This window comes from Corythoichthys intestinalis, chromosome 8, assembly GCF_030265065.1.
Source record: "Corythoichthys intestinalis isolate RoL2023-P3 chromosome 8, ASM3026506v1, whole genome shotgun sequence".
NCBI lineage: Eukaryota > Metazoa > Chordata > Actinopteri > Syngnathiformes > Syngnathidae > Corythoichthys > Corythoichthys intestinalis.
The window spans coordinates 55,611,651-55,672,598 of NC_080402.1; the positions used below are offsets into that span (position 1 = coordinate 55,611,651).

Here is a 60,948-nt window from a genome sequence, read left to right on the forward strand (position 1 = left end):
GCTTTGTATGGCGGCCGTATGTATGGAGCTGCCATCGCTGTTCCCGGTGTAACGTATCACTTCCGGGTTCGTCCCCTTTCAGGCTCAAACTTCGGAAACACAATTATTTTGTCAAATATACAACATATAAATTATTTTTTCATGCTTTATTTGTTGGACAATGTTTAATTACTTTAATTGTGACCCTATTTGGCATGTTGTGAAATTACTTCACATTACTGCTTTAACTGGCTGCAAGTGTGATTTAGTTATTGCCACCACCTGTTATGTGCCACAGGTAAGTAACAGGTGCTGTTAACTACACAAATTGGAGAGGCATCACATGATTTTTCAAAGGGTGCCAATACTTTTAACCGACCCATTTTTGGAGTTCTGCATAAGAATTTTTTTTTAAATGTATTATTATTCTCCTTTGTGTTTTTTCATGGCAAGCGAAATCTAAGAAGATATTACTACCAAAGCATTTGTAAATGCAATCATTTTCTGGGAGAAATTGGGCATTATCTGACAGAATTGCTGTGGGGGCAATACGTTTGGCCAGCAGTGTTACGGAGTTACTCAATTACTTTTTGGGAGAAGTAATTTGTAACTAATTTTTTAAAGTAACAACACTGATCCTTACAACATTTGGGAAGACAATCTAAATTACCTACATAACAACTGATTATATAATGCAAACAAGGCTGCTTAAAAGTTGGTGGGGACAATTTGAGCATACTGAGAAGTTGGTATTGTTATCTCCCTACCGTCCCTATGCAAACCTACGCCCTTGATGCACGGTAAGTGTGATTAGTCGCATGGAAATGTTCTTAGCACCCCTGGTCAAAAATCAGTGAAAGATGTAAGGACTTACAATAACTGTAAAAAAAAAAAAAAAAAAAATCTATAGTTGGCCCGTCTAATATTGTATTCATAAATTTGAATGTTCATTTAGATTTTTAAAACAGGTTCATCGCTACAGTTTAGATATTCATACTTAATACATTTGACACTTCCTTTTGGCAAGTATTGTATTCAGTATTACAACCCCTGGCAAAAATTGTGGAATTGCCAGTCTCGGAGGATGTTCATGCAGTTTAATTTTGTACAAAAACATAGAAAAGACACAAAACTAAAAGCCAGAAAGTTGCCATTTAAAATCACTGAATCACTAAAAAAAATGTTGTGGTTGGAAAATAACTTTTTTTAGACAAAAGCCAAAGGAAAAAAACATATTCTGTACCATAATTCTTGCCATAATTTAATGGACCAAAAATCTGACACATTAAAACTCCTGGGAGCGGACTTAAATTGTGAAAGACAAAAATACATGTTTTAAAAATTCTGTAGAGTACCTTATAGTCTACATTTTTCCAAAGGTGAAAGACAAAAATAATTTTCAACGACATTGCATCTCATTCCGGTGCAGTGAATGCCCTGGCAGCAAAGCACTTAGCTAAATAAAACATGACTCGGCCAAATGAGACCAAATACAAACTGAAAACATGACAAGAGGTGCACTTCGTTCATGTTCACGTCACCTTTTCGGGCAAACGTGACTGTTTGTATTGAGAGTATAAAACTTCTGAGGTTCTGATGACTTAACTTAATGTAGCTCTGGCCGGTTAGCTGATTTACCACTGGTAAACTAACATCTCACAAGGCAGGTTTCATCATGACAATGGACAATTTAGTTCATGGATTGAGGTAAGTGCTTTATTAGAAAATCTAATACCAAAAGTGAGTTCAGAAAATGTTCCTCGCAGCATCAACGCTGGTGTCAGTTTACATCTTTTCATAGGTCAGTTCATGTCCGCAGGTCTCACAGGTTTTCTTGTAGAGGTCCTCTTCCAGATCCACCACCACCTCCGGTCCGTACTGATGTTGGTGGGCACTGGTGTCTTTGGCCCACATACTGCTCCTCACTGCCCGACGCAGCTCTTAGAAACACAACAAACGCATTAACGGTCGAAAGCCTTCATGCTTATTATATTGTTCAGGCACTCTAACTAACCTTTGACTTTCTTATTGAAGCGTTTTTGTTTCTGCACTTCTCTGTTTTCTTCCCTTATTTCCTTGGCTTCCTCCAGCGCTGCCTCTGAACCCCACACTTCCATACATCGTTTTTCTACATGTATTTTAAGGTAGAGCTTCATGTCACCCCAGCGTGGATTGTGAGGGTTTTTCCTCAGAATGAACTTGAGAGGAGGCTCTCTCTTGTCCAGGTCACAGTCCTTCAGTAGGTAGTTCTGCTTGGCCTCAGTTCTGGAGATCAACTTGTGCTTCTGGTCGTTGTCTCTGAAGTGGATAAATTGCCAATTTAACTCATTTAAATACTGTATATTTATCACAAAAGGCTTATTATCAGTTATTACATAATATCATTGCCAATCAGATTTTTCATAATGGGTGTCATTTTAAATTCATTCGTAGTGTAGAATCTGAAGTATATGCGATTGCCTCCAGAAAACTGAACATGACATGCTTTTATTTTGAAACGTTCACCGGAAGTACGTTTGCTAAGCCACTAACGGCAATCTTTACACTCAGTAAAAAGAACAAAATGCAATTCTCTTTCATCATGCATGTTGTGTCAGTCATAGACTTTTGTTCTTTTGTTCGCATCGCTTGCAAATTCTTTAATCCGGCAAGTTTTCATGTTTGATGTGTCACATTTTAACCGCAATTTTGTGTTGTGGAGAGGACTGTCAATGTTTTATAGCAGACTAAAGTGGTTAGTACTAGGGGTGTGACAAAATATCGAAATGGTGATATATCGTGATACTTTGTATCCCAAAAGGTTATCAATATGCTCCTGCCAAGAATCGAGATATCATTTTGAAAAGGTGTCAATGTCTAAAAAAAAAAAAAAAAAAAAAATAGAATAAAATAAAATAAAATAACAAGTTGCTACCAAAATTTTCCACCATAATAGTGTCTCAGTTAACTCTAAGGCTGCATTGACGGTGCTTGACGCCCGATCCATTTAGACTGGGAATGTTCGTTCATTCAAAACCAGCGCATTCACAGTCATTCTGTCCGATTTTCAGGGTATTCAAAGGTGACTTGCTGTTCATTTTAGGGCATTTACAGGTCATTTTCTGTTGAGTTTGAGTCACTGCCTATTCATTTGGGTGATTCGCAGGCCATTTCCTGTTCTGTAACTCAAAATAAACAGGAAGAGACCCATAAAATACCCCCAAATCAACAGGAAGTAACTGAAAATCAACAGGTAAATGACCTTAAATAGCCCAAAATTACCTCATTGCCTGGCATTGGCTGCCACTACTGGCCATTGACGTTCAATCCGTTTGAGGTGGGAGGGATGGCAGCGAGCTGTCACCCTCCCACTTCAAATGGATTGGACGTCTACTAGTGATAAACTCATTCCAATTCACAGCAGAAGCTTGTTTTTCTGTTTATTAGTTTGCAGAATATCCTAGAATGATTTCCTGAATGTATCAATAATCGTTATATCACCGTATCGTCAGATAATCGTTATCGTGAGCTTTGTATCACAAATCGTATCGTATCGTGAGGTACATAGAGTACACCCCGAGTACAGAGAGCAAATTTTCTGCATATTTTGTACATCCTGAAATTTCACCCAAAAGATGAATGCCCCTTTTTTTTACTAGTGTATGTCCCTCTGTTCAACAAGGCTTGTGAAACATTGTTAAGTTATTCATATGTATATTGTATACGTACCTGCACTTGTCACACACAGACAGGTCAAAGCTGTTGCTGAGGTACGAGTCCATAAAGGGCTTTTGACAGTCATCGCAAAACAAGTAGTCCGGTTCAATGACTGGAGCTGTGAATTAAAACATTACGTGAGAAAGACAAAGAAAAAAAAAACATTGCCCCCACACTTGAACGCCCCTTATGAAAACTACCTGGCTGATGAACCACATTTTTGGTCTTCTGCTCCTCCTCTATACCTTCTTCTTCATCGATGAAAAACCCCGCACCGGTGTCGATAGTTTTGCAAACTTTGGCTGAAGTCGCACCCTCCACAGCTGCTAAAGGACGGCTCGCAATCCGGGCTTGCCGCAGCATCAACGCCCGCTGTCGATTCCTCTCAATTTTTGCCAGCATCGCAGCAGAAATTTCGGGTTTTGGACATTGTTCAGCTACGGCTCCATCAGGAACAACCACCGTCGGTGACCTGGATGGGTCCATGTCGTTTGACGGAAACCTCACTGACTTAGTGGGACAGAAACAATGTGTCTAGGTTTAAGTGCCCCGCCGCATTATACAATGTGCACTGTTGCTCAGCCTGTCGAAACTTACGAAAGCAAAAACAAAGGCTCTACTTCCGGATACGTCTTCTTCTCCCCCCCCCCCCCCCCCTCTTTTGTCACTACCGCCACTATGCGGTAGCGTTGTGTACTGCTTATGGATAGCGATTGATTTGACTTTTTTTTTTTTTTTTTTTTTTTTTTTAATTGAAGTGACTTCTTTGATTGAAAATACAGGAGAGCATTTAAAAAATCTTCAGAACGTATTCGAAATATACAGCTGACTCTAAAGTTTTATTTATTTATTGTATTTATTTTACACTGTCCTCTTCAGCTGCTTGAGACGGAGAATGGAAATCTGTGAGTCTGATTGGTCGGAACAGTTTTAATGTATCACATGGTAGTGTGACATACTCCCATTGTGATCATTCAACATGCCTTGTTTATACTGTAAGTCCACTTACCATTACAAATGGGGTGCCGCAGGGGTCTGTCCTTGGACCATTCCTTTTTACGTTATACATTAATAATATTACTCTTCCTAATCAATTTTGTAATGTCCACTTTTTTGGAGATGGTTGCATTCTATATGCTCCCGGTTCTTCCCCAGCTCAAGCTCTGACTCATTTACAGACTGCTTTTGATTCTTTACAAATATCTCTTCATATCCACAGATTAGTTTTAAATGCTGAAAAAACTAAATGTATATATATATATATATATATATATATATATATATATATATATATATACATACATACATACATACATATATACACACACATACATAGCCCCCTTGAACCTTGCAACCTTTCGCCACATTTCAGGCTTCAAACATAAAGATATAAAATTTTAATTTTTTGTCAAGAATCAACAACAAGTGGGACACAATTTATTGGATAATTTAAACTTTTTTAACAAATAAAAAACTGAAAAGTGGGGCGTGCAATATTATTCGGCCCCCTTGCGTTAATACTTTGTAGCGCCACCTTTTGCTCCAATTACAGCTGCAAGTCGCTTGGGGTATGTTTCTATCAGTTTTGCACATCGAGAGACTGACATTCTTGGCCATTCTTCCTTGCAAAACAGCTCAAGCTCAGTGAGGTTGGATGGAGAGTGTTTGTGAACAGCAGTCTTCAGCTCTTTCCACAGATTCTCGATTGGATTCAGGTCTGGACTTTGACTTGGCCATTCTAACACCTGGATACGTTTATTTTTAGACCATTCCATTGTAGATTTGGCTTTATGTTTTGGATCATTGTCCTGTTGGAAGCTAAATCTCCGTCCCAGTCTCAGGTCTTGTGCAGATACCAACAGCTTTTCTTCCAGAATGTTCCTGTATTTGGCTGCATCCATCTTCCCGTCAATTTTAACCATCTTCCCTGTCCCTGCTGAAGAAAAGCAGGCCCAAACCATGATGCTGCCACCACCATGTTTGACAGTGGGATGGCGTGTTCAGGGTGACGAGCTGTGTTGCTTTTACGCCAAACATATCGTTTTGCATTGTGGCCAAAAAGTTCAATTTTGGTTTCATCTGACCAGAGCACCTTCTTCCACATGTTTGGTGTGTCTCCCAGGTGGCTTGTGGCAAACTTTAAACGAGACTTTTTATGGATATCTTTGAGAAATGGCTTTCTTCTTGCCACTCTTCCCTAAAGGCCAGATTTATGCAGTTCGTCCAGAGTGATCATGGGCCTCTTGGCTGCATCTCTGATCAGTTTTTTCCTTGTTTGAGAAGAAAGTTTGGAAGGACGGCCGGGTCTATGTAGATTTGCAGTGGTCTGATGCTCCTTCCATTTCAATATGATGGCTTGCACAGTGCTCCTTGAGATGTTTAAAGCTTGGGAAATCTTTTTGTATCCAAATCCGGCTTTAAACTTCTCCACAACAGTATCTCGGACCTGCCTGGTGTGTTCCTTGGTTTTCATAACGCTCTCTGCACTTTAAACAGAACCCTGAAACTATCACAGAGCAGGTGCATTTATACGGAGACTTGATTACACACAGGTGGATTCTATTTATCATCATCGGTCATTTAGGACAACATTGGATCATTCAGAGATCCTCACTGAACTTCTGGAGTGAGTTTGCTGCACTGAAAGTAAAGGGGCCGAATAATATTGCACGCCCCACTTTTCAGTTTTTTATTTGTTAAAAAAGTTTAAATTATCCAATAAATGTTGTTCCACTTCACGATTGTGTCCCACTTGTTGTTGATTCTTGACAAAAAAATTAAATTTCATATCTTCATGTTTGAAGCCTGAAATGTGGCGAAAGGTTGCAAGATTCAAGGGGGCCGAATACTTTTGCAAAGCACTGCATATACATACAGTGGGGAGAACAAGTATTTGATACACTCACAATGGGAAAACCCATTGGCAGTGTATCAAATATTTGTTCTCCCCACTGTATATATATATATTCTGAGACCCCCAATCTGGCCAAATTTCAAAATTGTCCGATATGTATGTATGATACATTATTGGAAATCTTAAAATCTCAATTTTCTGGGGGAAGAAAATTTTTGAACAGGAGGGCATTTAAATTTTTTTTTTTTTTTAAACACCAAAACCCTATCTGGAGGTAAGAGCACGCAAGATCAGAATTACAAACGCCATGTCTTTAACGAGATATTATCGCGGACTTACCTTGTTTCGATCCAAAACCTGTAGCATATATCACCAAGTGTCAAGACACAGCTGTGGATGGCCACAGCTGGATGTTTTTTGGGATACGGGTAAAACATAGTCATATAACAAGGGTCGCAATGCGGAAATCGCAGACATCAAGCAGTGGTCGAGATTTTCTTTTTCATATACTAGTCGTTCTGAAAATATTAGCATATTATGATTAAGTTCATTATTTTCTGTAATGTACTGATAAACATTAGACTTTCATATATATATATATATATATATATATATATATATATATATATATATATATTTTTTTTTTTTTGGGATTGTACTTTTACTTAAGTATTTTTGTGTTATTAAAAAAAAAGTACTTCATCCACCACTTTTTGTTGCCTGTTGGTTCTGAGTTAGCATGTAGCACACACGTGCGCCCTTTGGGTGTGCTGATAACTTCTCTTGGCTAATCATACATTTAGGGAGCCTGGCGGTCGTAGTTCATTTGAACTTTTTTTTTTTTTGAGGTCAGTATTCATTTATTTCATAATGACAGTTTTTACAATAAGTTTAGCAATACAGTACATTTGTTACATTGTAATACATCACCATCCTTACATAGCACAAGATGGAAATACAAAAATAGTATTGGTCATGATACCCAACGATGGTCTGTTGATATTTTTCCTTGGGCATATGCCCATGCATAATTCACGGATAATCATCGAAGCAACAATTTCAATTTCATGAGCGGCCTAAAACAAACTTAATGATATACAGACTTGAAATATATATATATATATATATATATATACTTTTAAACAATTATATACACAAATGCAAAATAAAACATTCTGATACTATTAGATGAGTTCAATTAAAATACTTATGAGAAGGTTGGGGGATGACTAGGAGATCAAGTGTGTTTCTCTGTTATTGTTGTTGTTTTTACCTTAATAATAAAAAGTGTCGGAAAAGAAAAAAAAAAACTCTTATATTGATAACAAGAGAAAAATGGGAAACGCACAAGCAAATATTTAGATAAATATGAAAAAAAAAAAAAAACAGATTCCAGCACCTCACCACCATACACTTGGACTATACAGTACATGTATGAAGCACTGTTGAAATTGCATAAAAAAAGTTTTTGTAAGCACAGAATAGATTGGATGACAAGACAAAATGCAGCGGATGGTGTTAATCAGGAATCATGGCTGTGCCTTTATAGGGCATTTCATTGTGACATCCTAATTAATGACCGTTTTATTCGTCCATTCAAGTAAAGTGAGGATGCTAATTAAATTAGTAATTACTGGTAGTAAGAAATTAGTACCTTTTTTGCTTTTGAGTGTATGCAAACAAAACACTATTTGCATCCTCTTTTGTAAAATAAACAGATCATTTGAGCCTCAAATTCATTTCTTGTTAGTCATAGTTACAGTAGTAGTTGGTTATTTTGTAAATTACACAGACAAAAGTCTTGAGACAAACCATGGTGTTCTGACCAACTTCATGTTTCTTCCATTTTCATTTCCTGTAGGAGTCCCAGTACTTTTGTTTGTAATGAAAGTCCGTGAGGGTGACTGCCAGGATGTGATGCATATAAAGGCATACCAAAACAAATTTGTGTTTGTAGATGTCATTAAAGGAAATAGTATCTTTACCCGTATTTACTGTTTGTATTACTCTAACACACCCAATATACACCCCTATCAAAAAGTATGGAATCACCAGTCTCGGACGAGCACTCGCTCAGACATTTTATTATGTAGAAGAAACTCAGATAAAAAGCTTGAAAAAATAATGAATTCGTTCAAAAGTGCAACTCTTTAGCATTCAGAAACACTAAAAGAAATGAATAAAAAACATTGTGGTGGTCAGTAAATGTTACTTTTATAGCGCAAGTGCAGGGAAATAAATATAGAATCACTCCATTTTGAGGGAAAAATAGAAAGATTCATTAGAAACAAACAAACAAAGAAATAACAATCAAAACATATCTCTAGTATTTAGTTGAACCACGTCTGGCTTTTATGACAGCTTGCAGTCTCTGAGGCATGGACTCGATGAGTATTCTTCACCAATGTGGTGCCAACTCTCTTTGATTGCAGTTGTCAGATCATCCTTGCAGGTCGGAGCCTTGTTGTGGACCATTTTTTCAATTTCAACCACAGATTTTCAATAGGGTAGAGATCTGGGCTATTTGCAGGCCATGATATTGACTGGATGAGTCTTTCTCCAAGGAATGCTTTAACAGTTTTATGCATGATGCATTGTCATCTTGGAAAATGATTTCATTATCCCCAAACATATTTTCAATGTAAACTTGTGCATTTATTGAAGATTTAACCACAGCCATCTCCCCAGTGCCTTTGCCTGACATGCCGCCCCATATCATCAAGGACTGAGGGAATTTTGATGTGTTTTCCAGTGAGATCTTTGTAAATCTCACTGGAACGGCACCAAACAAAAGTTCCAGCATCATCACCTTGTCCAATGGAGATTTTTGACTCATCAGAGAAAATAACCTTCATCCAGTCATTCACAGTCAATGATTGCCTCTCCTTAGCTCATTTCATTCTTGTTCTTTTCTGTTTAAGTGTCAATGATGGTTTCCTTTTAGCTTTCCTTTATGAAATTCCAATTGCCTTTAGGTGATTTTGCACTGTTCTGTCACATACTCCAGCTTCCTCCCATTTCTTCTGTATTTGTCTTGTTGTACATCGCTCAACTTTAACAACCTTGCCATGCTGTTTGTATTTGGTCCAGATTTTTGATACAGCGACTGTGAACAGCCCACATCTTTGGCAACCATACTGTATGTGTAGCGTTACCTTCTTCAAAAAGTTTGATAATCCTCTCCATGTCTCAAGAGACATTTCTCTTGCTGGAGCCATGATTTTTGTGAATCCACTTGGTCCAGCAGCCCTCCAAGGTGTGATAACTGTTTTTAACTGCTGACTAACGAGTAGATCTAATCTGAAGCAGGGGCCCAATTAAGGAAAGGAAACTGACTGGGTGTGTCTGTATTTTCTACACAAAATAGAGTGATTCCATATTTTTTAATGGAGTGATTCTATATTTATTTCCCTGCACTTGCTCTATAAAAGTAACATTTACTGACCACCACAATGTTTGTTATTCATTTCTTTTAGTGTTTCTGAATGCTAAAGAGTTGTACTAGAACTAATTTATTATTTTTTCAATTTATCTGAGTTTCTTCTACATAATAAAATGTCTGAGTGAGTGCTTGTCCGAGACTGGTGATTCCATACTTTTTGCTAGGGGTTTGTCAAATAAATTGCATTTAAGTCATACTTTAACAAAAAATAAGGGAGATAACAACTACAGAAGGATGCCTGCTGACTTCAGAAGCCGACCCTGAATTGTGCTGACTGGGAGACCCAACGTGCGCGTCATAGAGCTGACTGAGCGAGACAAGCAGGGGATGGCCATCTCACAAGCCCACGTCTGGACCACCAAATGTCATCATCAGCTCTTCTGGTAACCGACAATGGACAGTCCGGGACAATGGAAGGACTTTATCTCCTCACACAAGGAACATCTGATAACGGATGAGCCAGTTGCCACTCACCACTCAAGTGGCGCTGAGGCTGGCAAAATCCTCAACTCTCGTTGCCCTGACAACAGTAACGCACGAACCTTCCTGCCCAATCCACAACAGGCAATAACCCTAAACAATGCCCAAACACACCCTTCTTCCGGACCACAGCCCGCCCACAAGAGCCTTCAAAAGACTGAATTCTTTATCTAGCGCTGGCTTTTCGTGGGAATGTTTTGTTTACCTGTTGATTGTTGACTTTGCCTTCTTCTCGTCTGGGTCTGTTTGCTGTTTTGCCTTGCTGTTTTAATTGCTGTCGACTTGGAATAAATCGTCAACTTGAGTTTCGAAACCTGCTTTTAAAATGGAGTCAGTACACAGGGTTAAAACTAAGGTGAATGCGCGGAGTTTGGCCTTTTGGCTGGGTTTTTGAGCTTGCGCTGGCCTGGTTCGTTGGAATTGCGCTAGCGTGGTTGCGATGGTTCGGGTGGCGTGATTCCGGCAATCTGGCTAGAAGGTCAAATTCCAACATATAGTATAAATATATACTATTACTGTTAGTGGGAAAATAAAATAATGGACACCTCCACCAATTAAAATTCTGTATTCTGCAATGAGAATTTTTCAATAGCCTGTTTGTTATTCATGAAATAAAACAACAATTCTGTGCAAATTATTCGGATGAACCCTAGTGAATGACAATGTACAGGAATCCAACATTTCAAATCTAAATACCTAGCCTTCACACATGTATGGTCCACGTGCCTCTCCTTTTCCTCCTTGATTATGAAAACAGTAGCCTCAGAGCTTCAAAACACAAAATAATGTCCACTCAAATTCTCTTGTCATAAATCATATAAAGACTTCATTGCTTTCATCGGTGCAATTTTTCCACACACATCAGCATCTCTGATGAACTCTTCTTGACTTGCTCAGTTCAGTCAATGTTCAAGGAACTGGTCCATCAGTTTCTTCAAGTAGGTGTCAACCCACAAAATGCAGCCTCACGGCTGAAATTAAGTTATGAAGTGGCATCAATGCCTCATCTCTCAGACAGTTACTGGACATACTATAATTTTGTCCTCCAGCATGACACTGACGATGAGGAAAACAAAGTAGAGCAGGAACATGAGGAAGCCAAGCAGCTTGCTCATCCTCCACTTACAGGCTGCGATCGAGATGATGACAAAGAGGAGCATGAGGAACAGGAGGACGATGGCGCAGAAAAGGCCATTGCTGCTCACTTCCACTGGCTTGAAGTCATTTATGATGTTGTAGATCAGCCACGGAAATGGAAGCCTAGAAGTAAAGTCGGAGTTCGATCGTGAGCTTGGATGGTGGGGGTTATATCCTTTCTAAAGCAAAACTCCCACTTACCCTACAGTGATGTCGAAGATGTTAGAGCCCACTGAGCTGGACACGGCCATGTCACCGAGGCCTTTTCGGGCCACAATTACGCTGGTGATGAGGTCAGGGATGGAAGTGCCTGCTGCTAGAATAGTCAGACCCATGATTTCCTCTGTGATCCAGAATGTCTCTCCAACCTACAGATGAAACGAAACACATGAAATGTCCTGTAACTGCAGCCTTTAAGCTTTTAACCACATGAGGTGAACTGCAGGAATGATAAGTTTATGTGCCTCACACTTTAAGAGACCAAATATAATGGGAACATTGACTTCTCAATTGTTTATATTATAAATACTGGACTATATATTTTATAGCGAAGCAGGCTTGTGTTCGGGAAGCAGTGTTGGATGAAGTACTCACTTTTTTTTTTTTTTTTTTTACTTAAGTACAGATACAGAGGGGGAAAATTACTTGAGTAAGAGTACAAGCATACAGTGGTATGAAAAAGTATCTGAACCTTTTGGAATTTCTCACATTTCTGCATAAAATCACCATCAAATGTGATCTGATCATTGTCAGAATCACACAGAGGAAAGAACAGTGTCTACTGAAGATGTCATCCCGATTGATCGGGTCCGATCACGTCATTTTCAAAGTATTTCCAGAGTCTATAGTTTTGGCTTAATGTAGGGCTATCAAATTTATCGCGTTAGCGGCGGTAATTAATTTTTTTAAAAAATTAATCGCGTTAAAATATTTAACGCAATTAACGCATGCGTTGCACGACCCACTCACGCATTGTCGCGTTCAATCTATAATGGTGACGTTTTACCTATATATAGAGGTAAAAGCGTAAAATGAGTAGAGTGAATTTTGGCAGTCTTTGGAGCCTGTTTTTAATTGACTGAAGCCTTACAATCCCTCTTTCAACAATTAGAAATATCATGGGAAGCAATGTGGGGAGGAAAGGTAGTAGTTGATCTTTTTCTTAACACCATATGTTATTTCCCAATGCAGAGAAGATACAGTATATCAATTGGTGCCACTACGCACAGTCATGGTTGCACTTCCCATTATGCATTTGGGCAGAACAGTTGAATGGCTACAGTATCATTTACTGAAAGCTCAACAAATACACTAGATGGCAATATTTAGTCACAATATACAAAGTCACATTTATCCTTTAAGAATTACAAGTCTTTCTATCTGTGGATCCCTCTCACAGAAAGAATGTTAATAATGTAAATGCCATCTTGAGGATTTATTGTCATAATAAACAAATACAGTACCTATGTACTGTATGTTGAATGTATATATTCGTCCGAGTTTTATTCATTTTTTTCTTAATGCATTGCCAAAATGTATATGATCGGGAAAAATTATCAGGGAATGATTGGAATTGAATCAGGAGCAAAAAAAAAAAAGCAATCGGATCGGGAAATATCGGGATCGGCAGATACTCAAACTAAAACGATCGGGATCGGATCGGGAGCAAAAAAACATGATCGGAACAACCCTAGTGTCTACTTTAGCTATAACAACCCAAACATTTATAGGTTTTCATATTTTAATGAGGATAGTTTGCAAACAACGACAGAAGGGGGAAAAAATAAGTGAACCATCACATTTAATATTTTGTGCCCCCTCCCCTTTGACAGCAATAACTTCAACCAGACGCTTCTTGTAGCGGCAGGTCAGTCTGGCAGATCGATCAGGACTATTATTGGCCCATTCTTCTCGAAAAAACTGCTGTAGTTTAGTCATATTCCTGGGATGTCTGGCATGAATCGCTGTCATTCGGTCATGCCGCAGCATCTCAGTGGGGTTCAACTCTGGACTTTGGCTTAGCCACTCCAGCACGTGTATTTTGTTCTTCTGAAACCATTCTGAAGTTGATTTACTTATGTGTTTTGGATCATTGTCTTGTTGCAGCATCCATCCTCTTTTTAGCTTCAACTGTCTGACAGACATCTTCAGGTTTTCCTGCAAAACATCCTGATAAACCTTTGAATTCATTCTTCCATTAATGATTGCAAGTTGTCCAGGCCCTGAGGCAGAAAAACAACCCCAAATCATGATGTATGACGTTTTATGTTACTTCCAAACAATTCAACGTTGATTTCATCAGTCCACAAAATATTTTGCAAAAACCTCTGTGGAATGTTCAAGTCCCTTTTTGTGAACATTAAACGAGAAACAATGTTTTTTTAGACAGAGTCCCCCCAAGAACACAATTTTTGGCAATAGTTTTACATATAGTTGATGTGTGCGCAGAGATATTTAACTTAAGTCTTTAGCAGACACTCTAGGGTTCCTTTTTTTTTTTTTTTTTTTTTTTTTAACCTCTCTGAGTATTCTCTTGGCATCATCTTTGGTGGACCGCCACTCCTTGGGAGAGAAGCAATGGTGCAAAACTCTCTCCATTTGTAGAAAACGTCTCTGTCTGTTGATTGATCAGCATCCAGACTTTTACAGATAGTTTTGTATCCTTTCCCAGCTTTATACAAATCAACAATCCTTGATCGCAGGTCTTCAGACAGCTCTTTTGACCAAGCCATGATGCAATTCGACAATGCTTCTCATTAAGACATTTCTTACCAGGTGTTTGTTTTATAGTGGGCAGGGCAGCTTTAAATCAGTCATCAGTGATTGGGCACACAACTGACTTAAAATGTTTGGGGAAAATTGGTTTTAATTTCTCTTTAAGTCTCCTTAGGCAGAGGGTTCACTTACTTATTTTTCCCCCTTCTGTCATTTTTTGCATTCTATCCTCATTAAAATATAAAAACCTATAAATATTTGTGTGGTTTTAGTTAAAGCAGACACTGTATTTTCATCTGTGTGATTTTGCCAAAGATCAGATCACATTTCATGGGGATTTTATGCAGAAATGGAAGAAATTCCAAAAGCTTCAAATACTTTTTCATACCACTGTATTGAAAAGAAATTCCTCAAGTAAAATGCAGAGTACTTGCTTTAAAATTTAAATAAAAGTATTTTTTCCCGACGCAACGATAAATGTTAGTTATAAGTGAATGTGGATACAGTACTTTTGCACCCACAATATTACCATTTTCTTTTTCACGTTTTAAAACTGTGCAGAATGGGAAAAAAACACAAGCAGTAAAATTGACTGCACTATAACACAAGTTTAACAAGCTCATAAAATGGCGGATGACAGGCAACTATCAACTGCATAACCCCCACCTACTGTACAAGAGTGTACAAGTTTTTTTTTGTTTTTTTTTTGTGGTGAATATCTTGTTCACCTGCCTAATTTTGTACTCGTGTTGCTACCTCAAGTGCTCAATTGCGATATAGCTGCACGGGGGCTATCGATTGCTCCGGAGGCATGAAAACAAAACCGTCAATTCACAATGAGGAAAACAAACAAACAAAAGTAATGTATAATGCTGGCGACAATTTGAAAAGTAACGGAGTAAAAAGTACAGATACGTGCTGTAAAATGTAGTGAAGTAAAAATAAAAAGTACCAGTTGTACTTAAGTAAATGGTGTTATACTTATATAGCGCTTTTCCACCTTATCAAGGCGCTCAAAGCGCTTTACACTATCTCGCCATTCACCTACTGCTGACACAGCACCAGGAGCAACGTGGGGTTCAGTATCTTGCTCAAGGATACTTAGGTGAGTTCATCAGGGTGAAGAATCGAACCCACAACCTCTGGGTTGGGGGGACAACTACTCTACCACTGAGCCACGCCACCCCAAAGTAAAGTACAGATACACCAAAAAATGTACTTAAGTACTGTAACAAAGTACTTATACTTCGTTACTTTGCACAACTGTTGGGAAGTAGCGTTTACACTATCGATCATATTATGAAAAATATATAAATATATAAAATATGAGAAAATTGGCTGCTCAACTGTTGTTTTTATTACAGCATCTACTATGTTTTATACTATACTATACTGTCTATACTATATTTTATAGCTAAGCAGGCTTGTGTTCGGGAAGTAAATGGTACACTATCAATCAAGGCGCTTGTATTCAAGTAACATTATGTCCATCCTGATCTATACGTAGATCAATTAAGCAACCATCCGATCAAATTGCTCAAAAGGCAAAACATTATTTAATATACTATAGTCACCTTTTAGACTTTTTGAAACAGAAATTCAAAAAGTATTAAATTTTTCATCAACAAAACTGTCCAAAACTGCACAGAACTTTTATCGCTTTAGGTGAAAATGTACAGTGATCTCTCGCTACTTCACTTTTCAAACTTTGTGCCCCATAGGCGGAGTTTGACTTTTGGGGCAGGGGGGGCACAATATGTTGATGACCCTGAAACGCAGTGTCAGCAATAAAATTAACTTACAAGAATATTTATAATAATAATAAGTTGAAAATGAGCGTTTCTTGTTTCCTATACTTCTTAAGGGGAATTCGAAAATCAGGCTGCTTAGGCTATGCTTTTCGCCAAGATCGTCATTCATTGAATACAAGGGCGTAGGTTTGCATAGGGATGGTAGGGACATAACATTACCAACTTTTCAGGATGCTCTAATTTTCCCCACCAACTTTTAGGCAACCTTATTTGCATTATATAATGACTTCAGTTATATAGGTAATTTCTTCCTATCTATCCTTCCTATCTTCCTATATGTTGTAGGGATACAATTGATCTTACCACTATTAAGTGAATTACAGTACTTTTATTATGGTCAGACTTACAGTGACCCCTTTTCACTCGCTGAATGTGCCATTCCATTTTTTTCCCCTAAAACGCACGTTTGACTGGCTGATGAATTGACCCACCCCCACACACACACACACCCATTCACAGCCAGACATAAATACAACATGGCCACCTCCCCTGGCCCCTTCAAAGAAGAGGGATATTAGAAGTTTTTTTCTGCCAGCAGCAGCCACTGTAAGTAATGTAAAAAGACGTCAATGTTGTGGAGGTGGAGTACACTCCACTAATTTTGCTACTGCTACAGTGCTTGAAGTCGATTTTACTCACCAGATTTCTAGAAATAAGAAAAACAGCTTGCTGAAAATAAGCTTAACATACTTATTTTAAGCAACACGTTTGTATATTTAATCTTGAAAATCTTGTTTGTCAGAAATGTTCTTAATTCAAGAATATTGTTCAAAACATTATTTGAAATAATTTTTTTCTTGATTTAGGTGAAAAATGAACAACTTTTAGATGTATGGGCTCAATACGAACAAATAATAATATTTACTTCAAGTAAGTGTAAGAATCTGGCGCATTAATCTGTTAATTAGCCTTTAACACTCAAAAAAAGATGAAGAAAATTATTTGACGAGATTTAACAAAAATGATCAGATTAAGATGTTATAAATTTGCAGTGTGAAAGTTAGTATAGGTTAATACAGATTTATTTTGCATTAATCATTTAGCCTATCAATTAATTAGGTTCATATTGGTGAGAAATGTAGCTCTGACCCCCATTTACCAAATATGTTTGGTCTTATTAATGTCCCGCCCCCAGCAAAAAGTGTACATGCAGGTTATGCTGTCATATCGTCTGTACCAATATTAAGATCAAACCTACGCCCTTGATTGAATATGGCACGCCGACCGGTGCCGTGCCAATGTAGTTACCCCAGTCTGGGTGGAGTCACTGCACTGCACTGATTTGCTTGAGTTCCGTGTTTTGGTGATGTAGTTATCCACGAGGTTTTAAAACATGGCACATCCATAAAAAAAAAAAAAAAAAAAACTTTTTTTTCCTGTCGTATACCGTAACATACGTACTGAACTTAACGTTCAGTACGTTAAAAGCGTTAAAAGGCAATGTTTCACTGTTTTGCTCGTAGGACGACTTATAACTGTTCTTACTGTAATTCAAGTCCTGTATGGAGCTTCTCCAGTTTAGTAAACGTCGATGTCCAAAATATATAACTGTGGTTCTTTTCTAGCTTCAATTAATTGTTTAAGTTGACAACCCTCATAACTAATGTGTGTGTGTGCGCTACCGCGGCCAGGGGACACAATTTTTGACGGAAGTAACTACATTGGCAAGACACCGGTGGTGGCTCTGTTTTACAATTAGCGTCTTTAGTGGGGCAAATTAAAACTCCGCTCACCATTTTGACGGTCGTCTCTAGCGTTTCATGGCCCACATTTTCAATCATTATTTCTTGCTCAGTAGAGTGTGTCCCTTTTGAAAGCTTAGGTTTGAAAAAAATTACGTATATCCATCTTGCCTTTTTGGTCCTGGGGTGGTTTTGGCTAAGCAAAGCAAATGACCGTCTAAGGTGTTAGTCACATAATCTGTTCGAAAAATAATTTTGACCCATTATAAAAAATATTTTTTTTTGTTCATTTCATTCATTTTTGTTTGTTTTATTGCTTTACAACTTTTATAGACAATATTTTACCGGAAAATTCATAATTTTAAAATCATATATTGTATAGGAAAGTCAATTACATGCAGTGACACTTTTCGGCCACCAGAGAGGGGCCTGGCCCCACTAGCCCCGCCCCTGAAAATCTGCTTATGTCGTGCCCTCAGACCATTGCGGATTTCAAAGAAATATATAATAATACAGTATTTTATTTAAAAATGGTAAGCTATATGCATGTATAAATGTACAAATCATTGTGTTCTTATATACATACATATATATATATATATATATATATATATATATACTGTATATATATATATATATATATATATATATATATATATATATATATATATATACATTTTTATATCATAATTATTACATTTGCAGTGCTTAATAACAGTTTACAGAAATAAACATTTGTGTTTTTTTTGTTTTTTTTAATCATACTTGGGGGTTTGGGGGGGTGAGAGAAAACAGGTCTGGTATGTATCTCTTTCCAATGCTGTTAAATCTGGATAAATACATTGAACACATATTTTTTTTCATGTAAATAAGCTCTGCCTCTACTTCATGGGTCTTCGATTTTCGCACATTAATCACAAGAAACGAGGGATCACTGTAATTTATTGTGTGAAATGTGTTCATAGTATAGTATTCAAACAATTAGAGGCCTTTTATTGGAATTGAAATTGAATCGCGGCAGACTTTGTAATACAGTTAGTCCCCGGGTTACGAACGAGTTTCCTTCCTACGCTGGCGACGTAACCCGAATTTCTGCTTAAATGGAAATGAACCATTTAAGTACCCCTACATCTCAAAATAACTATCTAAAAACTTGTATTATACGTCATATTAATTAAATAAAATACAAAAAAAACAAAAAAGACACTGTAATTATTGTCAATGCTGAGAGGTTGCTGGACGAGACACTAGCCCTTTTCAGACATATGCTGAACTCTGGTTAACTCCCTGGATTTAAATTGGAAGCCCTTCTATCCGCTGAAAGCAATTTCCCTGGTCGACTGACACCGAAATTAACCAGGTCGCGTCTCATTATAATGTCCGAGACTTAACTGGAACGTGGCATGTATGAAAGCAGTTGGTTAATTCCCGGGTCAGAGCGCAAAGGCTGATGAAGTATATATATATATATGATATGATGGCGCGCCGATCATCATTTCCTCTTTCTTCGCAGTAAACACACATCGCAGTTATCAACATGGCAAATTGTAAATGACAAAATTAATTTGCTACTGGATCTTAGAACCCAGGAAGATACAGTCCATCATCCATCTTTGGAAATGTGTGGTTTATTTTGTTGCCGACGCCGACCAAAAATGACAAAATGTCCGGGTTATCAAAAACTCATCGCCATCTCCGCACAGAGAGCGCCAACACGGCACAAACCTGAGGGGCAAAACACACGGGAGGCCATGCGCGATGGCGAAATGCAAAAGTCATCGCCGTTGAGCTGAAAGCCAACACACAGGGCGCGATGCGACTGCAGTGGCAAGCGACACGCATCGCCCTCTGAATGTGCATCATCGTTTGTCTCTGATTAGCTATGAATTTGGAGGCATTTCAAAATTACTGGTGAACGCCCCTTACTTACTGGTTGCTCTTTTTAACCCTTCCCCTGTGGCCCTTATGCCCCCCAGGTTTTTCCCCAAGGTCCTAGCGCCCTTCCCATTACAAAACAATTTAAAAAAAAAAAAAAAAAAATGTAATGATTGAAGATTTGTCAGCGAGCCAGATGTAGGCGTCAAAAGAGCCATATCTGGCTCACAAGCCATAGGTTCCCGACCCCTGGGCTAAATGATTAATGCAAAATACTGTAAATCTGTATTGACTTATACTAACTTTCCAATTTACACTATTACGCCTTAATCTGATCATTTTTCTTAAGTGTAGTCCAATAATTTTCTTCATCTTGTTTTGAGTTTTAAAGGCTAGTTAACAGGTTAATGCATCAGATTCTTCCACTAAGCCCATACATCTAAAAGTCAGTCATTTTTCACCTCAATCAATAAAAAAAATGCTTTCAAATAATGTTTTGAACAATATTCTTGAATTAAGAACATTTCTGACACTTTTTGTTTTTCTTTTTTTAGGATTACATATACAAATGTTTAGCTTAAAATAAGTCTGTTAAGCTTATTTTCAGCTAGCTATTTTTCTTATTTCAAGAAATCTAAACAAGTAAAATTACTTGAAGCACTGGCAGATCATTTCACTCATTTCTAGTAAATTTACACTGAATACAAGGGAATTTACAGTAAGTTTATTTATTTATTTTGTTTTGTTTGTTTGTTTCAAGGAGGTGGGTTTTTGCAGTGTATATGTATTGGTTCAGCTGATACACGGTTTGATTCAAACCTTTGTTTTCAAAAACTGCTAAAGAAACATTTTGAAAACTTCCAGAATAAATGTCTGAAATTTATTAGCAAATTTAAATTGCGTTATTTAAACACAAATTATATTAACATACAAAAGATATACAAACTTGTTGATCATCTCTTAAATATCCAGGAATACAAAAAAAATAAACATTTGTCTTAATCCTACTCAAAATTGTCTTCCTAAATGAATTAAAAAAAAAAAAAAAATGTCAGGGAATAACAAAAATAAGTCAAAATGGAGCCTTCATTCAGGAAATGCACTACTGTTTTTGCCCACAAGCACAGCCAAACTCAACAATAAATGAAAGCTCCTTTGTGCTGCATTAGGACGACAAGTAAAATAAAAATGAAAACTGGGGAGAAAGGGGTAAAGCTTGGTTCACTACATTTCTTACAGCTGAGCAGAATTTACTATATTTCTTACAGTTTGATTAAAGTTAATATAGTAGAAAACACATACCGGCGGACACAGCAGCTTCCTACTCAGGTTAGGAAGTTCAGTTGGTAATGCTAACTCTGATGCAGATCGGACTTTCAGTAGCAAAATTAGTGGTGTGTTTCCCACCTTCACAACAGTAACTTTTTACTTACAAGGGCTGCTGGCCGAAAAAAAAAAAAAAAAACTTCTAATATCCCTCCTCTTCGAAGCGGGCAGAGAAGGCGGCATGTCGACATGTAACGTCGTTTTGTACTGTGAGAGTGTGCTTGTTTCGGGGGGTCAAGTCATCAGCCAATCAAACGTGCATTTTGAGGAAAAAACATGGTATATTCAGCAAGTGAAAAAGGGGTGAATGTAAGTGTGAACATAATGAAAATAATTCACTTAATAATGGTAGGGTCAATTATATCCTTACAACATATGGGAAGACAATCTAAATGACCTATGTAACTGAACACATTATATAATGAAAATAAGGTTGCTTAAAAGTTAGTGGGGACAATTTGAGAATCCTGAAAAGTTGGTAGATTTTTAGGTCGCTACCATCCCTATGCAAACCTACGCCCTTGATTTACGCTATCAATGGCAAGCTTCTCATACGGAGATCTGGCCACACCCTATTACACAGCAGATTCCGCTACCACCACTGATTTGTACAGTAAATAATCAATTAAGTTAGGATGAGCCCTGTGATTGGCTAACAAACAGTCAAGGGTGTGCCCCACCTTTACATGCATGATTTGATTTCTTCTTTCATTCCCACCATTAAAATAGAGCACTGAGTTGATCTGGCAGTGGCTCAAGAAAGATTAGCCAGGGATTAGCAGCAGATGTCTTACATTTAACACCTTGACTGCAGCATTCCGTGTTGAGCTCCGAAATAGACAGTACAGAATAGGAAAAAAATAAGCATGTGTATGTGTATATCAGTTACCTGATGAGCCCACCACACCATCAGGTATGAGAAGAAAGCAATCCAACTGATGGAGCCAAGGAAGGTGATTGGGAAGAACTTTTCTGAGCTCTAAAACAACCAGAGGGACCAATATTCAGTGTCCAGACTTAGTTGATATCTTATTTAAGATTCAGTTCATGCCATAGTGCACAAACTTTTAGTTTCATCATCGTGAAAAACATGATAATACAGTAATCTGGTAGGCCTGTGTGTTGATCAAAGATCAAGGCAGGGGTTTCAGTTATAGAAATGCACAATTACTATTTATTATTGTAAGCTGTATAAACTTTATGCACATTTTAATCATTAACACTGTGCTTGAGAATTGATATAATTTTAAAAAAGGAAATCAAATGGCATATCAATAGTTTTTTCTGAAACTATACATACTATGTGTATTATAATAAATCAATATCATTTAAGAATGTAAATTCCCACATTGCAGTAATTGTACGAATAATACTGTAGCATTAATAGGCTATACAGTATTTAATTATTTGACATACTTTACAAAATTTAAAATGACATTTTCCTCTTTGGTCTAAATATAAAAAGAATTCATTCTTGATCATTGCTGGTGAATAGTTGTTTTTCAGGTTTCAACAAGCCAAATTTAAGACTTTTGAAGACTTTTTAAAGACCATGATAAATACAATTTCAGACCCTTTTTTACATCAATACCGAGCAAAAAGTACAAAAGACTTGAACGAAAATTGGAAGCCCGGATTTACTCGCAAAGTATATGAATTTATTTCTCTTTATTTCTCTGTTGCCAATCAAGACTTGTAAAGTCTATATCCAGTGGCCAAGTTTTCTCCGCTGCTATGCTAACTAAGCTGTCAACACACAACTGGGCAAGCACACACTGCAAAAATCTTAATCAGATCATTTTTCTTAAATCTAGTGGAATAATTTTCTCCATCTAGTTTTGAGTGTTGAAGACATGCTAACAGATTAATGCGTCAGATTCATAGACTTCATAATGTATTGATGGGACACGAGGCCGATAAATAGGGGGCCTGCATTGATGGCGAGGCCGTCAAAGCTGACCGAGTGGAATCAGAGACAAACAGCTTTTTCCGGTGAAAATTCTTGAGAATAAATGCTTAAATCCCCAAATTCTTTATAGATATGGTCATAAAACAGTCTCAATTCTTGGTTAAAAGTAAAAAAAACTATGCAGTTAGCATTTATTTCACGTAAATATATCGAAGTACAATGCTAGTCTGTTAGTAAATGTAGCTAGCGGCTACCTTATGTTAACAAAGCTTTTATCGGTGAAAATTCTTGTGAACAACTGCTTAAATGCCCAAATTCTTTATAGATATGGACGTAAAACAGTCTCGATTCTTGGTTAAAAGTTGCTTAAAAATGCAGTTAGCATTTATTTTACGTAAATATTGCGAACTATGATGCCAATGCAGTAGAGGCTAATTTCGGCCATTGACTTTTTTCACGTTTAAAAATGTATGCATGGTACGTAAAATATAATAATTACCTTGAATCCGCGAACAAATAACTCCTGAGACAATCCTTCCTGTTTGTATATGGTACAGCTTTTGTACTTTTTCAACCTAAATCCGGCATTGGATCGCTGCATGTGTTGAATAACTGCGACCGACTTCGACCGACTGAAGCGGAGTGTAGGACTACCCCCAACTTGAAGGCGTGGCACAGTGTCTGGCGAATTTGACCCGTTAATATCGTTATAAAGTCTATGTCTAAGCTTTTTTAAGATTAAATATAATAATAAAATATGTCTGTTAAACTCATTTTCAGCTAGCTTTTTTTGTTATTTCAAGAAATCTAAGGGAGCAAAATTTACTTGAAGCAATGGCAGTTAATTTCACTTATTTCTAGTCGATTTACACTGAAAACAAGGAGATTTAATTAGTTTTAAGGAGGTGTGTTTTTGTAGTGTAGCCGTGGCTTGTTTTTCTTCTGGTTCCCAGCTATAGTGCGTATCGTAAAATGTATACAATTTTGTTTCTTTCGGCAATAACGTTGTACCTTTGGATTATTTTCCCGTGTTGCAACCCTTAATATTTTTTTAAATAAAAATCAATACATTTTATGAAACCCAATATTTTTTCACAAGATTTCAATCCTCTGAAAAATGACGTGATCGTCCCGATTTCAGATCATGTGATCGGGTTGGGAAATATTTAATCATAGACTTCATAATGATATTGACGGGTCAGATTTGACCTTCAGTGTGCCACGCCTTCAAGTCGGGGGCCTTCCCACAATCCACTTCATTTATTCTCAGTCGGTCGCAGCGATGCAACGCCGGATTTATGTTGAAAAAGTACGAAAGCTCTACCGCATACAAATAGGAAGGATTGTCTCAAGAGTGATTTGCTCGAGGATTCAAGGTAATTATTATATTTTTCATACAATGCATGCATTTTGAAATGTAAAAAAAATCATCCATCCATCCATTATCTTACGCTTAGTCCAGGGTCGGGTCGCGGGGGCAGCAGCTTTAGCAGGGAAGCCCAGACTTCCCTCTTCCCAGCCACTTCAGCCAGCTCCTCCGGCGGGATTCCAAGGCGTTCCCAGGCCAGCTGAGTGACATAGTCTCTCCAGCGTGTCCTGGGTCAACCCCGGCGCCTCCCGCCGGTGGGACATGCCCGGAACACCTCTCCAGGGAGGCGTCCAGGAGGCATCCGAACCAGATGCCCGAGCCACCTCAACTGGCTCCTCTCAACGCGGAGGAGTAGCGGCTCGACACCAAGCCCCTCCCGGATGACCGAGCTTCTCACCCTATCTCTAAGGGAGAGCCCGGACACCCTGCGGAGGAAACTCATTTCGGCCGCTTGTATCCGGGATCTTGTTCTTTCGGTCACGACCCACAGCTCGTGACCATAGGTGAGGGTAGGAACGTAGATCGACTGGTAAATCGAGAGCTTCGCTTTTTGGCTCAGGTCCTTCTTCACCACAACGGACCGGTGCAGAGTCCGCATCACTGCAGACGCTGCACCGATCCGCCTGTCAATCTCCCGCCCCCTACTACCGTCACTCGTAAACAAGACCCCAAGATACTTGAACTCCTCCACTTGGGGCAGGATCTCATCCCGACCCGGAGAGGGCATGCCACCCTTTTCCGGCTGAGGACCATGGTCTCGGATTTGGAGGTGCTGATCTTCATCCCAACCGCTTCACAGTCGGCTGCAAACCGCCCCAGTGAGAGTTGGAGGTCACGGCCTGATGAAGCCAACAGCACCACATCATCTGCAAAAAGCAGAGATGCAATGCTGAGGCCACTAAACTGGACACCCTCAACGCTTCGGCTGCGCCTAGAAATTCTGTCCATAAAAATTATGAACAGAATCGGTGACAAAGGGCAGCCTTGGCGGAGTCCAATCCTCACTGGGAACGAATTCGACTTACTGCCGGCAATGCGGACCAGACTCTGACACCGGTCGTACAGGGACCGAACAGCCCTTACCAAGGGGCTCGGTACCCCGTACTCCCGGAGCACCCTCCACAGGACTCCCCTAGGCACACGGTCGAACGCCTTCTCTAAATCCACAAAACACATGTAGACTGGTTGGGCGAACTCCCATGCACCCTCGATCACCCTGCCGAGGGTGTAGAGCTGGTCCACTGTTCCACGGCCGGGACGAAAACCACACTGCTCCTCCTGAATCCGAGATTCGACTTCCCGACGGACCCTCCTCTCCAGCACCCCTGAATAGACTTTACCGGGGAGGCCGAGGAGTGTGATCCCTCTATAATTGGAACCACCCTCCGGTGGGGGACCACCACCCCGATCTGCCAATCCAGAGGCACTGTCCCCGATGTCCACGCGATGTTGTAGAGGCGTGTCAGCCATGACAGCCCTACAACATCCAGAGCCTTTAGGAACTCCGGGCGGATCTCATCTACCCCCGGGGCCTTGCCACCGAGGAGCTTACCAACAGCCTCAGTGACTTCAACCCCAGAGATCGAAGAGCCCACCTCAGAGTCCCCAGACTCTGCTTCCTCAAAGGAAGGCGTGTCGGTGGAATTGAGGAGGGCTTCGAAGTATTCTCCCCACCGACTCACGACGTCCCGAGTCGAGGTCAGCAGTACACCATCTTCACTATACACAGTGTTAATGGTGCACTGCTTTCCTTTCCTCAGACGCCGGATGGTGGACCAGAATTTCCTCGAAGCCGTCCGGAAATCGTTTTCCATGGCCTCGCCGAACTCCTCCCATGTCCGAATTTTTGCCTCGGCGACCGCTGAAGCCGCAGTCCACTTGGCCAGCCAGTACCTGTCAGCTGCCTCCGGAGTCCCACAGGCCAAAAAGGCCCGATAGGCGTCCTTCTTCAGCTTGACAGCATCCCTTACCGCTGGTGTCCACCAGCGGGTTCGGGGATTGCCGCCACGACAGGCAACAACCACCTTACGGCCACAGCTTCGATTGGCCGCCTCAACAATGGAGGTGTGGAACATGGCCCACTCGGACAAGTACAAGTGAGAAGTTCTGCCGGAGGTGGTTGTTGAAACTCTTTCTGACAGGGGATTCTGACAGACGTTCCCAGCAGACCCTCACAATACGTTTGGGCCTGCCAGGTCTGGGCAGCAACTTCCCCCGCCATCGGAGCCAAGAGTTAGCTTCTGCAACTGGGGGTTGGACCGCCAAGGCCCCCGCCTTTGGCTGCCACCCAACACTCTGCGCACCCGACCCCTTTGGCCCCTCCCACTGGTGGTGAGCCCATGGTAAGGGGAACCCATGTTACCTTTTCGGGCTGTGCCCGGCCAGGCCCCATGGGGAAAGGCCTGGCCACCAGACGCTTGCCTTCGAGCCCCACCTCCAGGCCTGGCTCCAGAGGGGGGCCCTGGTAACCCGCGTCCGGGCAAGGGAAACTGGAGTTCATTTATTTTTCTCATCATAAGGGGTCATTTTGAGCCATGCTTAGTCTGCCCCCTCACCTAGGACCTGTTTGCCATGGGTGACCCTGCCAGGGGCTTAAAGCCCCAGACAACATAGCTCCTAGGATCATTGGGACACGCAAACCCCTCCACCACAATAAGGTGATGACTCACGGAGGAAAAAAATCAATTGGAGAAATTAGCCGGTACAGCATTGGCAATATTTACGTAAAACAAATGCTACCTGCGCGATTTTTTTGCTTTTAACCAAGAATCGAGATTCTTTTACGTCCATATCCATAAAGAATTCAGGGTTTAAGCATTTATTCACAAGAATTTTCTACGGATATAGCTCTTTGTTTACATATGGTGGCCGGTAATTGCCTTACTGACTAGATTCACAGTTTGCGTATATTTACGTATATAATATTTACATAAAATAAATGCTGACTGCACGTTTTTTTTTTTTTTTTTTTTTGTGCTATTAACCAAGAACTGAAACGCTTTTATGTCCATATCTATAAAGAATTCAGGGATTTAAGCCTTTATTCACAAGAATTTTCAACGAAATAGCTCTGTTTACATATGGCGGCCCACATTGATTGACAGACTAGCATCGTACTTCGGCACATTTACGTAAAATAAATGCTAACTGCACGTTTTATTTTGCTTTTAACCAAGAATCGAGACCGTTTTACATCTATATCAATAAAGAATTCAGAGATTTAAGCATTTATTCACAAGAATTTTCATCGGAAAAGCTGTTTCCATATGACAGCCGCCACATTGACTGACAGACTAGCATCGTACTTTGACATATTTACGTAAAATAAATGCTAACTGCACGGTTTTTTTGCTTTTAACCAAGAATCAAGACCATTTTACATTCATATCTATAAAGAATTCAGGAATTTAAGCATTTATTCACAAGAATTTTCACCGGAAAAGCTCTGTTTACATATGGCAGCCGCCACATTGACTGACGGACTAGCTACGTACTTCAACATATTTTAGGGTGACCATATTTTGATTTCCAAAAAAGAGGACACTCAGCCCGGCCTCAAGATACTTGAATTTTACTCGAAGTTCACTCAAAGATACCTATATCACTTTAATATATTTAAAGTGTGCCCCCTCACTGTGGATGGAAAAATGCATTTTGAAAAAAATAAATAAAATAAAATAAAAAGTAATGACTAATATATATTAGTGCTGTTAAGATTAATCGATTAACTCGAGTATTCGATTAGAAAAAAATATTTAAATTAAATTTTGTTGCTTCGAGTATTCGTTTAATTAAAATGGCATTGTAATGGTTTGTTTTGAAAGTGTTTGCATTTAGTTTTATAGATTAGGGTGGATACACTGCCCTCTGGTCTGCCTCTTTTCACATGGCTGAATCCAACTGCTCCCTGTTAAGGTCAACATAAGTTAAGTTTTTGTTTGAGCTAATGTTTTTTAATGCATTCATAATTTAGTTTATAGGTATATATCGCCGTTTTTTTTATGGGAATATGTGTCTGAACCATTTGTTTAGAGAATTGAAAAGAAAAAAAAACTTTAGCATTTTGTAGCATTTAAGCTAGCAGACTTTTTCTATGTAAGTTAGCAACCAATTGTTCTTTTATTTTACATAGATCCTCATTTTTCAAAATAAAATTTATACTGTTTGAGGCTCGGCTCAGGTATTATTCAGATATTATTCCCATTCAACTGATATTCTCATTCAATGCTCTAGATTGCACACAAACAAAAACCGAAAAAAATTGACAAACTATTCACCCAGCATGTTTCCAAACATAGCAGTTCAAAATTACGTTTCCCATAATGCCTAGCGTGGTTTAGCTTACTGATAGTTAGCTGAGGCAAAAATCAAACTTTGCTACAAGTTTACAATCATCGGCAGCGCAACGATGCGACATCAAACGGGATTTTACAGTCAAAGCTCCTACAGAAGTCAACAGTTGCCATTATATACGTATTTATCGTAAAAAAACTTAGCAACTGGGTAGGCGTTGTGGCCAAATCGTCAACGCAGTAGATGGCGGTAATGCCTCAAGATAGGGGTAAACTGCCAACAAAAACAAGAAGAACAACACCTTCCCTCCCTTCTAGTAGGAGCCATGTCAACTGCTGCCACCCAGCGGCCGGAGGGATTCTCTTCAAATTGGTCCCATGAAAAATCATAAAAACCGGACATTTTTATGAATTTATAAAACCCGCCCGGACGACGAGGATACAACGTGAAAGTAGGACTTGTCCGGGCAAAAGAGGACGTTTGGTCACCCTAACATATTTAAGTAAAATCAATGCTAACTGCACGTTTTTTTTTGTGTGTGCTTTTAACCAAGAATCGAGACTGTTTCACGTCCGTATCTATTAAGAATTCAGGGATTTAAGCATTAATTCACAAGACTTTTTAAACTAAAAAAGCTTTTTGTCTGTATTTCCACTCGGTCAGCTTTGACGGCCACGCCAACAATGCAGGCCCTCTATTAAACGGCCCCGCGCCCCCTCAATATCCTTATGAAGTCCATGTTTAATTTATACAGTCAAGTACATGTGTGTGTATGTATTGTCACCTCTCTCCTGACATCAGGCAATGTGAGCCAAAGAGGAAAGACAATAGGTAGGATAACGAGGTAGGTGAGACGTTTCCTGTTGGTGTCAGGCCAGGCCAGGCTCAGAGGCTGATCTTCATCTTCCTCCTCCTCACCCATCTGATGGAGAGCTCATTTATTATATATTCTGTACAAATTTCAACACCTTCTTCACATAAAGATCTGATTACAAAAGGAGCAAACACCATACCTCATCTCCTGCAACACCGTTCATTGGAGGGGTGACTTCTACTGCAACCTTTGTACTCGAAGATATGGTTTTGATTGCTTGAGGAAAGAGCACACAGCAAGACATATCCATGTATAACCAATTTACATATGCACAAATGTATACATTTATATACACCCACACCCACACGCTCTGTAAATGAAAAGAAAAATGTATGAGCTACATGTTTGTAAGTGTTAGTTGCCCTGCGATTGGCAGATGACTAGTCTCGGGTCCACCCTGATCAGTTCTCAGTCACCCACAGCAAATGTGAAATGGAAAATGAATGGATGGGAACTGAAAATATTGTAACTCACCGACACCGTTAGTACTAACAACCTGTTCTTCTTTACACTTCTGTTTTGCCATTTTGTGAAGAATTGATGCCTTCTCTTTAAATCGTCCTGAAACCGGAAAAAGAGAGTTTTGTTTTCTGATAACATTTGAACATTAAAGGAAAGAAAATGTTTTTGGGAGGAGCAGAAATAAGAATATAAGACATTTCCAACGCATTGTTGTTGTTTCATTTTTAGCGTAAAAATGGAACATAGGAAATTATGTTCAGATAGGGCAACCATTTCAGTTTTGCGCTGTCATCTCATTCAATTTCCAAATTTAACAGTGCATTATAGTATTGAGGTTTCTTTATATTTGCAGTGTAAAAGTACAGCGGTGTCTTATGAAACAACCTGACTTGTGAGCCTTTCGCGATACGAGCATCCACTCAGACAAATTTTAGGCTTTGTGATAGGCTCATTTAACTACATCAGCTAATGTTACCATGACAACGTGTTCACCTCTTATCCTTTAGATGAACTAACGAAAGTTGAAACAAAATGTGCCTGACCTTGTGTGGATGACGTTAAAGATCACATTTCACACATTTGACTTTAGCAATACCATATTTGTTCAACCAATAGGAAATAATACATTATCATATAATGCCATCTCTTAGTGAACCACTCCCCATTCGTGAGAGCACTGTGTGACAGAGATGATGCTCTGTTGCACTGTTTTCTCCAAATTGCAGTTGGTAATAAAGAAATTAGAGTGTTCAAAGCAGGCCCGGTCGCCTGGATACCGCAGCTAGGAGTAATGGAATAGGATTCTGGTTCTATTTTGTGAGGTTTTCTCGCCTCATGCGAAGAGCAGCTATTGCGCAGGTATGCCGGGGGAGCCTGGCAGCATGAAGCAGTGTGAAAGAAGTCCGCCATCACCAACGGGTTTCGAGGGGCCAGTCTGCTGCGTGCCGAAGAGGACAGCACGGGCTCAGGAGTGCATTTGCCTCATTATGGGAGACATTGAAGGCGACGGCGAAGGAGAGACTGAGTAGGTGCGTGGCGAAGTGTATCTGAGCGTCTTCATATCCGACACTGAGGGTGAAGACTTCCATGGTTTGAGTGCACAGGAGGAAGATGAAGATTGCTAACAAAGACTTTTATGTTTTTAATAACCAGCCCAATTTGTGCTGTACCGCCGTGCTGATGCTATGTAACTTCCGTGCCGCTGCTATATAACTGCCGTGTTTGCTGGCGCTGTTTGGAACGAAAAGTTAAGGTGTGTTATTAAAATTTTGAAAACTGTGTGTATTTCTTTGTCAATATCTCATGTTACTAAGTGGGCACACGCGGCTTATAGCCAGGAGAGGCTTATGTATGTACAAAATGGTTTTTCCTTTAAAAATGTACTGGGTGAGGCTTGTAATCAGGGGCGCCCAATAGTCCAGAAATTACGGTAGATCACTTTTTTGAGGGGTAATCAGTAATTAAATTACTTTTTCAAGTAATATTTGACAACGCTGTTTGTCATGGTAACATTGGCAGATGTACTGTAGTTAAACAGTCTACACTCAAATTTCCATCACAGCTTCCAAGCGTATACTCGGTATACAAGTTCTGTATTATAGCAGTGTAACTCAATTCGCTTCACTGTAAACAGCAATTTGGCATTAAGTGAACAATTCTCATTAAAAAAGACTTATTCAAGTCAATTTCATCATTTGTCTCTATATACCGTAAGATTCGTACTATAAGGTGCACCTGACTATAAGCTGCCACCCACCAAATTTGTTCATAGATAAGCCGCACTGGACTATAGGCCGCAATTGTCCTCACTGCATTATGGGATATTTAGCCCAAAGATATTAACTGGTAACACTTTGACAGCAGCATCATACGACTGTCATAAGACCAAATGAACCACAATGAAGCTTTGAAGCAATTGACTGCAAAGCTTCATTGCTTCAAGAAGCTTCATTTGGCGCATCACTGCTCCCTTGGGGGAGACAGTAAATCTCTGCTGCAACCTGCTGTCAACACTGTTGTTGTCCAACATGCCTTTTTATTTATTTTTTTTTTCATTTCATTTCATCTCACTTTTGTATGGATTTAAAAGATCCTAGCTGGACATAAATTGAGACATAATTTGCCAGATGACACTTAAATGACACTTGTCATAAGCATTCAGTAATGCCCATGACAGTGTCATGTCATAATTATGACGGTCTTATGAAAGTCTTATGACGGCGCTGTCAGTTTTATCAGTGTTATAAGTGTTATCTATTAACATAAATGAATTAACAAATAAGATGCACTGGACTATAAACCATCAGATTAAAAATGAAGGAAAAAAGTAGCATTTTATAGTCCGAAAATTACGGTACATAAAACTATTTGTGAGGAGGCATACTGTAGCAAACTTCTTTCACTGCCAATCAAAACTATCCCTCTCATTCCCTTTAAATATTGTGTATTTACATGTTTCATAGGGACGTCTCGAACTATGCAGCAATCTTTTGGTTTAACAGCCATTATGACAGGCTTGCTTTCTCAATGTCAATCTTCTGTCTACGCACCTTCATTGCTCAGAGGGTCCAGTGTGTGTATCATGAGCTGGAAGATACTGTTTCTCATCAGTGAGTTGTGCAGTGACGCGCAGCTGCCTTCCCTCTGTAACCTTGGTTTGGCCTGTAAAAATGTCATCAAATGTCAAACATGTCATCACTCATAATAATATTTGTATTCAAAGCAGACTTACCATCAGTTTGTTCTCGTCATCTGCAGGTGGGGTGTTGACCTGTCAAGAGAAACACGCAGAAAAAAATATCCTCATTATTCAATTCCATTTTCACAGTTCCTGGTATTTTTAGGCCGTCTTATTAAGAAATTACAATACATGGCACTGCTGTACATTTGGAGGCCCTTAGAAGATAAATTCATAATGATGATCAAATAAGCAAGGAAACGTGAGCAATAACAAGTAAATAATAGGATACTTTCACGTTACTATGAGCATTCCAAGTAATTTACTGTAAAATTTTACAATTATCTGACACACTTGCTATGGTGGACGAATGTTTTTTTTTTTTTTTTAAATGACATTCACAGCACCGTCATTTTACCTAAATTATGTCACGATTTTTCTTCATTTTGTTATAATACTCTTCTCTGTTGAATCACTTATGTGTCCGCATACTGCACTATCAGTGTAATTGTCATGTGGATCTACTATCAGGTAATTCTCTGCTTAAGCCTCAGTCATGTTACTTTCAGTCCTATTACCAAAACAAGCAGTTTTACTAAAGTCAAACAATTTATGAACATGAAAAGATTTTTGAAGAATTCAACACAGATTTAGAGTCGGGGGTGGAGGGGTGTCAATTTTGAAAGAGTTATAACAAGAAATGCCCTCATTTGGTGGAAAGAAGCTTTTAATAAAAAAAAAAAACCATTACCAAGCAGATGCTAACATATGTAAAGTGAATACTATAGTTAATGTTTCACATCGCTCACTTTATATTTGGGCCTAAAAACCAGCTCTGTAAGCAATGTTTTATGGGGGATCAATTTTACTTTATTTTAGATATAGTCAGGGGTTAAAGTAGGCTGGAACCAAGGGCATAGGTTTGCATAGGGACGGTAGGTACACTACCAACTTTTCAGGATGCTCAAATTGTCCCCACCAACTTTTAAGGTAACCTTATTTGCATTATATAGTGACTTCAGTTATACAGGTAATTTAGATTGTCTCCCCATGTGTTGTAAGGATATAATTGATCCTACCATTATTAAGTAAATTATTTTCATTATGTTCAGACTCTCATTTACCTTTTCACTGCTGAGTGTGCCAGTCCATTTTTTCCCCTCACGTGCACGTTTGATTGGCTGATGACACCCACACACACACACACACGCACTCACAGCCCCATGCCGCCTCCTCCACCCCAAGAGGAGGGGTATTAGAAGGTTGTTGTTTTTTTTGACCAGCTGCAGCCACTGTATTTAATGTAAAAAGAGGTCAATGTTGTGGAGGTGGGGAACACACCACTAATTTTGCTACTGAAAGTCCGGCCTGTATCAGAATTAGCATAACCTTAAACTGTGAATTTGCTAACCTGCAAAACCTGAGTAGGAAGCTGCTTAGAAATAGTGTCGTCCTATATGTATTTTCTACTGTACCAAGGTTTATCCCTTTCTCCCCAATTTTCATTTTCATTTTATTCATGGGGTTTTAAAGCAGCCCAAAGGAGATTTCTTTTTTTTTTTTTTTTTGAGTTTAGCTGTGCTAGTGGACAAAAGCAGTAGTGCAATACATGAAGGAAGGTTGATTTTTTATTTTTTGTCTATCCCTAAGAGGTTTTTTGTGTTATTTCTAATGTATATTTTTATATATTATATGGATGTTATATTAATTTCTCAACAATGTTGAGTGGTTTTAAGACAAATGTTTATTTTTTGCATTCCTGGATCGTTAAGAGATCATTAACAAGTTTGTATTTATGGTGTATTTGAATATAATCTGAGTTATGTTCAAATATTGAAATATAAATGTGATAATTAAATCCAGACATTTATTCTGGAAGTGTTTCTTTAGTAATTTTTGAAAACAAAGGTTTGAATGGAACCGTGTATCACCTGAACCAATACATATGAAAGTTAGTATAACTCAATGCAGCTGTATTTTGCAATGTTTATTTAGCCTATCAATTAATTAGGTTTATATTTGTGAGAAATGTAGCCCTGACCCCCATTCACTCGATCTGTTTGGTCTTATTAATGTCCCTTTCCCCAGCAAAAAGTGTACATGCAGGTTATGCTGTTATACCGTCCCTACCAATGATGAGACTTAAACCTACGCCTTTGGCCAGAAAGATCTTGAACGCCGTTTGGGGGCGGAAAGTAGACTTTTTGGGGGGATCCTGAAAATATGATGGTAATTGTCAAACCTCCATGTTAAAAAAAAAACTGCCAGGCTGCCACACACGCATCTCCAAGAAGAAAACAATCAACTAACGATGATTTACATCCACAAATGTTAATCACAAGTTTAATAAAGTGCTTGTGTAGCATCATCCGTTTCAACCGATATTTATTATGTATTTAGTCCACGGATTTTCACAGAGTTCTCCCAGCGTGTGTGTCTGAATTCGACGAGACAGTCAATGTACGCATGCGCGCAGCAAACCACCAAGCCTGGACTCCAGTTGTACGTTCAATTGGCTGACATTCTGACATGTGATCAGCATGGATAGTGAGCGCTGATTGGTTCAAATGCATATGTTTTCGGGAGAAAAAAGAAAGAACAAGCTTGTTGAATTATTGCGTTAGAAAAAGGGCAGTGCAACGGAAAATTGATCAGATCTTTAGGAGAAAGGAAAGAGTTGAAGAGGCTTATTTTATTTTATTCATTTATTATTATTTTATTTATTTTGTTCTGATGGAGAGTTTCAGAACATCTTCCATGTTATGATGCCTAAAAATAATTCACAGAAAATTTGTATTTTTTTTTTTCGTTTTGAATTTGAAAGTTCTTAAACATAATATAATAAAATACAATAAAATAAAATGAATTTGTATTTATGTTCTCTAATTTGTATCATAAATGATACATAAGCATTACATGCCGTTCTCATGGTAAAACAAATTTAGCTAAAGTGAGATTGAACACAATAAGCTTTTAAACATTTTTTTTACTGCAATGAGGTCCAGAAATGCTTGTCTTGAATGTGATACATTTGACAATTTAGTTGTTGTAGTTTAATGTACACTTTGGACCTATTTTTGATCATTTACCTATATATCTTAGGCTACTTATTAATTTCCTTATTATATAAAAAAAGTCAATGTTTGCGATATTTTGTGCATAATGTAAGTCATTTGTACTTATTTTTGTTCATGTATGTTACTCTTTTTTTTAAGTCAATGTTTACATTATCTTCAATTTGAACCCTATAACATGTCGGAGGCGATATGTTTACGCGTATCATATTTGAAGCCTCATCACGCTGTAATTACGTCACCCACGTAACACTGGTTGGTCTCATTTGAAAGTGCGGAAGTTGAGGTCCATGCCTGTTTTTACGTGAAGTCAATCGACCAAGTAAAACGGGAGATAATTTCATTTGAGTTTTACTGTTTTATTGACCTCATAGATAAGCATTAAAACGCTGCATGGACCATGTGTTTATGTCCATATTCCCATCATTTGTTGTCCTTTTTCAAAATCAAAAGCACCACGAAAGACTACATATCCCAGGAGCCATTGTGAGGTCACGAAGGACAGACGTAATGTGAACATTTTTAAGAAAATGCCGAGCGACGCACCACCTAAGGAGAGGGAGGCGAGGTAGCGAGTGACGGCCGGTTGGCCTGAGCGAGCGACTTTGAAACGTGCGGAATGAATTGAAAACTAAATTTAGTGCAAGCTAATGCATTATTTCATCAACCTGAGCAAGAGGATGAACCAGATTTGTCATTTTTTTCTTCGGATGAGTCGGCGAGTTGGGAAGAGTGACAGGCTGACAGCGCAAACGGCAGAAGAGTGGGCTGTGTGACGTAGCCCTTTGTCTTGTTCAAGATGGAACTGAGTGGCATGCTTGAATAAAATGGAACTGAATATATATATATTCACTATTTAACACTGTTGGTCTACCGTATATAACCTGTTTTGACCATAGTATGTGTAAAGACCAAAAACGCCGATGACTATACTATATATATTTATATTTATATATATATATATTTATATATAATATAGATATTTATGTTGAATTGTCAAATACAAAACTATTCCGTCTTATTTTTTTTCTGTCGAATGTTTATCTTAACAAGTTGAATAAAAATTTTCAAGCTTCAAAACGGTTCGTCGAGCATATTTGGTTGTCATCAATATTAGAAATTTTGACAAAAGATTTTGAAATTTTTTTTTTTTTGTCTTTTTGTTGATTATAAATGGTCAGTGAAGAAAACAACCGTCTGGACATGTAGGTTATGGTTTCCTGAAGAAAGGGACCCAATCAGGCCATTGTGAACGTTTTTTTTCTTTGAAATATAAAGGCAACATCAAAGGCATGCGAATTCGGACAAAATGGGCTCAGTTGTTAAAGGGTTTATAATGTACTGTACAGCCTATGTTCTTAAGTACCGTAGTGGCCCGAATATAGGACAGTGTTTTTTGCATTGAAATAAGATTGAAAAAATATTCGCGGTCTAGACATTATACCCATTCACGACGCTAGATGACGCCAGATATTATTGAAGCGATGTTCTGTTATGACAGATCTCAGCTACTCTCAAGTTTAACCAGTTTGCATTATTTTATTGCAATGTTTTTCCTTATTCAGATTTGTTTCAAGACTACAGTTACAGTTAGAATTCACTTTGACGCTTAATGCCGTTATTGCAATTTTGTTGTTTTATCACAATAGATTGATTTATTTACATTTCAAAAACCAGAAGCCATTCATTTACGAATGTGATTGCACTTTAGTTTACATATTTAAATGGTCAGATATCAAGATTTAAATGAGGCAAAATAACATGCTTTTTCTCTCAAATATATTGTTTTAATCATTTGTATCAGATTAATTTGGTGTTCAAAAAGTCTTTTTTCAAACGTGAGTCTTGAAAAAGAGGGGGTCGTCTTATAATCAGGGCCGTCTTATATTCGGGCCAATACGGTGGTTAAAATTGAGGTTTTGCATTTAGATGTGAGGATATGAGGAAAAATAAAAATGAGGAGGGGGAGGTTGGGGATACTGTGTGGTGTTTTTGTTAACAGTTATTTCGCACCTCACTGGAAAAAAATACAATTTTGAATAAAAAACAGTTTGTATTATTGTATATTGTGTGTTATAGGTATAACTGTCAAAAGCACTTTTCTTTGCATTTCTGTGGTTTTAGGAGTTTTGACACTTCATACCCGAAAAAACAAAATCTGGTTCCGTGGCAACCTTTCTGTCAGGGAGTTCAAGCAAGAAATTCTGGCCAACTTCTACCCTGGATTTAGTCTGTAGGTGTCCTCATCCTACCATGACCCTGACCCTGCTTTGCGGTTAGAAAAGGTGCTCAGTGACTAAATGTTTAAGTTGCTTCCAGTCTGCAAGCAAACCACAGGAGTGAACATTATGAAGTGTCTTTTATGGTTAATGTTGTATTTGATTGTCTTATAAAGGGTTTTCGTACAAGTATTTTCTATAAAGTTGACTTGATGATTGAGATTTGATACATTACGACTAACGGGACCAACTGTGGATCTGCTGTACAGATTTGTTCAATTTACACTTGTATTATATTTAGGAATATTCAAATATTAGTACCAACAACAAATAAATCAACTTTGCAATATGTCCAGTAAGAACTATTATTTTTAAAATGGTTTATATATTCATTAGCATCATAGAGCATTTAATCAACGTAAAATGTTAAGGATGTCCCGATCGCATATTTTTGCATCTGAGTCCAAGTCACCTGATTTTGAGAATCTGCCGATACAGAGTCCCAGTTGTTAAAAACAAAACAACAACAAAAATCCAAACTTGTTACTGTCCCACCGTGCCGTCTTCATAATGTGAATTACTTTGAAACAAGAATAACATAGAAAAATGCTTGTCTTTATTAAATGCATCTATAGACTTAATAATGTATTGACGGGTCAGATAGGTCATGCACTGCGCCTCGCATTCAAGACGGGGGCCGCCAATATCAAGAGGAGCTATTCACAAACACACGCACACGCACACAGCGATCTAACGCCAGATTTCTGTTGAAAAAGTATGAAAGCTGTACCACATACAAAAAGGAAGGATTGTCTCAGGAGTGATTTGTTCGAGGATTCAAGGTAATCGTTATATTTTTCTTATCATGCATGCATTTTGAAACGTTGTGAAAAAAAAATCAATGGGAGTAATGAGCCGCTACTGCAGTGGCAATATTTACGTAAAACAAATGCTACCTGCACGTTTTTTTTTTTTTGCTTTTAACCAAGAATCGAGACTCTTTTACGTTCATATGTATAAAGCATTAAATGTTTAAGCATTTAATCACAAGAATTTTAAACGGAAATAGCTCTTTGTTTACATATGGCGGCCGGTAATTTCCTTACCAGAAGGAAGATGGCGAGATAGTGTAAAGCGCTTTGAGCGCCTTGAAAGGTGGAAAAGCGCTATATAACACCATTTACCATTTACTGACTAGCTTCATAGTTTGCAATATTTACATAAAATTAATGCTGACTGCATGGTTTGCATTTATTCACAATAAGTTTCACCGGAAAAGCTCTGTTTACATCAGGCGGCCGCTAGCTACATTCACGAACAGACTAGCATTGTACTTTGACATATTTACGTAAAATAAATTAATTGCACGTTTGTTTTTTTTGCTTTTAACCAGGAATCGAGACTATTTAACGTCCATATATACAAAGAATTCGGGGATTTAAGCATTTGTTCACAAGAATTTTCAATTAAAAAAGCTCTTTGTCTGTTATTCCACTCGGGCAGCTTTGATGGCCTAGCCAAAAATGCAGGCCCCCTATTTATCGGCTCCGCGCCCCGTGTCCCGTCAAAATATTATGAAGTCTATGATGCATCACTGAGTGAGTCCCTTTACACTTTGACGCTCACGCTGTTGAGCCTCTCACTTACACAGTTAGTTAGCACACACACTTCTGCCATTTTGACTAGGATTGACGCATTTCTGCCTTTCATCGTAGAGCTACCAAGCGTCTCCGGCAAAATCAAAGATACAAACCCGTCAATCATCATTTATTTTAAGTATCAAATATGCTTGTCAGTTTGGCTGCACTGCTCAGCAGGAGGGAGGGTGAGTGGCTGTTTGCCTGGAACTCCAGACAAACTCTGGCGCGAGGAAATAAACATAAGAGGAGAGCGGAGAACAGAGAAGTTTATTCAACATGGCTAGCGCGAGACAGACTGTTAGTTTAAGCAACTCAATGTGTGTTTGGTCATTTAAAACTGAATTTACCGCAGATTGTTGTGGAGACGACTTCTGACACGCAAGAGTGATGTTGCTCGTTAAGAACACGTTACGCAAATAAACGAATCTGATTGCACGGTTACTTTCATTAGGGCTTGAGAGGCCAATGAGGAGCTGGGTCCCAGACTGTTCTCCCGGTGTTTAAAAAATACAGGGAGAACAGTGTGGCCGTGCCAGGCAAAGAGGCTGTGGCGCTGTACGAGCATGAAGAAGAAAGACATCAATATACTGTATTTTTGAAAATTAAAAACCCGATCCTTTTCACCTCATTCCAAACCTCAGAAAAATGGCATGATAGGCCCGCTTTTCTATCACATGTTTGGATTGGTACATCGCTATAAAATATATAAGTTAAAATGTCCATGTTTATAATACTGATAGGCAGTGTTGTTAATCTTACTTTAAAAAAGTAATTAATTGTAGTTACAAATTACTTCTCCCAAAAAGCGTTACTAACTCAGTTACCCAAATGTAAGGGGCCGTTTACATGGTGACTCTCCGAGAATACGAAAAATTTCAAATTTGCATTTGCGTCTCCATTCGAACAATGTCGCAATTCCGAATGAAAACGATGTAGTATTCATGCCAGGCCCTAGGGGGCAGTGCAGATTTACAGGGCGACAGAGAATGATGCACTTTGACCCCACCAAGCTCCCGCAGCCCGTAAAAAAATATGCCCGCCCACTCGAAGCAATGGCATTTTTCTTTGTTCAAAAAGGCTCAAAAAACGGAAACATTCAATGTATCTAATTTAAAAATATTATCAAAACAGTAAATTAAAGCTGACATTCCGCCATATTTGCTGTTTTTAATGTTTAGTAGCACCGCTGCGCACGTCCAATGTGACGTGAACGAGTGCTGACGTTATCGGCACGGTCTCGCGCAGCAGGAGACTTTGATATGTATGCTGAGGAAGCCCCCCTCTATCCACTGCAATCGGATTCTTCCACTTTGGAGGCAGGATTCAGAATTTTTCGTCTTCGCCTTCCGTCTTCACCGACACCATATGCACGCGAGGCGAGTCCGCTACTCAGTCATTGCGTCTTTGTGTCGCACAGTCGCCATGTAAACTGCCCCTGAGTAATTAGTCACTTGGCAAAGTAACTGGTTTTTCTTTTCATGTTTTCTTTTCCATTCCATTCCAAAAAAAAAAAAAAACATAGGTCACACTATGTGAAGTTCAAAGGGTTATTGGGACAGTCGCCCTATAGCCCAATTCTTTACCCAGAACTAAACTAAACACAGGGGTATTGCAGATATTGTGATTGTTGAGGTGGTTGCAGCTCAACGTTGCATTCGTAGGAAGAATTGACGGAGAATAAGTTGTCTTTTAGCCAAAACTTGGCATGTTTAATTTCCACTGACATGCGGATACATCCTCTGTCATTGCTGTCTTCACAGGCAATCCCACAAATCAAAGTAATGGCAAAGTAAATGAAGTAATAAATGTTCCACTTTAGACAATTAAGTCCCATCCTGCCATCTTGTGGAGAAAAGATATTATGTCAATAATAACAAGCAATAGGAACATTATTTCAACATCAACTGAGGACACATTTATGAATACAAAACATTTCCTCCACCATTTCTCTCAACACCCCACTTGTTCTCATGTTGATGCCTTTTTAACAACCAAATGAAATTTTACATTTCAAATTCCAAAAATAACACTGTCAAACTTCTTCAATTTTAACTTTGTTACAGGTTTTGTCATGATATCAGCTATCATGTCATCCGTTGTCAATCAGGTAGCACTCCGCATCTCCTCTTTTGAATGCGACTCCACTGCACCGGGTACCATCTGCCTACTCGACGCTGTGGTTCTCTGGTTTGAACGTCTCCTGGAAGCTTTTGAATTTGGTCTCGTCAGTGATGATATGAGATGTCGCTCCCGTGTCCACCATCAGGCCTCGTTTCCGGATGCTGTGTGTATCCTGCCGCCTGGTGTCGGGCTGTTCATCTCTCACCTTGAACGCGAAGTCAGGATCTCCATCTTCAGCAATTTTTCTCGCTCCGTCCGGTGTTTCCTTGCGTCTGCAAGTGGTGTCTTTGTGCGTGTCCGTTTTGCACCGACTACACCATGTCTTTTGTCGACATGATTTTGCACGGTGGCCTTTGATCCCACATTTGAAGCGCACCAACTCTGCGTCGTCTTTGATCCGGTCACAAGCGTTTGCTTTTGTGGTTTGCTTTGAAGCTCTTGCTTTAGTCTTGATCACTCTGTCGCTTGTTTCTGCTGCATTTAACTTTTCCGTGTCTTCAAAACTTCGGAGTTTGTTTTTGAATTCTGCAAATGTCATGTTCTCATCGGTATGCGCCACATGAATTGTAAATGGCTTGTAACTTTCTGGCAGCCCCTTCAAGACCATTGCAATAAGTAGACCATCTGCCATTGTTTCACCTGCATTTCGCAATGCTGTGATGGCGGTCTCAGCTCTTATTATGTAGTCCACTATGCTTTCTTCAGTTCCCTTTTGAAGAGATGTTAGCATGGTGTACAAATTTATAATCCTGAGTTTTCCCTTCCCAGCATAATATTCTCTTAATATTTTCAGAGCTTTTCTTCCATCATTTGGCGCTTTTCTTCCGTCATCTGGCGCATCTCTCATTATTAATGAAAGGCTTTTATCATCAAGAAGTTGTATCATTTCACCATACGCGTCCACATTTTCATTTCATCATTTTCTCTCTTAGCTTCAGTGGTTGGTCCTACCAGCACTGTCTTCTTTAGCCCGATTAGATGAAAATGTCCCAACATTTTAGTTTCCCAGAGTTCATATTTAGCTTCATTTCCGTCAAATGCCAGTCGAGGTAACCTACTTGTTCCTCGTGGATCCATGTTGCTTGTTAGCTTTTTCCGCTAATCAGCAGTCCGTGAGCATGCTGTCCTTCGCAACCTTCTACACGGTGGAAACTGACTTTACCTCCGAATGACTCCTGGGCCCATAACCTGTTGAGGTGGTTGCAGCTCAACGTTGCATTCGAAGGAAGAATTGACTTAGAATAAGTTGTCTTTAGCCAAAACTTGGCATCTTTAATTTCCACTGACATGCGTATACATCCGCTGTCATTGCTGTCGTCACAGGCAATCCCACAAATCAAAGTAATCAAAGTCAAACACAAAGGAGTAATAAATGTAGCACTTTAGACAATTAAGTCCCATCCTGCCATCTTGTGGAGAAAAGATAATATGTCAATAATAACAAGCAATAGGAACATTATTTCAACATCAACTGAGGACACATTTATGAATACAAAACATTTCCTACACCATTTCTCTCAACAGCGATAACTAGATGGTAACCTTTGCTATGTTTGGAAGTCATTTAATGTTGGGAATCAACAGTTAAAATTGCTTCCGTTATTGCACTAGTTAACTTTTGTTTACTTTCTACACGTGAAAGTTTTAAAACTGTTTCATCATTTAAAGATAGATTCAAGTCAGGATTTTGCCGATTTAGGAGTATTTTAGATACAAAGTTACTTAGGTTCGCTAGGAAGGTTCTCTACAACAGAGTCTTCCTGAGAAGTCTACTGCTTTAAGATGGCGGCTGTTCACTAACGCCGGAAAATGTATCATTTCGCATCTACTTCTCTTACATTTGCTAACGCCGCCATGTCTGTCATTTCGCATCTAGTTCATATACATGTGATATCTAGCGTAGCATCTTGTAGGCGTAGTTTGTGGGCTGTCGGCTACAGTCAGGTATTATTAGAGCCACCTAGCCTAGCATTGCGTTTGCAACAGTGTCACAACTCCCTCTTTCCCATTCCCGCTCTTCTCTGTCCATGTCTCGCAGACTTTTCTTGCGTCAGTCAACCAACGTTGGGACGCAAAGTGACGCACGCCTTTACATCCCCAGTAAAGGTAACAGCGTTGCAAAGATGAGTAAGGTAATTAATTAGATTACTCACTACTGAAATAAATAACGCTGTTAGTAACGCCGTTATACTCTAACACTGTTATTAACCACACTGCTGATAGGTTTAAATATATTAAATGATTATCCGTTGGATGGCAGAAGCTACAATCAACAGAAAAGGTGGCTCATCATGTGGCTCTTTCTGCTGTGAATTTAAATGAGTTTCTCACTGGTAGACTTCAATCCGTTTGAGTTGGGAGCCCTTCAAATGAATTGGACAGCTATCACTGTCAACGGCAGCCAGTGAGTTAAACAGCCCCATATTTCAACTCAAGTCAAGTTCTGATGTTTCTCATGGAAAATGGATTGCGCATCTTAATAAAAGAATGAAAAACAGTAACAGGGAGAAGGAGCTCAACACCAAAAGGGCCTTTATTTGTCTTCGTGGAACAATGATATTGTGTGTAATCACTGTATTGTGGGAACGTTTGAGAGCACACCGAGATGTGTTTGCTGTCGTCACTGCCAGTAAGAAGATATTAAGCGGATCAGAAAGGATTGGTTTCTTTCGTGCTTGGAGGAAGCAAAAGAGCAGCTTCTTATACACCATTCATCAAAGGCAACTTGCGAAAATGTTGCATTCGGTTTGCTAACGATGTCCCCAAAAGTCACAACTTAAGGATACTGTGAGCCAATATTGAGGAGATGCCTTCTTATTCTCCACCCATCTGTGTTCGGCTGTGATTCCCTCTACCTGTGCATAGTGCCTGCCTATTATTAGCGTCTCTAATGGGATTTAAGAGTATTAACCTTTGGGATTATTTAGCAGCAACCATTACATGAGGACAGCTGGACATCAAGTGCCTTGCAACAAAAATGGATAAGCTCTTCTTCAGAGTGATGTTATGTAGGCAAAAGTACAGGTCATTCCCAGAAGGCAGCGGGGAAAAAAACACCATTTGATTGCTTCAAAGTGCTAACCTTTGAATATACAATGCAATAAAAGAATGTTTAGGATAATAACACAGATGAAGACATTTTGTGATAGCTCATTACCACAAAAGCAATAAAAATGAGAAAAATAGTCATCATAACAAGAAAAAAAAAGTCCAGAAAAAAGCAAGTCATTCTTAGGAAGCAGTTTGTTAATTCCAAACTGTTGGATGAGCACCAAAGGGGAGGGACATCTAGGTAGTGTTGCATATCATCTGCTCAAGGCATCAATTAGCATCAATACCACCATCCTAGTTTGACCTTGCATGACGTCAACACATCACAATGAGAAATCATAATTTGGACTTTCGACGCTGAAGTGATTGCACAAGTGGATGTCAAGTGATTGCCTTTGTAAGTATGTTATCACAAGGTCAGTCATCAGTTATGTACAGAACAGAACTACAGATAAACGAGATAAGAGACAAGAAAATAGTAAAATACTCAAAATGGTCTTTTCTGACATTTTCTTGCACTTTGAAAAAAGCTTCTAGTGATCTTTTAAAATAACCAGTATCATTTGGCTATTACATCAGCCTCTGCTTTGAGAGCTGACTGGTTTTGGTGTCTGGACCTGATTTCTAAAAGTAGACGCTAAAGTTGAAGCCTGATCTTTAAGTCAGCACGAAGAGGCCGTGGCCTGTCTCAGTGCCTTGTCTTGAGTGACACAGGTTGGAAACACAGACAAACATTTGTATCCTTGCACAGAAGAACTCACATGAGTTTGACCTTCAGTTAATGACTGAGCAGTGCATCAACACCCTGTGGGTTCCCACCTCATCACCCTGTCTGGCTTCAAAGTCAGCATGCTTCAGTGTGGAAAAAAAACATATGTGGTAGGGACATGAAGAAAAACTACTAGGGATGTCCCGATCTCATCACATGATCGGAAATCGGGCCGATCACTCCATTTTTCAGAGGATCGGAATCAGGTTTTTAATTTTGTAAAATATATTTATGTTTTCTGCTTCATGCTTGTACAGCGTCACGGCCACTCATCCTCCCTTCCACTGAGCAGTATGGCCAAACTGTTCAGCTTGCGTTTGGTACTTAAAGTTAATGATGATTGCCAGGTTTATTGCTTTGATCTTGGCAGAGAAACTTGGTAGCTCTGCAATCAAAGGCAGAAATGTGTCAATCATTGTTAAACTTGCATAAGTGTGCTGTGACAACTCATTGTGTAAGTGAGAGGCTGTTCTCAGCAGCATGAGCGTCAAAGTGTGAGTGGGTTTGAGTAAACTCACTCAATGAAGCATTTAATAAAGACAAGCAGTTTTCTACGTTGTTCTTGTTTAAAAATCATTCACATTATAAAGGTGGCCGAACCAGTCTACATGTGCTTTATGGATCTGGAGAAGGCTTTCGACCGCGTGCCTCAGGGAGTCCTGTGGGGGGTGCTCCTGGAGTATGGGGTACCGAGCCCCTTGGTAAGGGCTGTTCGGTCCCTGTACGACCGGTGTCAGAGTTTGGTCCGCGTTGCCGGCAGTAAGTCGAATTCGTTCCCAGTGAGGGTTGCACTCTGCCAAGGCTGCCCTTCGTCACCGATTCTGTTCATAATTTTTATGGACTTAATCTCTAGGCACAGCCGAAGCGTTGAGGGGGTCCGGTTTGGTGACCTCAGCATTGCATCTTTGCTTTATGCAGATGATGTGGTGCTGTTGGCTTCATCAGGGTGTCCGGGCTCTCCCTTAGGAATAGGGTGAGAAGCTTAGTCATCTGGGAGGGACTCGGAGTCGATCCGCTACTCCTCTGCGTTGAGAAGAGCCAGCTGAGGTGGCTCGGGCATCTGGTTCGGATGCCTTGTGGATACCTCCCCGGCGAGGTGCTCTGGGCATGTCCCACCGGCGGGAGGCCCCAGGGACGACCCAGGACATGCTGGAGAGACTATGTCTCTCGGCTGGCCTGGGAACGTCTTGGGATCCCACCAGAGGAGCTGGTTGAAGTGGCTAGGGAGAGGGAAGTCTGGGCTTCCCTGCTAAAGCTGCTGCCCCCACTACCCGACCTCAGAGGAAACGGAAGATGATGGTATAGTATGGTATGGTATAGTATCTAAATTCCTACCCTCATCTATGGTCACGGACTGTGGGTCCTGTCTGAAAGAACAAGATCCAGGATAAAAGCGGCCAAAATGAGTTTTCGCCGTAGGGTGTCTGTGCTCTCCCTTACAGATAAGGTGAGAAGCTTGGTCATCCGGGAGAGGCTCGGAGTAGAGCCGCTGCTCCTCCGTACCGAGAGGAGCCCGATGGGGTGGCTCGGCCATCTGATTAGGATGCCTCCGGAGTGCCTCCCTGATGATGAGTCCCGGGTATGTTTCATTGGGAAGCGGCCGCGGGGCCGACCCAGGACACGCTGGGGAGACTCCCAGATAGCCTGGGAACGCCTTGGGATCCCTCTACAAGATTTGGATGATGTGGCTGGGGAAAAGGGAAGTCTGGGCTTCCCTGCTAAAGCTGCTGCCCCATGATCAGACCTCGGATAAGCGGGAGAAAATGGATAGATGGATGGATGGACGGACGGACGGACGGACGGACGGACGGACGGACGGATGGATGGATTTTTTGGTATCAGATCAGGACTCGTTACGGGCGGATTCTCAAAGTCAGGTGACTCGGACTCGGGTGCAAAAATATGCGACCGGGACATCCCTAAAAACTACCATTGAGGAATTTCTGTTTTTGAGTGGAATAGTTTGGACACCTCTGCTGTAGCTGGTTGGCCCGACTGAAAGGAGAAACGGTTAGTTGGAGGAATAGACATACCTTGGGTGCTGACTCCATGATGTCAACCTGGTTGCTGCCCAGTTGTCTTTTGATGACCTGTTCCACTTTGGCATTGAACTTCATGAAAGTCACATAGGTGCAGTAGCACATTAGCAGGCTGATACTTTCCACCAGTGTGATTTGATTATCCAGAAAAAAGTAGATGAGCATGAGCAAGCCGATGATGTAGAAGGAGACGTCTCTGAACAGAGGCCACCAGGTGAGGTTCAGCACCTCTTTGGAGAAGAGAGCGCACATCCCAATCACAAACAAGATGTTGAAGACGGCAGAGCCAACGATGGTACCGATGCCCACGTTACTGTGGGAGATGAAGACTCCTATGACGGAGGTGAACAGTTCTGGAGCTGAGCCACCCGCAGCCATGAAGGTGGCTCCTGCTACGTCATCAGAGATCTCAAGCTTCTCGGTAATGACAGTCAGTGCCGGGACAAAGAATTCATCACACACGATGGCTAAGGCTATAAACATGTACAACATGCCAATCATATGAAACACCACAAAGCCTTGACGTCTGTCCTCCACACTGAAGTAGTCTGTTGGGTAGTCCCCGTGATTCATCTCAATTTCTGATGTTTGCTGGGCCCCAGCGTCAGAGACATTCTGGTGCTCCAGGAGAGTTCTTTGGGGCAAGTCTGCATCTTCAGGTCCCTCAGAATTTGGCTCAATGGGCACCCCCGTGGTGACAAGAGACAAGGCACTCCATGAACACACCGTACATACCACCGCCAGGCTAAGGATGAAGCCAAGAATTCTCCCGGGCCTCAGTTTTCTTCTCACACCCTGATAGTGATGCCTCATGCAGCTTAGAGGAGGTCTGGGAAGGCCGACAGAGCCGGACCAATCCATGGTGTCTCGACTTCTTCTTGATAAGAAGGACTTCATCATGTTTGGTTCTGAGGCAGAGTGGAAATATCCTCAATCCCCCCCACCCAAAGATAGGCTGATGCTGCTGTTAACTACAAGGGCGGGGGTCTGGCAGGCCACACTGGTTCACCGATTGGTTTGCATGTTGCCTTTCCCTTTAAATCCTGTGGAGGCCCATCAGTCGAATTCCGGGGTCTAGCCCGTTTAAAGGCTTCCTCATTATAATTTCTGAAATGAAAAAAAAAAAATCATGAAAACTTTGTATTTAGATATTATACGGTGGTATGAAAAAGTATCTGAGCCTTTTGGAATTTCTCACAATTCTGCATAAAATCACCATCAAATGTGAGCTGATCTTTGTCAAAATCACACAGATGAAAATACAGTGTCTGCTTTAGCTTCATATTTTAATGAGGATAGTATGCAAACAATGACAGAAGGGGGAAAAATAAGTGAACCATCACATTTAATATTTTGTGGCCCCCACTTTGGCAGCAATACCGTTAACCAGATGCTTCCTGTAGCTGCAGATCAGTCTGACACATCAATCAGGAATAATCTTGGCCCATTCTTCTCTACAAAACTGCTGTAGTTCAGTCAGATTCCTGGGATGTCTGGCATGTATTGCCGTCTTTAGGTCATGCCAGAGCATCTCAATGGGGTTCATGTCTGGAATTTGACTTGGCCACTCCAGAAAGTGCATTTCATTCTTCAGAAACCATTCTGAAGTTGATTTAATTCTGTGTTTTGGATCACTGCCTTGTTGCAGCTTCCATTCTCTTTTTAGCTTCAACCATCTGACAGGCGGCCTCAGGTTTTCCCACAAAACATCCTGATAAACTTTTGAAATCATTCTTCCATTAATGATTGCAAGTTGTCCAGGCCTTGAGGTAGCAAAACATCCCCAAATCATGATGCTCCCTCCACCATGCTTTACGGTGGGGATGAGGTGTTGATGTTGGTGAGCTGTTCCAATTTTCCTCCACACATGACATTGTGTGTCACCCCCAAACAATTTAACTTTGGTTTCATCTGTCCACAAAATATTTTGCCCAAACTTCTCTGGAGTGCCCAAGTGCCTTTTTGCAAACATTAAACGAGCAACAATGTTTTTTTTATAGACAGTAGTGGCTTCCTCCGTGGAGTCTACCCATTAACACCATTCTTGGCCGTAGTTTTACATAGAACTGATGTGCGCACAGATATTGGACTGCGCCAGTGAGTCTTGAGCTGACACTCTAGGGTTCTTTTTTACCTTTCTAAGTATTCTGCGCTGAAACTCTTGCCTTCTTTTTTGGTGGCCGGCCCGTCCTTGGGAGAGAAGCAACAGTGCCAAACGCTCTCCGTTTGTAGACAACTTATCTGACTGTCAACTGATGAACATCCAGACTTTTAGAAATGTTTTTGTATCCTATCCCAGCTTTTTACGAACCAATAATCTTTGATCACAGGTCTTCAGACAGGTCTTTTGACAGAACCATGATGCACATCAGACAATGCTTCTCATCAAGACATTTCTTACCAGTTGTGTGTTTTATAGTGGTTAGGGCAGCTGACTTAAAATCACATCTGAAAACACATCTGACTTAAAATGTTTAGAAAAAATTGGTTTCAATTGCTCTTTAAGTCTCCTTAGGCTTAAGGCTTAGGCCTTAGGTTCACTTACTTATTTTCCTCCTTCTGTCATTGTTTGCATGCTATCCTCATTAAAATATGAAAACTTATAAATGTTTGGGTGGTTTTAGTTAAAGCAGACACTGTATTTTCATCTGTGTGAGTTTGACAAAGATCAGATCACATTTGATGATGATTTTATGCAGAAATGTGAGAAATTCCAAAAGGTTCGGATACTTTTTCATACCACTGTATACTGTACATGCACATGAGGTACAGCATTAGAGCTGCCGTTGCGAAAATACAATGTTCAATTGTTAATGACACGGTCATCTGGCGACATAATGTCTCCACTGCACTATATTGAACATTGTAGCTTATTAATATCAGTGTAAAAAAACACACACAAATTGTACTGCAATTTAAAAATATTAAGCATATTGCTAAATTACTAATATCTCATGGACAATGTCAAATGTGAGCATTACTATCCGATCTCACTGCTCACTACGTGATATAAACGGTAAAATAATAGTCCAGCAGTCAATTATAACGAGTGAATACTACTGCACTTAGACAGTGGAGTTTACTCCACTTTACTGGGAAAAGGACAAGGGAAAGCACATTTGCATTATTTTACTTGATCATTGAATATTTAAAACATAGTTTTAGAACTGAATTACACCTTCAACGTTGAAGGTTTTCCATTCCCAGACAATACTGTATAAAACTATCTTGCACAGGGGAATTAAATCCAAGTTTATTCTTTTTTACATTATACAATAAAGGAATTAACAGTGCTTTTTCAAGAACGATTTTAGCCTGAGTGCTTACTTTTAGCCTCTCTGTTATGAGGTTATATTGAACGTATTCTGTGACTGCAGCAGCCGTCTTAACATTGTGCTGAGAACCTGTGAGCATCTTCTGACATTAGTGAAAGCTTATTAGGAGGCTCTCTAATCCCTGAAAAGATATACTTAGATAAGCCACAGACCCAGGACACTGCTGCTGCAAGTTAAAAATGAGACACCAACACAAATCAAACAAATTTTACCGTCAAAACTGGAAATAACATTACGGATGCAATGTGCTGTGACATTTTTAAACCACGTTTTCATTAGTCTTCATATCACCGAAACATTTTCTGTGAGAAGAATTAGAAGATTGAAACGAATAACTGAAGTGCATTAGAGCACTAACTACTGTATATCAATACATAAAGAGCACACAATTATGCAAATACGTTCAATAAAGTACTTAAGTGAAAATCCTCACCTCAGTTGGAGGTTGCTAGGCCAGCTGGACGGACGATCGGATAATATTCCAATTAATTCAATTCCATCGAGAAAAAAACAAACCCTCCCTGTATAATGCAGTGTAAGGGTTCCACTGTTAATTGTCCGTAAGATTTTCCTGCTTGACAAGAAGTTCCAAAGACAGCAAACCAAATGCCATCCACCAAGTGCTCCTCCCTCCCGCTTAGATGCTGCCTCCTTCCTTCCTTTCTCCCCCTCCCATTCTACGAAGTGGACGCCAGTCCTGTCTCTCGGCACCGCCACCTCACTCACCCCCTCCTTCACCTTCTCCTCATCCTCACACCCAAGTCGATAGGTGCTGTCAGCCTCAACAAGCTTATGGCGCGATAAAGCTGTGGCCTATCGTGCCATCAGGTCACAAGCCTGTTCCCAAAGCCCGGGAAAAGTATCCCAAGTACAGTACTCTGATGTAAGCGCAAAGTTCAACTTATTTCACGGGTTACCAACCTTTGTGAAACAGAATGTTCTTGGGTGGTGATCATCGCAAAAGGCTACAAGAAATCTAAATTTCATATGTTTACCATTAACTCATCGGCAGGGGCGTCACTAGACCGAATACAATACTGGGGCACAGCGGGGCACTGGCAAGCGAGCAATTTTTTTTTTTTTTTTTTTTAAGCACTTATCGATCATAAAAAGTCAGAAATAGAGCCTTAACCTACAGTGGTGTGAAAAAGTATAGCATGCAAACAGGGACAGAAGGGGGGAAAATAAGTAAGTGAACCGTCTGCCTAAGGAGACTTAAAGAGCAATTGAAACCAATTTTTACCTAACAATTTATGTCAGGTGTGTGCACAATCACTGATGAGTGGTTTAAAGCTGCCCTGCCCACTATAAAACACACACCTGGTAAAAATTGTCTTGTGAGAAGCATTAGCCACGTTTACATGCTGACTTTTATTCATACCGATTCAAATCATTCCGAATGGAAATTTCAGATCAGCTTTTTACATGTCACTTCATCTATTCCGATCCAGCGTTTACATGTGTCTGCCTTTATTCCGAAAGGATGTTTAACACCTGCCGTCTGACATGCGCAGATTAATCAAAACAAAGCGTCACGTTGCAAAACATGGAGATCGATCGTCAGATCAGCTGCTGTTTTAACTTTTCGAGTGGAAACAAAACTTCAGAATGACACGCCGTTCATTTAAAAAGTTGTGTGGGCTGGTGGAGGGATTCATGGATATAAACTTTCCGCCGGACTCCAATTAGGTGCGCTGTGTGTGTGCTTGGAAGCCATGCTGCAAGTGACGTTACTTACGTCACCAAGTGACATCACCACGTCAGTACGGAGCATGTGCAGAAAGAACCCAACCAGACACCATTCCGCTTCCCTGTTTACATGATATAATTTTACTTCTAATCGGTTTGGGAAAAGGAATATTCCACCCCTGTGAATCGGAATGAAATTCCATTCGGTTTGGGCCTGTTCATTCCGAATGAGGTGTTTATATGGAACACATTTATTCGGTTTGAACATCTAAACCGATTGTAATTGGAATATTTGGCTCCATGTAAACGTGGCAACTGTCTGATGTGCATCATGGCTCGGTCAAAAGAGCTGTGGTCAAGGATTGTTGATTTTTATAAAGCTGGGAAGGATACAAAACCATCTCTAAAAGTCTGGATGTTCATCAATCGACAGTAAGAGAAGTTGTCTACATATGGAGAGCGCATGGCACTGTTCCTTCTCTCCCAAGCAGTGGCCATCCACTAAAGATAGCATTAAGAGTTCAGCGCAGAATATTCAGCAAGGAAAAAAGAAACCTAAAGTGTATGCTAAAGACTTACAGAAATCACTATCACAGTCCAATATCTCTGTGCACACATCAACTATGTAAAACTATGGCCAAGAATGGTGTTCATGGGAGGACTTCACGGAAGAAGGCACTGCTGTCTAAAAAAAACATTGTTGCTCGTTTAATGTTCGCAAAATGGCACTTTGACACTCCACAGAAGTTTTGGCAAAAATATTTGTGTACTGATTTAGCCAAAGTTGAATTGTTTGGGAGTAATACACAACATCATGTGTGGGGGAAAATGGAACAGCTCATCAACATCAACACCTCATCCCCACCGTGAAGCATGGTGGAGGGAGCATCATGATTTAGGGCTGTTTTGCTGCTTCAGGGCCTGGACAAATTGCAGTCATTCATGGAAGAATTAAGTGAAACGTTTATCAGGATGTTTTGCAGGAAAACCTGAGGCCATCTGCCAGACAGTTGAAGCTAAAATAGGATGGATGCTGCAACAAGACAATGATCCAAAACTCAGAAGTAAATCAACTTCAGAATGTTTTCAGAAGAACAAAATACACATTCTGAAGTAGCCAAGTCAAAATCCAGACTTGAACACAATTGAGATGCTCTGGCATGACTTAAAGACAGCGATTCATGCCAGACATCCCAGGAATCTGACGGAACTTCAGCAGTTTCGTAGAGAAGAATGGGCCAAGATTAGTCCTGATCGATGTGCCAGACTGATCTGCAACTACAGGAAGCGTCTGGTTAACGTTATTGCTCCTAAAGGGGGGCCCAGAAAATATTACATTTGATGGTTCACTTGCTTATTTTTTCCCCTTCTGTCATTGTTTGCATACTATCCTCATTAAAATATGAAAACTTGAAAATGTTTGGGTGGTTTTAGTTCAAGCAGACACTGTATTTTCATCTGTGAGATTTTGACAAAGATCAGATCACATTTGATGGGGATTTTATGCAGAAGTGTGAGAAATTCCAAAAGGTTCAGATACTTTTTAATACCACTGTATGCATAGTTTGTTTGAGTTTATGTTCTACACATGAACATTAAAACAGCTTCAACATTTGAAGGCATTGTCTTTACGTCTATCTATGGTATAATCGCTGATGGTTTAAAAAATATGAATATCGCACCCTCTCAATCATTTAGCCTAACATGTACATATCTACAGTGGGGCAAATACGTATTTAGTCAAACACCAATTGTGCAAGTTCTCCTATTTGAAAAGATTAGGGAGGCCTGTAATTGTCAACATGGGTAAACCTCAACCATGGGAGACAGAATGTCAAAAAATAAAACAACAGAAAATCACATTGTTTGATTTTTAAAGAATTTATTTCCAAATTAGAGTGGAAAATAAGTATTTGGTCACTTACAAACAAGCAAGATTTCTGGCTGTCAAAGAGGTCTAACTAGGCTCCACTCGTTACCTGTATTAATGGCACCTGTTTTAACTCATTATCGGTATAAAAGACACCTGTCCACATTCTTAGTCAGTCACACTCCAAACTCCACTATGGCCAAGACCAAAGAGCTGTCGAAGGACACCAAAGACAAATTGTAGACGATCGCAGGACTCGGAACTCGGAGAGTGCAAACGTAGAACGTGGACGAGCGTAGACGGCGCGCGGCCGTTGGCCGAAACGTAGACCGCGGCCCGCCTCCTCCTTTTGCTGTAGATAATCCCGCGTCGCCGTTGGCCGAAACGTGGACCGCGGCCCGCCTCCTTTTTTCGGCCGCGGCCAATCGGCTCTCCTCGCCTACGACCGCGGACGCCCGTGATTGGCTCCGCGAACGCAGACCGCGGCGGCCCGCCTCCTCCTTACGACGCGCTTGCGGTTGGCCCAAAAGACGCAATCGGCGAAAAGACCCACGCGCTCAATCGACAAGCCGAAAAGGTAAATATTGTGTATGAAATTCGCCAAAAACGATGCAAACCGAGTGTTGTTTTTCAATTACCGATTCGAGCTAACGCTAGCTAGGCTAGCTGGTGTGTGGATAAGCCGTGTTGTGCGCGTTGCGCCGCGCCAATAATAATTAGCCATGTGCAGGCACGCACGTAACGTTAACATTCAATGACTCCGTGTGCTATACGTCTTGTATTACTTGTAACTTGTCACAAATTTAACCGATAACTCATTCATTTCACTTGTGTTCAATGCATTTTTTGTTGTGACGTGATCCTCCCTAGTATGATGCCCACACTGTAAATGCTCCCTATTTGGATTACAAAAAACACTAAACAAAACAGAAATACTGTACTACATAGACGTCATCATTTTGTAAGTGGGCCAATTTTGCATTTTCCCCAATAACTTCGGTTTTATTTGGAATTTGGGAATTAGATGAACTCAAGACACCCCTCTCAACATTTTAGCATCTCTGAACATCAAGTCATTTTTCTTTTTCTAATTGCCAGCTAGGAATGGAGGCATCCTCTTCAAAACCAACAAAAACGCAATTTTATTATTACCATCATCTAGAATTTTTCCTCCGTGTCATGTCCTGCTTTTGTGTTGACACTTGCCTTTGTGTTTCTCAGTGTACATCAGAAGCGATGACCGGCCACCACGCTTTGCTGCCTAAACTGCGCTTGAGAGGTACATGTACAAACAAGGTATTGTTCTGGATGCCTTTTAAAAAAAAAAAAAACATCTCCTTCATTTATAAAATGAATTGAACTATATTATTACTTCTTGTCTGATGTGTTTTTTTTTTTTTTTTACACCTAACAGGTAGGAAAAACTGCCTTGCCGTCACCGCAGCTCCAACAGGCCAGCAGATCCCCGGCCAGCTCACGGTGACCTTTGGGAAATACAAAGGCAAGACCTTCATGTGGCTTACGGAGGAAGATGTCGGCTATGTCAAGTAGTGAGTATATATAAGAAATTGATAATAGGCAGTGGATTGTGTGTCTTTGTTACCCAAAATAAAAAAATCGGTTTAAAACAACTACTGCATGCTCTCTTAAAAAGTCTCCTCGATGGCCACGTGAAGGAGAGGCGACGACAGAAGGGAAGGTGCGACACCAAAACTGGGGAGTGGAGGCTGAAGGAGCAGCTTCTACGCTACGTGGATATGTTCCCTCCGGTGTCATGCCACTTGGAGCAGAACATCGACCGGGCCATCTGCGGGCATGGCCGCTTCTGGTCCTTCACGTTCGAGGATATGTGGCAGTTTTATGACTTCTCCAAGCTCATCCGTAACGATCTCCAGGCCGAAAGCGCAGAAGAATGGAAGATGGCCCAGGAAGCCTTCTGCTTTGTGCGTCAGTGGCTACTGATGACGGAGTAGGACATCAATGTCACGTTAAGAGATTTCGATTGTACATCCTCACAAAGGAGGAGGAGGTTAGTAGGTCGATTAAAAAATAACATAATTTCCTTTGCCAGTGTTTTAATGCATTTCAGGGCTTACCCGTGATATTTATTTTTTGTTCTGTAGCGAGCTAAAGGCAAAGTTGCACCAGCTACGCCCCTCACGTCAGCTTGTGCATCAGCATTAGCAGCATTATCAACATGACCTGCTGTAGCAAATACACCATCAGCAGCAGCAGCAGTAGCAGCAGCACAACAAGCACCACCACCACAAGGTGATGATGAAGACTGGCAATGTAAAATACTACGCGCCTGGGCGCTTTGTGGCCAATCCGCACAGGGTCACAAAAAATATTCCAAAAAAAACCAAACAAACAAAAACTACACGGTCAAGGCGTCCACGTCCAAAGGACTTTCTGGCAGGTCTTTTGAAAACTTTGTAAATTTTAAGGAGGCGGTCAATGACCTTGTAAAATAAAACACATTGATATGTACTTCATGTCTCAGCTACTTTTTACACACACAAATATGCAGTATGTTCGGCATAGCATATAGTCCTGTATATTGTGCACTTTCCCAATGAGTGCAGACAGAAAATTAAAAACCTAGTCCTTATTTCTCAACACTTCAATATCTGCAAAACACTTGCTTATCATTAAACTTATTTAAGACTCAATACAGGCTGCTTAACTTTTACTGTGTACTATAGCTCCTTTATTGAAATACAAGAAAAAAACTGGAATTTGAGTGTTATAACAAATACATTTAAAGCATACAGAGATTGGGAAAAGTCCTAATGCCCTTAATTGAAAGTGGAGAAAAAATAGGCCAAGACAACACAACAGCTAAAACGCAGTAATGATGAAATCTATAATGCTGCGCTTCGGACTACGACGTCACTTGAAGGAAACAATGTCACACTTTGGTCCCGCCCTCCCGCAGCCTCTGAACAGATGCTCAACCACCCTGCGGAATGGAAAGATGCCAAGACCACCCAGAGGTAACTTGTTACCTGTTGGGCAGAATGACCTCGTGAATGAAAATTTAAAACCTAGTGACTTACTTCTAATGGAATACTAGTTTCTTAACACTTGCATATTGCAGTTTGCTATTGGCGTAGTTCAGGAGTCAGCTATCATTTATTTCAACATCATCCTTCGTACACTGCTTAGTTTAAATTTATTTTTAGTAGTAGTGTATATTATTTATTTATGTATTGACATTAATTTATTGTGTGATGCACTGATAGGGTGTTGCTATTTTTAATGTCATTGTACTATTTGAATGACAAAGCCTATTCTATTCTAACATTCAAACAGCCGTATTCAACCGCCTGCAACTACCACAGAAAAGACAACACACACAAATTGACCTAAAATATGAATGAATCAGCTCATCTGTGAATACGTATTTTATATAACAAACAAGGCATTTAGGATTCTTTTACATTGGCCAAAAACACACTTCCTTAAAATAAATTCCTATATGTAATCTTTAAAAAGCTTTGAAATGTCATAAATATTCTTAATTCCAGAATAAATATGGTTCAAAACATTATTTGAAAGCATTTTTTTTATTTAGGTAAAAAATGAACAACTTTTAGATGTATGTGCTTAATAAGAACAAATGGCAATATTTACTGAAGTAAGTAAGTGGAATAATCTCACATTCATCTGTTAAATAGTCTTTAACGGGCAAAACATGATGGAGAAAATGATTTGACTAGACTATGTGGGCCTAAAGTGCAGTAAGCAACCGGAATTAGTGCTCATTGTTTAAATACACTTTAAACTCATTCATAAACTGTTTTACAAAAAACTCACAGCTGCCACCCTGGAGGGGATGTTCAATTGGAGTGGGTTCGGTCACACACAGATTGCAGACCGGAAGGAGTATTGGCCAATCAGAGCAGGGTTGGGGTTCCACCCCACAGTCTGGACTGATGACCAATCAGAGAGGGCGTATTTAATTGTAGGGCAGAATTGATACAAATCAGTCAACGTTTCGCGATTTGAAGACAGAGGCCGCATCGCGCTCGACCTTTGACCCTTGACTCTAAAGTTTGGCCCCGGACCTCAACGTTGAGCGCAGGTGTCGCTAGAGTTCGATTGCACTTCACGTGGGAGGAGGCCCCTGCACCAGGCTGAATCTGCAAAAGGTGTAAAGAAATCAACTGTGGGAGCAATTATTAGAAAATGGAAGACATACAAGACAACTGATAATCTTCCTTGATCTGGGGCTCCATGCAAGATTTCACCCCGTGGTGTCAAAATGATAAGGGTGTCAACAATAATCGATGCGGCGATGCATCCCGATGCGGGGCAGGGACGATTCGATTCGATGCGGGCAACACGCTGGAATCGATTCAGCGCATTTTAAAATATATAAGTACGATCAAAAATCTTCCCTGCGCAATTACCGGTGATGCAATGGATTTGGTTTCCCCATTTGTATTGTTATTCTCATGTTTACCTGTAGAGAGAGCTACTTTACATTCAAAGCAAGCCCACAGAGGTTAGATCGGGCCTAAAAAGTTCCAGCCCAACACGACACGGCCCGCTGGTATTGAAGCCCGACCGGCCAGATCAGTTAACTAGATTTGCATGCCCGAGCCGAGTGATGCGGGAAAAAAAAATGCAGCAGCAGCAGCAGCAATTTATTTTCATTTCTTCAAGTTTTCTTACTGTTTCAATAGTCTAGATATTTTTATAAGAGTTATAAAAGCATTTACACAACGAAATAACGCTGGGAAAGTTTAATATAAAAAAAAAACACGGTTTTGCAGACACACAGAGGAGAAGATTCGAAAGGATCTCATTTGCCTTTGTGTGCATAAATAAAAGTGTCTTTCCTAACAAATTCTCAGTTGGCAGACAAAAAAAAAAAAAAAAACGCAAGTTTACTCAATATTTAAATAGTCTACATATTTTTATGAGATTTATAAAAGCATTTACACAACGAAATAACGCTGGGAAAGTTTAATAAAAAAAAAAAAAAGAAAAAAAAACACGGTTTTACAGACACACAGAGGAGAAGATTCAAAAGGATCACATTTGCCTTTGTGTGCATAAATAAAAGTGTCTTTCGTAACGAATTCCCAGTTGGCAGGAAAAAAAACGCAAGTTTACCACAGCCCTCTGCGCATTTTAAAAAAAAAAAAAAAAAAAAAATTTTTAAATAATTTATTAGTCCAGCGCGGCGGCCCGACCCGACCCACCCAAAAGTGAATGCTTAACATTTTGAGTCGGGTCGGGTTCGGGCACAAGATCTAACCTCTATGCAGGGGGGACGAGGAACCCAAATCCGCTTCCTCACCGGAGTAACGTCACAGACAAGCGCAGTTGTAATCGACAGAGCAGAGAGATAGGACATAACATAACAATGGCTGAAACGGAGAAAGGGAGCGAGAAATATTATAGTTATAAGATAGGCTAGGCCTACATTTTACTTTTGTTCTACATTGCAATTTAGTTGATGTTTTGTTTGCAACTGAACTGATCCCTGGATTGATATTGCGATAAAGATGCTGCTGCACTATAATATTTTCTTTGTTGTTTTCTTTAATATTTACTTGAATATTTTTATTGATGGGTCGTTGTGACTAAAATACAGTGACTGTTATTACTGATTTTGCACAGGAGTTCAGATGTTGCACTGTGTGAAAGGCTGCTACTGTGTGTAAAAAAAAAAAAAAAAAAAAAAGAGAAAGGCCTGATCTCATTCAAAGCACTAATTCAAGGCTGTGATCTGATTTTTTTTTTTTTAATATATATGAAAGTATACTATTTTCATTTGACTTCAACCAGGAGTGACACAAGAGCCAATAAAAAGTTGTTTAATGTCTGTCCGCTTGTGTTTGCTCATGATTCACGAAAAATATGCTTTGTTTTAGAATTTTAATGCATCCCAGGCTTTAATGCATCGCAATGCATTGCCGAATCGAACCGAATCGAATCGTGACCCTCTGAATCGAATCAAATCGAATCGAATCGAATCGTGGCCCTCCGAATCGTAATGGAATCGAATCGTGAGGGCAGTGCCGATGCACACCTCTACAAAATGATAACAAGAACGGTGAGCAAAAATCCCAGAACCACACGGGTGGACCTAGTGAATGACCTACAGAGAGCTGGGACCACAGTAACAAAGGCTACTATCAGTAACACAATGCGCCGCCAGGGACTAAAATCCTGCACTGCTAGACGTGTCCCCCTGCTGAAGAAAGTAGGCGTCCAGGCCCGTCTGCGGTTCGCTAGAGAGCATTTGGATTATCCAGAAGAGGACTGGAGAATGAGTTATGGTTAGATGAAACCAAAATAGAACTTTTTGGTAGAAATACAGGTTCTTGTGTTTGGAGGAGAAAAAGTAATGAATTGCAGCCGAAGAAAACCATACCCACTGTGAAGCATGGGGGTGGAAACATCATGCGTTGGGGCTGCTTTTCTGCAAAGGGACCAGGACAACTGATCTGTGTAAAGGAAAGAATGAATGGGGCCATGTATCGAGAGATTTTGAGTGAAAATCTCCTTCCATCAGCAAGGGCATTAAAGATGAGTTGCGGCCG

General features: G+C 40.0%; 3 protein-coding genes across 3 annotated transcripts; 1 reads left to right on the forward strand and 2 right to left on the reverse strand.

Annotated features, from left to right (window-relative positions):
• Positions 1 to 1,089: 1,089 nt before the first annotated feature.
• On the reverse strand, positions 1,090 to 4,303 carry xpa (xeroderma pigmentosum, complementation group A). The gene is made up of 4 exons (XM_057844048.1): positions 3,876 to 4,303; positions 3,688 to 3,793; positions 1,994 to 2,277; positions 1,090 to 1,919 (listed from the first exon to the last, which is right to left on the reverse strand). Exons 1-4 carry the CDS (start codon positions 4,159 to 4,161, stop codon positions 1,765 to 1,767), a joined length of 831 nt encoding a protein of 276 aa, XP_057700031.1. The 5' UTR covers positions 4,162 to 4,303; the 3' UTR covers positions 1,090 to 1,764.
• A 2,956-nt stretch (positions 4,304 to 7,259) lies between these two features.
• slc24a2 (solute carrier family 24 member 2) lies at positions 7,260 to 51,487 on the reverse strand. Its single transcript, XM_057843564.1, has 10 exons — positions 51,263 to 51,487; positions 47,489 to 48,601; positions 32,636 to 32,674; positions 32,454 to 32,565; positions 29,917 to 30,003; positions 29,582 to 29,658; positions 29,353 to 29,490; positions 21,887 to 21,976; positions 11,790 to 11,956; positions 7,260 to 11,711 (listed from the first exon to the last, which is right to left on the reverse strand). The coding sequence occupies exons 2-10, from the start codon at positions 48,392 to 48,394 to the stop codon at positions 11,462 to 11,464; spliced, it is 1,866 nt and encodes a 621-aa protein (XP_057699547.1). The 5' UTR covers positions 48,395 to 48,601; positions 51,263 to 51,487; the 3' UTR covers positions 7,260 to 11,461.
• LOC130921091 (uncharacterized) lies at positions 50,456 to 56,878 on the forward strand. Its single transcript, XM_057844734.1, has 6 exons — positions 50,456 to 50,464; positions 54,747 to 54,965; positions 55,610 to 55,667; positions 55,803 to 55,938; positions 56,043 to 56,417; positions 56,512 to 56,878. Exons 1-5 carry the CDS (start codon positions 50,456 to 50,458, stop codon positions 56,359 to 56,361), a joined length of 741 nt encoding a protein of 246 aa, XP_057700717.1. The 3' UTR covers positions 56,362 to 56,417; positions 56,512 to 56,878.
• The last annotated feature ends 4,070 nt before the right edge of the window (positions 56,879 to 60,948 follow it).

Excerpts from the sequence above, each read along its gene's own strand:
- LOC130921091 (XM_057844734.1), top strand. Across the intron at positions 55,668-55,802 it reads GCCTAAACTGCGCTTGAGAG|GTAGGAAAAACTGCCTTGCC; the intron begins GTACATGTACAA and ends TACACCTAACAG. Across the intron at positions 55,939-56,042 it reads GATGTCGGCTATGTCAAGTA|TCTCCTCGATGGCCACGTGA; the intron begins GTGAGTATATAT and ends TCTCTTAAAAAG.
- xpa (XM_057844048.1), bottom strand. The coding sequence starts at position 4,161 with ATGGACCCATCCAGGTCACCGACGGTGGTTGTTCCTGATGGAGCCGTA. Across the intron at positions 2,278-3,687 it reads TCTGTGTGTGACAAGTGCAG|AGACAACGACCAGAAGCACA; the intron begins GTACGTATACAA and ends TATCCACTTCAG. Across the intron at positions 1,920-1,993 it reads CTTCAATAAGAAAGTCAAAG|AGCTGCGTCGGGCAGTGAGG; the intron begins GTTAGTTAGAGT and ends TGTGTTTCTAAG.
- slc24a2 (XM_057843564.1), bottom strand. The coding sequence starts at position 48,394 with ATGATGAAGTCCTTCTTATCAAGAAGAAGTCGAGACACCATGGATTGG. Across the intron at positions 32,566-32,635 it reads ATGACGAGAACAAACTGATG|GCCAAACCAAGGTTACAGAG; the intron begins GTAAGTCTGCTT and ends ACATTTTTACAG. Across the intron at positions 11,957-21,886 it reads TGGTGTGGTGGGCTCATCAG|GTTGGAGAGACATTCTGGAT; the intron begins GTAACTGATATA and ends TTTCATCTGTAG.